At 48.6% G+C, this 62,661-nt stretch overlaps 2 protein-coding genes across 5 annotated transcripts in view; both read left to right on the forward strand.

The window, feature by feature from the left end:
* Positions 1–7,625, forward strand: part of LOC311371092 (integrator complex subunit 15-like) — a 9,019-nt gene extending 1,394 nt beyond the window's left edge. For 2 of the 3 annotated variants that reach the window (XM_084489315.1, XM_084489314.1), the window contains exons 3-8: positions 330–551; positions 1,459–1,624; positions 2,899–3,176; positions 3,713–3,950; positions 5,477–5,516; positions 7,269–7,625. In XM_084489315.1, the coding sequence (XP_084345441.1) occupies positions 330–551; positions 1,459–1,624; positions 2,899–3,176; positions 3,713–3,950; positions 5,477–5,516; positions 7,269–7,461 (1,137 nt within the window). In that variant the 3' untranslated portion in view covers positions 7,462–7,625. The remainder of the gene's footprint in view (positions 1–329; positions 552–1,458; positions 1,625–2,898; positions 3,177–3,712; positions 3,951–5,476; positions 5,517–7,268) is intronic. The other variant, XM_084489313.1, reaches the window with a different exon arrangement.
* Positions 7,626–13,106: 5,481 nt separating this feature from the next.
* Positions 13,107–52,265, forward strand: LOC311371095 (transferrin receptor protein 1-like). 2 transcript variants are annotated; one of them, XM_084489316.1, is made up of 19 exons: positions 13,107–13,236; positions 20,209–20,259; positions 20,627–20,864; positions 21,405–21,597; positions 22,634–22,856; positions 36,902–37,021; positions 37,383–37,457; positions 38,552–38,691; positions 38,797–38,948; positions 41,841–41,960; positions 42,139–42,224; positions 42,437–42,500; positions 42,597–42,664; positions 43,105–43,151; positions 44,642–44,732; positions 45,965–46,186; positions 46,543–46,701; positions 48,710–49,175; positions 49,271–52,265. In XM_084489316.1, exons 2-18 carry the CDS (start codon positions 20,227–20,229, stop codon positions 48,950–48,952), a joined length of 2,274 nt encoding a protein of 757 aa, XP_084345442.1. In that variant the 5' UTR covers positions 13,107–13,236; positions 20,209–20,226; the 3' UTR covers positions 48,953–49,175; positions 49,271–52,265. The 2 variants fall into 2 exon arrangements, with proteins under 2 accessions (XP_084345442.1, XP_084345443.1); XM_084489317.1 differs by having other exon boundaries at positions 49,305–52,265.
* Positions 52,266–62,661: the final 10,396 nt, after the last annotated feature.

Below are 62,661 nucleotides of genomic sequence, written 5' to 3' on the forward strand. Positions count from 1 at the left end.
CAGTAGGGCTAGAACTGAGCGAAAAGACTACAACCAGCCCCCTGTTCCGTTTCCGGTCAACGAGCAACAAGTCTTCCAACAGAAATCAATGGATTTACAAAATGACAAATAAAACACGACAGAAACTGAAACCCTATACCCTAATCTATTTGATCCTAGACAACCCAGAAAGGGCTCAATGTTCAAAATACCGGAATTGTCCTTTAATACATGGTTCATTAGTTTGTATACATTCCAACCTCTCATCATATGTATGTATGTATGTATGTATGTATGTATGTATGTATATGTATATATATGTATGAATGTCTGTGTGTCCGTCCCTCCAGAGGATGAGTGCGCTGCAGGAGCTGCAGCTGCTGGAGATCATGTGCAGCTGTTTCCAGGAGCAGAGCCGGGACAGCGTCCGGCAGCTCATGTTCTCGGCCCTCTTCAGTCTCCAGGGCAACCAGGCGGACGAGAGCCGCATGGCGCTGCTCAGCAAGCTGGTGTCCATGTCGGTGGCCGTGGGACGCGTGCCCATCCTGGAGTGCGCCGCTACCTGGCTACAGGTGAGTGTCCCTCAGAAGGCTGTACACACACACACACTGGTGTACGTACACACACACACTGGCACACACGTACACACACACACACATGTACGTACACACACACACACACACACACACACACACACACACACACACACACACACACACACACACACACACACACACACACACACACACACACACACACACACTGGTGTATGTACACACACACACTGGCACACACACACCACACATGTACACACACACACACACACACACACACACACACACACACACACACACACACACACACACACACACACACACACACACACACACACTGGTACAAACTGGTGTACGTACACACACACACTGGCACACACGTACACACACAGACATGTACACACACACACACACTGGTACATACTGGTGTACGTACACACACACACTGGTACACACACACACACACACAGACACACACACACACACACACACAGGTACATACTGGTGTACGCACGCACGCACGCACACACACACACACACACGTACATACTGGTCTACGTGTACACACACACACTGGTACACACACACACACACTGGCATACATACACACACACACACACACTGGCACACACTGGCGTACACACACACGTACACACTGGCACACACTGGCGTACACACACACGTACACACTGGCACACACACACGTACACACTGGCACACGTAGACACTGGCACACACTCACTCACACACACACACAGGTGCACACACGTACACACTGACGTGCAAAGATCAGATCTGTGTGTGTGTGTGTGTGTGTGTGTGTGTGTGTGTGTGTGTGTGTGTGTGTGTGTGTGTGTGTGTGTGTGTGTGTGTGTGTGTGTGTGTGTGTGTGTGTGTGTGTGTGTGTGTGTGTGTGTGTGTCCAGAGGAGTCATCGGGTGTTCTGCGTGCGTCTGGCCCGGGTCCTGGTGGACGACTACTGCAGCCTGGTGCCGGGGTCCATGTCCACACTGCACAACATCCACAGCTGCAGCCCGCGCTTCTGCTGCCAGCTGGTGACCGCCGTCACCACCCTGTACGACCTCACCACAGGTAACAGCTGTAACAGCTGGTCACCACCCTGTACGACCTCACCACAGGTAACAGCTGTAACAGCTGGTCACCACCCTGTACGACCTCACCACAGGTAACAGCTGTAACAGCTGGTCACCACCCTGTACGACCTCACCACAGGTAACAGCTGTAACAGCTGGTCACCACCCTGTACCCCCTCACCACAGGTAACAGCTGTAACAGCTGGTCACCACCCTGTACGACCTCACCACAGGTAACAGCTGTAACAGCTGGTCACCACCCTGTACCCCCTCACCACAGGTAACAGCTGTAACAGCTGGTCACCACCCTGTACCCCCTCACCACAGGTAACAGCTGTAACAGCTGGTCACCACCCTGTACCACCTCACCACAGGTAACAGCTGTAACAGCTGGTCACCACCCTGTACCCCCTCACCACAGGTAACAGCTGTAACAGCTGGTCACCACCCTGTACCACCTCACCACAGGTAACAGCTGTAACAGCTGTCACCTGTACCACCTCACCACAGGTAACAGCTGTAACAGCTGGTCACCACCCTGTACCCCCTCACCACAGGTAACAGCTGTCACCTGTACCACCTCACCACAGGTAACAGCTGTCACCTGTACCACCTCACCACAGGTAACAGCTGTCACCTGTACCACCTCACCACAGGTAACAGCTGTCACCTGTACCACCTCACCACAGGTAACAGCTGTCACCTGTACCACCTCACCACAGGTAACAGCTGTCACCTGTACCACCTCACCACAGGTAACAGCTGTCACCTGTACCACCTCACCACAGGTAACAGCTGTCACCACCCTCTACCACCTCAACGGACCTGTTGCAGGCCTAGGGGAAACTGGAAGTGCTGCATTCAATTTGATGTCAATTGTGTCACTCTGCTTTTCAAGCTTCTTTCAACATTCCTCTGGCTGCGATCATGATATTATTGGAAATGTTTCCGTTAGAGTAATCTTTATCGACCTAAGGTAATAAGATATCAGAGTTGATACTCTAGACATGAATTCCTGGTGTTGTTTTCATTTCCTTGTTGTCTTGTGATCCCTCTGGAGCTAAGCGGTCCTCCTCTTCACAGTGAGGTGACTAAGACCCTCTGGTCCTCCTCTTCACAGTGAGGTGACTAAGACCCTCTGGTCCTCCTCTTCACAGTGAGGTGACTAAGACCCTCTGGTCCTCCTCTTCACAGTGAGGTGACTAAGACCCTCTGGTCCTCCTCTTCACAGTGAGGTGACTAAGACCCTCTGGTGTCTCTGTGTCTCTGCAGAAGACCTCACTCCTCCACTGGAGCTCCTCCAGATGATCGTGTCATGGCTCCAGGACGACCCTCACCTGGTCCTCATCACTCTGCTGAACACGCCCCTCTCTGGCAGCCAGCCAATCAGCTCGCTGGACCTCACGCCGCTGGGCGGGCTCGTGCGCTGGTGTGTCAAAGCGCCGTTGGCCTACAGGAGAGACAAGAAGCAGGTGCTGACCAATGGGACGGCAGACAGTGAGACGGAGGCGGGGCGGCTGTTCTCCACGCTGCACCTCAGCGTGCTACAGGTGGGAGGAGCTCTGGACCATGTGATCATTAACCACACACCAGGCGGGCCCATGTGGGAATCAAAGCCCTGAAGGGTCCATGCCCGTGTTCTACCAGCGGAGCAACAAGGGCAACGTACCATCAGCAATGGTGGACGTCTGTAGTGAAAGGGTGAAGACACAAGCAGGTCACAGACAGTGGACCAGCGCTAGGGTCACCTGACTCCACAGACCAGCGCTAGGGTCACCTGACTCCACAGACCAACGCTAGGGTCACCTGACTCCTCAGACCAACGCTAAACGTCTCCTGACTCCTCAGACCAACGCTAGGGTCACCTGACTCCTCAGACCAACGCTAAACGTCTCCTGACTCCTCAGACCAACGCTAGGGTCACCTGACTCCTCACAGACCAACGCTAAACGTCTCCTGACTCCACAGACCAACGCTAGGGTCACCTGACTCCTCAGACCAACGCTAGGGTCACCTGACTCCTCAGACCAACGCTAAACGTCTCCTGACTCCTCAGACCAACGCTAAACGTCTCCTGACTCCTCAGGTGCTGATGCTGCTCCCCAACATCCTGAACGAGAAGGGGCTGTTTGGCCGCCTCGCTCTCCTCCAGCTGGAGACCCTGGCCACGCTGACCTCTGACCTCTCGCGGCTGCTGGACCAGGCCGACAAGCACGGCCACGGGCCGTCGGGCGACGCCCACGCCCTCTCCCAGCTGGCCCTGGACCGCCTGGCCCAGGCCCTGCAGGTGGCGCTGGCCAACGGGGCGCTGCTCTGCTCCAGAGGTGAGAGGAGAACCACACTGTAGGACCCTCTGGTCCTCCTCACACTGTAGGACCCTCTGGTCCTCCTCACACTGTAGGACCCTCTGGTCCTCACACTGTAGGACCCTCTGGTCCTCCTCACACTGTAGGACCCTCTGGTCCTCCTCACACTGTAGGACCCTCTGGTCCTCCTCACACTGTAGGACCCTCTGGTCCTCACACTGTAGGACCCTCTGGTCCTCCTCACACTGTAGGACCCTCTGGTCCTCCTCACACTGTAGGACCCTCTGGTCCTCCTCACACTGTAGGACCCTCTGGTCCTCCTCACACTGTAGGACCCTCTGGTGCTCACACTGTAGGACCCTCTGGTCCTCCTCACACTGTAGGACCCTCTGGTCCTCCTCACACTGTAGGACCCTCTGGTCCTCCTCACACTGTAGGACCCTCTGGTCCTCACACTGTAGGACCCTCTGGTCCTCCTCACACTGTAGGACCCTCTGGTCCTCCTCACACTGTAGGATATAGGGGCGTGTGTGTAGCCTGTTACCACAGTGCTGCTGACTATAACCAGTCACTGTGTAGCCTGTTACCACAGTGCTGCTGACTATAACCAGTCACTGTGTAGCCTGTTACCACAGTGCTGCTGACTATAACCAGTCACTGTGTAGCCTGTTACCACAGTGCTGCTGACTATAACCAGTCACTGTGTAGCCTGTTACCACAGTGCTGCTGACTATAACCAGTCACTGTGTAGCCTGTTACCACAGTGCTGCTGACTATAACCAGTCACTGTGTAGCCTGTTACCACAGTGCTGCTGACTATAACCAGTCACTGTGTAGCCTGTTACCCAGAGCGGCTGTCTGTTTCTGTGCCTGCCATGTGATACGTGCAGAGCTGAACAGCACAGGCCGTAGGACCCAAACACTTGGTCTGCTTATTGATGTACATACTGTCGATGTTTGATACATTTTGGATCATTAAAAAGGTTTGAAAGGTCTCCTAAGCGTCCTGTGTACCGACTGTATACGATTACACTGAACATAAGAACCCAATGATTGGTCACCATGAGAGGCTTATAGAGTACATCTTATTCCTATTGTCTCACATGTTAGGCTTATAGAGTACATCTTATTCCTATTGTCTCACATGTTAGGCTTATAGAGTACATCTTATTCCTATTGTCTCACATGTTAGGCTTATAGAGTACATCTTATTCCTATTGTCTCACATGTTAGGCTTATAGAGTACATCTTATTCCTATTGTCTCACATGTTAGGCTTATAGAGTACATCTTATTCCTATTGTCTCACATGTTAGGCTTATAGAGTACATCTTATTCCTATTGTCTCACATGTTAGGCTTATAGAGTACATCTTATTCCTATTGTCTGACTTGGTGGACACACACCCGGACATTTATACTACGGCCGATGTTGGCAAGCAACCGTGGGCAACAATGGAGGAGCATTGGAATGAGCTTTGTTGTTAACAATAAGAGCTGAGAGGGTTTGGGAAGCAGTCACTGATCTCTTGTTGTTTCTCCACAGAGGACCTCAGAGCGATCTGTTCCCGGCTTCCACATAACAAGTACGCAAACCTCCATCACCTTTTAGTTTAACCTTCATCACCTTTTAGTTTAACCTTCATCACCTTTTAGTTTAACCTCCTTCATCACCTTTTAGTTTAACCTCCTTCATCACCTTTTAGTTTAACCTCCTTCATCACCTTTTAGTTTAACCTCCTTCATCACCTTTTAGTTTAACCTTCATCACCTTTTAGTTTAACCTTCATCACCTTTTAGTTTAACCTCCTTCATCACCTTTTAGTTAAACCTCCTTCATCACCTTTTAGTTTAACCTTCATCACCTTTTAGTTTAACCTTCATCACCTTTTAGTTTAACCTCCTTCATCACCTTTTAGTTTAACCTCCTTCATCACCTTTTAGTTTAACCTCCTTCATCACCTTTTAGTTTAACCTTCATCACCTTTTAGTTTAACCTCCTTCATCACCTTTTAGTTTAACCTCCTTCATCACCTTTTAGTTTAACCTTCATCACCTTTTAGTTTAACCTCCTTCATCACCTTTTAGTTTAACCTCCTTCATCACCTTTTAGTTTAACCTTCATCACCTTTTAGTTTAACCTCCTTCATCACCTTTTAGTTTAACCTCCTTCATCACCTTTTAGTTTAACCTCCTTCATCACCTTTTAGTTTAACCTTCATCATCACCTTTTAGTTTAACCTTCATCATCACCTTTTAGTTTAACCTTCATCACCTTTTAGTTTAACCTCCTTCATCACCTTTTAGTTTAACCTCCATCACCTTTTAGTTTAACCTCCTTCATCACCTTTTAGTTTAACCTCCTTCATCACCTTTTAGTTTAACCTTCATCACCTTTTAGTTTAACCTCCTTCATCACCTTTTAGTTTAACCTCCTTCATCACCTTTTAGTTTTACCTCCTTCATCACCTTTTAGTTTAACCTTCATCACCTTTTAGTTTAACCTCCTTCAGGGGAAATTGGTTGTTCTAGATGATTACGATAACAATTATCTGATACAAATCCAAAACATCTGCTAAAATGTATAATGTTATATATATATATATATATATATATATTAGGGATGCACCGAAATGAAAATTCTTGGCCAAAACCGAAAATGAGGAAACCAAGGCCGAAAACTGAAACACCGAAATAAATTATTATGCCAATTATTAGTAGGCCTACCATTGCATTTATAGCTATGACTGAGTACTAACCTCACTAAAATCAAGGCATTGCAATTCAAAGAATAAATCAATTACAATTATTAAAAGTATAAAAATATTTATTTAGCACTGAAAAAACAACATTGTTTTCCGTTTTGCACTTTGCAGACGGTCCCTAAGCTCGCGGCTGATAGCCGACAGCTCATTGAAGCTGTCTCATAGCGAGCCGTCGCTAAAGACGGCTCGTTTGGATGAAACTCTTTGCAGATTTACCCCCTCTCGAAATTTCAGAATTACACGTTTTGCAAATCGGTATCCGTGGGTCTTTTTCAGATATATGGAAATATGCCCACACCGCAGACATGTTGGCGCAGAGGCGCTTATCCAGACAAGCGTGTGCTGGCTGCGTTTTTTTTTTGCATCGTCACAATTTCCTGTTTCGGCCGTGTTGTTTCGGTGATAAAAGTGTTTCGGCCAAAAGCCGAAAATGCGCTTTTGGGCCGAAAATTTTCGGTGGCCAAAATTTCGGTGCATCCCTAATAAATAAATAAACAAATAAATAAATAAATAAATAAATAGGAAATATTGTCTTGATAAGTTATCATTGTGTGTGTGTGTGTGTGTCAACAGTCTGCTGCAGCTGGTGATGTCGGGGCCGGTCCTGTACTACAACAACATCCACACGCCCCCCATGGCCTTCAGCCCCCACTCCCCCATCGCCTCCCACCCGCCCCCTCACCCCCCCCACCCGCCCCCTCACCCCCAGTACCCCGCCCAGCCCTTCATGGCGGCCATGCCCTTCCCTTATCGCCCCAACCATTGAAATAAACTGTGTGTGTGTGTGTGTGTGTGTGTGTGTGTGTGTGTGTGTGTGTGTGTGTGTGTGTGTGTGTGTGTGTGTGTGTGTGTGTGTGTGTGTGTGTGTGTGTGTGTGTGTGTGTGTGTGTGTGTGTGTGTGTGTGTGTGTGTGTGTGTGTGTGTGTGTGTGTGTGTGGCCTGTGACCTGTTTGATGTATCAATGTGATGATGTAACTGTGTTTGTTGGTAACACTTCAACATTCATTGAGTCACTTCAGGTCATGTCTGATATTTTGAGGCCGATACTTTTGTTGAATAAAAAATATTTTTTTACTGTATTTCTTTTTATTAGATGCTGTTCCTGGTTTCCTCCACTGGTGGTCACTGTCTGCTATCCATCATAACTGTTGGTGTGTAAATATTGGTCCTAGGACCTTTATAAATATTTGCATAAGGACCGATATTTGGTCCATATGATATTATGGACCTTCCGTGGCACGCGATCACATGAAAAACAAGACGCATTGCTTTAAACAGAATAGTGCTTTATTTATTCAGCCTACAACCAAAATATGTATTGCATATATAATACAATTCATAAACTGCTAATACTTTGGTAGGAATATCAAAGTATAAGCAGTTTATGAATACCAACTGACAATTATATTAGAATGGTGTGTTTGTAATAGGAGACCAAAGTACTAGAAAAGTGAGAAATGAAACAAGGCCACATGCGTACTTCTTTAAACTCTTCAAAATATCTTCAGTTGTTAAGCGCCAAACGAAGCGTGAGCTTCCGTAGGTTATTGGTGACCAAAGACGTGGAAAGGGCCTTCAAGGTGCACCGTTAGGCTCGGCCTGTGCTGATGGTGATAAGGTATCAGCCCTTCACAGCTGCGTGCTAAATCCGTCCAGCCCAGGCGCCCCTCATCTGCCTGGCATTGCATCATCCAGCCTCTCATGAGCCGTGTGCTATGGAGGGAAACTCTGTGTCACGGCAGGTGAAATGTCATTGTTATCGTCTCTTATGTTACTGGGGTTACGTCCCGTAACTCATTTAAATAGCTGCCACTCCTTCACCTTTATTCAACTATGGAGGCACAGAAAACACATTTTTAAAAAGGATGTGTAGTTGAACTCTGTTAATGTTTAAACGAACCCGCCCATGTGACGTCACGCCCCCAGCCTTAGAGAACTGGTTGTTTCTATTTGCTAGTAGGCCTATATTTGTATTATCTTCAGTAGGGGGGTAACAATACACAAAAGTCACGATTCGGTACGTACCTCGGTTTTTAAGTCACGGTTCGGTATGTTTTTCGGTACAGCAGTTTTTATTATTTTATTTGTATTAAACAATTGGATTTTGATTTGATTCATTAAATTGTATCAAACAAATGCCTTACACAAATGGAAAGACATCAAATTGAGACAATTGAGACCAGACAATTGAGACAAAACACAATAGTCCAGGACTTATTTCCATTGTGGTCCTCAACACAAAACATCAGGACAAGACGAGACACTCTCAGAGTGTAACACGCTAACGTACCGAAATGAAACGTGCATCGAACCGTTAGACCTGTACCGAGAAATGTCGGTACGAATGAGTATCGTTTCACCCCTAATCGTCAGTAGGCCAGACACACAATGCTTCTTCGTCTGTCGGTTATTAGTCATCTACAACGTGCCGTGTACCGGCCTCGTCTTTGTTTAGTCTGCAGCTTCAACAAGGAGATTGTTGTTCAGATTCTTTTTACTCACCCTGGCCGCCTGCGCACAAATGAAGGTTGCTAACCACAGTCAGAATCGGTTCCTGCTCAGCGCTGTGCAGGTGTGCTGCGGTCCACTTCTCCTTGTCAGCACTAGCTGTAGACATGGGTTTCCTGTGGAAGAAACGTCTGGAGCCAAAGAACACATCTGAATCCAAGCTGAAAGGAGGCAGACGTGCTGAAACACCAGCCGCAGTTCAATTTAAATCTTTAAGTTAATGTGGCAATTATGGAGAAAAGGTTTAAGTTTAAAAGAAGGAATTGTTGATATAATAAATAATAATAGGATCATTTATGGATGTATTGTTGTTTTTAATGTATACCAAGTGTTACTCTGGTATGTTTTTGACTTTAACTAGGCCTAACATTTAGGAATTAATTTGGCTATATTCAGCTTTTATGCTCTTTTTACTATTTCTAAGATACAGGTCATTAAAAGTAATAATCAAATAAACAATAATCTTTACATATTCTAAAACATACATGTCTGATGGTCTTTTATTGCCATTAACACACTGCATTGGCCCAGATACATGGCTACGTGTCCAAGGGGGTAAAACTTGGAAGAAACCGTGTTGTATAAACACATTTCCTCTGTCATTTGGATAAAGTGTATTAGGGATGTCAGTGGACGCTAGTGGGAAAAAAAAAGTGGGCTAAAATCAACATTTTCTTCTGTTGACATGGGGCAACAGCCTTAATCTGCCCCAAAGAGGAGCTTAAGAAACATTGAGATACAAATCGTATAATTGATTCCTCAGAAGCACCCACACAGGTTTGAAGAAGAGAGAATAAACTGTACTTAAGGGTTCTGTGTGGAGCCTTTTGATGGAGAGGAAACGGGATCCCAACCCCGCAGATGAGCTGGTGTGGATTTAAGATGGGATGAAGATATAATAATCTGCATCATCACAACCCTCCTCAACAAGCTTTACATCCTGTGTGTGTGTGTGTGTGTGTGTGTGTGTGCGTGTGCGTGTGCGTGAGTACTTGCGCATGACTTATTCCAAACTAGAGCTCTATTTTACCAAATCAAACTCTGAACCTTTGTTGCCCAACAGCCTGGTACAAACAGTGGAGCTTTGGCATACAACCAGCAGTGATTACACAAACAGAGGGCCACGGGAGAATGGATTCCTCTCTTCCAGGAGCTTTTGCATTCTTGGACTGAGAACACATGCAACTACAACAACGATCTGCTGAGGCCTGGATACGTTAACCTTTCACAAGCCCTAAATCCTCTATATGGGCCCACTGGTTCCATGGCAGGGTGGGGATAAACGACCAGAGGCGTCGTGGTTCTGTGAACGGGAGGAGACTAACCCTAACCCTAACCCTAACCCTGGACATTACACGTCTTAAACACAATCTCCTGTCTCTTCTTTCCAGTGCCTATGTTTATCGGTGTAGTCACGATAACTTGATTAAAAATAACTTCAGGTTTAGTCTTCAATAGGATGTCCCCAAGCTTGAGAGAAAGAGAATGAATGAATGTATGTGAGAAAGTGATTTAGAAAAGGCCCTGTTCACCCAAATCTGTGGGAATAAACATATAATTAGTGAAGTAATAACCATAACAGCATCCACTGTCCTGTTGAGGACATAGGGCCATTCGGTGAAACAGCTATTTACACTGTCCATGAAAACACCAGCAGAGTAGTCTGTCAACTTGTTTACTGTGATTAACAAATGATTTACCAACCCCGGCGCCTGTGTCTCTACGGCCTCCAGACAGGAATCACAGGACTGATGCTTTATCCACCGTCTGACGGACACGACGCACACAAACACACAAACACACAAACACAAAAACACAGACAAAACTATTCTCAACGTACAACAATTTATAATAATCCTCCTGCTCTGCCCATTTTGACTGCTCCCATCTTCTGTGGAGGTTTCTGACTTTCAGTAGAGAGGTGTGTATAATCACAGCTTGCACAGGTTAAAACTTAAAACAGTTAAGAAAATAACTATAAACTGACTATTTATAGCTATAACTATAGCTAATAATAATATAGGCCCATTTGAACACTGACCCAACTAGTTGTAACCTGAACTTAAGTGTATTGTTATATATTGTATATATATATATATATATACACACACACACACACAGTATCCCTCATTCTGAACCCTAAACTTCAATTGAGACTGAGACGTTAACACATTAGTATGGAGGATGAATTGTGCCATGGAAAGAAATAATGAATGTTTACTAATCTAGCCTTTTAAAGACTGTTTTAATGAAGAATGTGTAAAACAATTATTGAATACTCTCTTTTAATGAGGCATAACTAAAGCAGTCGACAAAATACATATCAATTTGACAATTAAGAGTTGGATTTACAAAAACGTTTACTATTATTAAACTTCTTAAACAATCCATTAAATTATGGTAAAATTGGTCACAAAATACTTTTGAACTCATTTAAATGATCCCTTTGGTTGTTTTCCGTATTAATTTCATTGTCGCTATTTATTTCGCACGCTTCTAGTCTTTCTAGGAGTGTAGAAGCTTCTGGAACGCAGTTGCCTTTTAAGGCCGTTTCATCACACATCCTAAAACAACATATCTCAACCGGCAGGACATTGGATATTGGCCCAGCAAAGCATTTTAAGTGTTGTAATACTGTAATACCAGTTTTAGTTAATGCTCCATTTAAAGGATATCTGATACATTTGTTACCTCTCTAAAAGGGTGCAATGTTAACCATTCATTATTTATTTACGTGGCACATTGCATTTATTATGTATTGTGTTACGGGGTAATGTATTTCATCATTAATTTCAAGAGGAACAATAGCCTACATTTTAAGTCCAGAATCCTAACAAATATAACATTATTCCTCATGTTGTATCTTATTTTATTGTAATTTCTCCTCTTCGACATTGCCATTGGTGCATCACCGGGTTGATGTGCTCCCATGGCCCCACCGAATATTGTAAATAATTGTTATTATTAATGAATCAATTATTTGTTTCTCATCTAATTCGCACATCGCCGAGTGGTGCAGGACGTGTCTTCGTTGTGAAACGCGGTTCATTTCCGCGGCGGTTTTGTCGCAGAATGAATGATGATCACCGGCAGTGGTGCCATGGTGCCCACTATGGTGATGTCTAGTGGTGCCCATCTTAAGATGTCTATGGTGATGTCTATGGTGCCCATCTTAAGATGTCTATGGTGATGTCTAGTGGTGCCCATCTTAAGATGTCTATGGTGATGTCTATGGTGCCCATCTTAAGATGTCTATGGTGATGTCTAGTGGTGCCCATCTTAAGATGTCTATGGGCACCACTAGACATCACCATAGACATCTTAAGATGTCTATGGTGATGTCTATGGGCACCATAGACGTGCCATCATCTGCCGCCCAATCTGGCAACCCTGATCACCGACCCTCCGAGGGAGGACCACGTGGGAGGAATGCGCGGATACTCCAATAATGTCTGGCTGCAGCCTGTAGGACATCAACATCCAACTGCTACCGTCAAAGTCGTTTTACACCAGCGATGATGTTTATAATTATGTCCCTTTCAGGGTTAGGGTAGCAGTGGTTAGGGTTAGGGATAGGGTAGTAGTGGTTAGGGTTAGGGATGGGTTAGCAGTGGTTAGGGTTAGGGATAGGGTAGTAGTGGTTAGGGTTAGGGATGGGTTAGCAGTGGTTAGGGTTAGGGATAGGGTAGTAGTGGTTAGGGTTAGGGATTGAAAGAAGAGATTGAAACTTTCCACGCCCGTGAACCACGCTTCGTGACTGGACGTGAGTGAGTGACGTAGCACTTGGACGTTGGATGTCCTACAGGCTGCAGCGAGACCTTACTCGGATTGCAACGTGAGATCTGCGTCAGGATGTGACGTATATGTGACGTAAAATGACGTTTTTTTTTCCTCAGCCAATCAGACAACGAGGTGCAGCAGCGTGGCTGTTGAAGGTCGAGGGCAGCAGCGCTGCGAGGAGCCGGTAGAGGAGAGCTGAGCGCAGAAGGAGCAGAAGGAGAAGAAGGAGACCCAGCACCTCGTGTCACACAAGGTGAGCACTCTGTCATCTACACGTGTAGTGGGAGCCCGTACGGACGGGTTCCGACGCCCTGAGAGGGACCCTCTGGTGGTCCTGCTGTGCGGTGGAACCTGTTCTAGTAGTCGGTTTCCTGAGCCGTTCGTTCCTCCAATGCTCGTTATCTTGTGCGGTGGTAGTTCCGTGCAGGGCCTGGTGATAGGCGGCCGGTCCTCGGGCTGAGCCCCGCACGTCGCCCAGGCCGGTACAGACAAAGGGGCCGCTACGCCCCCGCCGACCGCTACAATATGATATTTAGATCCACATTTATATACGTTTATAAATGTGAAGGCCTAATATTTGCAATACAGTATTTTCTCCATTATGGATTGCTGTTGAACGCACGGCGCATAGTGCTGAATAAGTAGGCTACATTGCGTTTTATTCTGTAATTGTAAAAGTGGAAAATGGTTGAAATAATACAACTGTGTATTACAGTGCAATATGCTATAGCTAGGTTCGGTGGGACTTCTCTATACATTTTCAGTGTGTGCTCTATCATTCTCGGTCATTACTAAAGCGCTCGGTCGAGGTGTAGCAGGTGAACTTGACATGTCGCCGGGTGGTGGTTGCCCTTGATGACTTGACCCCGTGTTCATGAGCCTCTTGTTCTGCGTGACAGCATCCCGACTGAGCTTTTCTTGTAAATGTTGCAGAATAATTAAAATGATTATTTGTGTACCATAAGACGCAGGGTAATGCATACAGTCGTAGTAAACAGGTGATGAATGACAGGTGCATGTGTTGTTTAGAATGACATTCAGAGTCAGACTTGATGATCACAATCAATAGGCTACACCGCATTCTATGGGCGGATGTGGTTGTTGGAGATGGTTAGGATGAGATAATTGCAAGGGTGATATTAAGATCGAAAGTATGTGTAGGCTTGTCCTGCTCACCCAAGGTAACCCATAAAAACTGTGTGTGTGTGTGTGTGTGTGTGTGTGTGTGTGTGTGTGTGTGTGTGTGTGTGTGTGTGTGTGTGTGTGTGTGTGTGTGTGTGTGTGTGTGTGTGTGTGTGTGTGTGCCCTCTGTGGTCACTTGAGAACTCTGCCCTCGCTCGCCGTCCTCGCTCGCCCGCATTCTCGCCAGTGAGCGAGCCCACTCCAAAGGCTCAATGTGACTCTCACATGATCCCTGAACAATGACTCCCTCCCCACCGCCTCCTCTGAGCCCTCTCTCAGTCCTCTGGTCCTCTGCTCTCTCCAACGCTCACAAGGTGGTCCAAGGATCACTAGAGTTGATTCATCTGCGTTTGTAGGTTGGGACAATGCTTTGCTTTAATTTAGGCTAATAGTTCTTGGAAAGGTAGAACTAGGTGCTCTGGGTGGACAAATCATTTATGATTTTATGGTTTATGGTAACATTATAAAGACTACTAGGAACAATGGCCAAGAGATATTGTCTGCTGTATTTGTGGGAATTATTTACTTACCTGTCATTGTTTGACGTTTCCAGGCATGGCCTACTTCCTGTTTGTGTACTGGATGGACAGGATCTTTCACTTCTGTGGAACATTGTTGGCTGTTGAACTATTCGATGAACTAATGTCATGTCTCAGACAAATGTCAGAGTATCACTTCAGCTGCTCTGTAAGGGAAGGTAGCTGAGAGATATTATATTGATATTTGATATATTGATATTGGGCAACGATTCCTCTTTTACACAAAAGCAAAGAATATGATGATTCGTCATTGCACTTTACAGCCAGATAATCAGTATGATTGTATGATTTTATGACAGTATGATTTTAAATCAATATGATTTATTTATATTTTTGCGGTGCATGGTTTAGTAATGTTTAATGGCCTGCATTGAGGCAGGTCCTAACCAGCTCAATCGTACTGCTTGTCGTTATTGCCACAGTTGGCCTGAGGCTTAATGGGTGCATGTGTGCACCTGTAAGGAGTATTGTAAAATGACAGGTTTTTGCCACATGCTTGTAATAATACACACTGTAATTGTAATATTGTAATAATAGCACATTGTAATATTGTAATAATAGCACATATCGGTCAGTGTTCATGAACCCGTCGCGCTGACACTTTATCAACAATGGTGAGGTAATCTTTTTCTGTTTTGCTACTAGTCTATTTCTGAAGCAACGGTAACTAGGACAGCTGGCGAAGAACGAGAGGGGCTGCTACCAATGGCTGGCCCGCCGCCCACTCCCCAGGGCCACTTGGACTCCTATAAACCTCCTAGTCTGGCAGAGGAACAACCTTTTATTCTCAATCCGTGACGCCATTTCTCAATCCGACTGCTGGAGTTTAGGCCTGAAGGTAGAGGAGGTACGTTCAGAACGCCTTCTGGGTCAATAAAAGATGGAGACGTTGAGTTTCTGAAGGGTCTGTTGAGTAGGCTTGGTTTCCCTCTTCAGTACTTTGGCTTGAACCTGTGTGGGAAGTTAACCATCCTGTTGAAGTGGGCTAGGTATCACCTAGTGGGCTAGGTATTACCTAGCTAGACAATAGCTAGTAGGTATTGTCCGGTTCATGGGTGACGTCTAGAGCTCTCCTCAGGGCTGTCTCTTCTTGGGGCAGATGTCGCCCACGACGCGGCCCTCACTTCATCTGATTGTCTTGTATGTCGTTGGCACGAGCAGGTTTCCTGGGTAGGGCGTGACCCCACTCACCCCTCTATCTCTAATGCACATGCACGTCTCCACAACATTTGGACTGGAGATATACACAACGCGCACTTTCAGAGCATTACTCCTCGGAGGTCTTTGGGTACTACCACACGTTTTGTTGAATCAATCCAAAGCATTGTTTAGGGATTTGGTGATCACCTAGTCCTTACTGGAGAATCTTGGCCATTGGTCTCACTTCATGGTTGAAGCGTCATTTGGACGTTGCATGTATGCGTTTTGTAACACCAACTTGGATTGTTACTAATCCATTGGTCCGCCCAACTGAGTGACTGGTTAAGCTGATTAAAGTTTGAGTTCTGCTATGCCTGGTATGCTCAATCCTTACCTTAAAGAAACAGGTGAGGAACAACAGTCACAGCAAACACATGGACCCCTTTTGGTTCAAGTTGTACTTGTACTTGAAACGTCATGTTTTGAATATTAATCCAAGAGTCGCACATATACAGCCTTTTATTCTACCTGCTCTTCTACTACTTGGATATGTAAGAATGTGATCATTAGGTGTTAACCATGCCTTGTATCTTGCATGAATCTTCCTTTAATATTTGTATTTTGTACAGTCCAATAGGGCATAAGAAGAACATAATAACACTTGTTGGTCCCAGCAAACTCTCCTGGCTGTTGGCTGCTACAAATGGCACCATTTTGTCATAACTAGTAGATGATTGGAAAACTTTGTGAATTAGTCACTTAAGCCTAGAGTGTCCCGAGCCTTTATTCCAAGTGGACATTGATGTTGTTTGCTCAGTGCTAAGCACTAGCCTGTGCTATCTACTAGAAGTATGCTTACAGCAAAGAGTTTGCTGAGGCCCCGATTAGAGTCATTACAAATTAAGCCAGTGCCTGCCTGAGAATGTGAGTTTTCATGGCGTTTTGCCCACACTCTCATTTCTCTCATGCGATGTCCATGCTGGTCCATTGGGCTCGAGCTGCACAATGTAGGGTTTGTAGTTCACTCTAAAAAAGTTCTGTTTTTCACAACCTAATTCAGCCTCTACATCTCTGTAGATGGTCTACTGCAGAAATGCCACAGAGACAACTTTAAGCAGTTTGTCGTTCCCTCCCGTCCAGAGAGACCTTGAGTCCCATATTATCTTTTGTCAGTAGCTGGTGGATTAGCCTACATATGTGTTAATGTCTACTCGACCCTGAGTGGCTATGTTGATCTGGATGTTTTGTTCCCCTCTGAAGGCCAGACAGGAGAAATACTTTGGACTAGCTCTATCTAGAACAGTGTTTCTCAACCTTACCTTACCCTGATCCTCTGGCGACCCCCATTATTGTTAATTTTGTTTAAAATAAATTGCGACACCCGTGGGGAGGCTATATCCATTACCAACTCCACTCCAACTCCTGCTACATTGCTTGAATAAAAAAATAAAAATAAAAGCCGTCTGTGCCGTTTTGGTTTCTTCTGGACAAGAAAATGTGTATTCAGAGTTTTATTAAAAGGTTTTATTATTGAGCTATTGAAGTTTAATACGTAACAGTGCTTGTGTACATTTGTATTGGTTATTGAACTGTTAACCCGCGAACTTGGGTTCAATATGTGTACGAAAGACTCCCTTTGTTTACGTGACGCCTAGCAACTTTATCCGCTTTGTTCGCGGCCAAATAGTAATTAAAGTAGTTTGTTACTATACAAGTTAAGCGCCTGTAACATGAGTGTTAAATGCGTATGCGCCGGTTGGTGTGCGTACCTTATGAAAAAAAGTGTTTATCGGTTCGCAGACGTAATGAGAGAGACGGTGCAGTGGTCCTCATGTAATGCGCACGTTCTATTGTTCTATTGTTTACAATACAATCCCCGAAGAGGATGGAGGGCTTTCATCGATGGCCTATGTTCCCTAGGGAACTTAAAGGCCTAACAAACTAACTAACTATTGTTTACAATTAGCATGCTAAGCGGAGTTAGCTTTATTCAGTCTTATGTTGCCTTACTATGTAATATGGATGAGATTCATGTTGCTTAGCGTAATGCCCCATCCACCGCTTGCTTTGCATGTCCCACAAACCAACCAGTGGAAGTCAGGGGAGGGGGGAACTAGTTTCTGAAGCACCACGCTGCTGCGATGGTGGATTTGTTTATCGGCGTTACTATGGCGATCATGACGGTACTGAGCATAAAGTAAAAAGTAGATGAGACGATAGAGGGGTTAGAAACCCATATGAAGATAGGCTTTTTATTTCAGTTATCCTATTTTTGCACCGAAAATATTTGAAAACCATGAAAGTTTAAAAAGTTCAAAATAATTACTACACAAGCAAAGTTGTGACGCCCCCGTGTTCGTTCCCAGCGCCCCCCTAGGTTCTACGAACGCCCCCCAGGGGGCGCTGCCGCCCCCGTTGAGAAACCCTGATCTAGAACATGGAACAACAGAGTCCTCAGTTGAGCAAAGTTTTGTTATGTTTGACCTAACGGCATTCATTCCCATTTCCTTGCTGGATACTACTGGAACCTGGGACTCAAACTCAGTTTGGTCTGTACTATTATCATTATCCAGCAGTTGAATTAACCAAGTACCCAGTCAGCAGAATCGGTTGCGGTTCTTGCCCACCCCTCTGTCTTGTGAGTTCTGGGAAGTCTTGGCTGCGTTGACCGCTGCAGGTTGGAGGGTAGAGAGCGGAGGTGTGGGGATACAATCAGCACTTTATGGGAAGGTCAACATCAGAGGGTCACTAGGCCAAGGCTGGAGGGTTTATGAGGAGGAGAAGGTAGGAGGTCAACATCAGAGGGTCACTAGGCCAAGGCTGGAGGGTTTATGAGGAGGAGAAGGTAGGAGGTCAACATCAGAGGGTCACTAGGCCAAGGCTGGAGGGTTTATGAGGAGGAGTGTAATGGAAGGATTTATTCTTTAAGATCATTTGGGTTGAAGCAATTTCGATGAATGCATTTATTGTTATATTGATCCACATAATGAATACACAATGAACAGTAAAATGGCTAGTTTTATATTGACTACTTGGATTATAAATTAACTATGAATTTAAGTCTGTGATGGTGATCTACTTGATGATGATATGATACCAAATGTCACAATTGGTTTCTATTATTATCTATTATATTTACATTTTAAATGTAAGAAATGGTAACTTTTACCATTTTATATATTCTTTTATCAATCATCTACCAAACAGGCCGGGGAGGTGATACAATTTTCATGGGTTTTTTGAGAAGTGAAAATGGAAACCAACTCTAACCTTTCTGTAAATGGAAGGAGAGATGGCTCCTCTTTCGGGTATGAACGGTTAGTTCGTTTGGTAGCTGGCTATCGTCCCCTGTAGTTCAAATGCTTCAGAAGCCCTACTTGGGAGATAACTTTTGAGTCTTTGCATGTCATATAGCCTAGGCACTATCTTCAGGTTTTGTCAATCAAATTCAGCTCTTAAATTCAATGCACTATTGTAGATCAGTATATTTTCAGATTTGTTAAACTAAGGAGGAAGGATAAATATTTTGGTGAAAGAGGCGAGCATTAGTGTAGGGCTGTACTTAAAAATTGGAATAGTGGAATCTCGACTTAAATTCTCGGTCAAACAATCGTGAGTTAAAAAAATAAAAAAATCATGTGCATTATAACAAAAAATACATGTCATTAATTGTAGATTCTGCATGAATGGACGCACACATTGTTCACTGCGGTGGGACCCTCCAAGCTATATTGTTTGCAGGACCAGAACTTTATTGTCTCTTTAGCATTGCAAAGTATTTCAGATAGAGCTCGATAAAGTCAGTAAACTATTTGTGCATTAGTTTGTAAGTGCAAGGAATGTTAAAGTGACCATGTAGCAAAAAGGATTGTTAGCCGAGGGATCTGTGTAGAATGACCGTAACGTACCGGTTCATTTGTTTAGGCTGGCTAACGTTGGATGGCAGTTGAACCCTCCCCGAGGGGAGTGAAGTTAGCTCAACAGGGACGGCTCCCATGAGGCTGTTATCAGAGACGATAATAATAATGATACAAACGGCTCATGTGTTACAGGTGTGGGTGGCAATTAAATCTGAGCCATTGTTTGGTTTGGTAGAAGCATAAGAGTTGTGTTTGCATTGTGTGCGCGGTGTGTTCCTCTGAGCCGCGGGGCTGTGGACCCCTGCTGCTACACACAGGTACTGTACCTGGGAACTCAGTCAGGACCGTAGGAAGGGGCTCTGATGTTTGGACAAGCGCTTCAACACCCTCCTCCTCCCCAGAAATAAAAGGGCCTATGTACACAGCACCTGAAGGCTCTCAGGGATATCACGGCACAGTTGAACTTTGTCTAAGACTTTTCTTTCTTTATTTCTTCCTCTTCAGGATCCTGAGAAGTGAAAAATGGAACAGGCCAGAACGACAATATCCAAAATTGTGAGTCTTCCCACAGAACCCTTTTTGTTTTTTTTGAATACGAAGCCTTGTTTTGAACGTGTACAACAATAGACAAAGCCTAACTGTTGGTCAGGTCTGTAAACAGCAGTTGCATAACGGGTCTAAGGCTTTAATGTCACCTATTGTCTTTTAAGGGAAGTAAGCAAAATCACTTCTATTACTTCCTTCAGATTTCAACCCATGAATTATATGGTCGTCATAAACAACTTATTATATATTTTTTTCAAGACCTATTGACACAGACATATTTTGTAGCTTGGATCACAAAAATAACTAATAAAATAATAAGTAAATAAATGTGCGTTAGCTGCATACGTGCTCAGAGGCTGTCCGCTGTGTCTCTCAGTTCAATGGGGAGCCGCGCTCCTACACACGCTTCAACCTCACCCAGAACATGGAGGGCGACAACAGCCACGTGGAGATGAAGCTGTCGGCCGACCTGGACGAGGAGGTGGGGGGCAACGGCGTGGGCGAGCACCGCCAGTCCAACGGCGTGCACGGGCCCTACGCCGCCCGCAAGAACGGACGCTCGCCCATCAACATCTGCTTCCTGGTGTCGGCCACCCTCCTCATCTTCATCATCGGTGAGACCAGGGAACACTGGGGAGAGGAAGACCTAGTGGTTAGACTAACCCTAACCCTAGTGGTTAGACTAACCCTAACCTCTAGACCAGGGAACACTGAGGAGAGGAATGCCTAGTGGTTAGACTAACCCTAACCCTAACCCTAGTGGTTAGACTAACCCTAACCTCTAGACCAGGAAACACTGGGGAGAGGAAGACCTAGTGGTTAGACTAACCCTAACCTCCAGAGGTTAGGGTTAGGCTAACCCTAACCTCTAGGCTAGAGTTAGCCTAACTGTAGTCTAGAGTTAGGGTTAGGCTAACTAGTCTAGAGTTAGGGTTACCCTAACTCTCAAAGTCATAATGTTCTGTTGACAAATCTTGTGTGTGTGTGTGTGTGTGTGTGTGTGTGTGTGTGTGTGTGTGTGTGTGTGTGTGTGTGTGTGTGTGTGTGTGTGTGTGTGTGTGTGTGTGTGTGTGTGTGTGTGTGTGTGTGTGTGTCCTACTGTCTCTTTCTCTGCGGCCTTCAAATACTAAACCCCTCCCCCCCCACCGCTGCAGGCTATCTGATTGGCTACCTGGTTCACCGCAAGAAGGACGTGGCCCTGAGCTGTGCGTCGTCAGACCTGCCCTTCAGCGGCCCGCCCGGCCAGGTGCAGACGGAGACGGGGGCCGCCCCCCTCATGGACTGGGAGGACGTCAAGGACCTCCTGGAGGAGCAGCTGAGCACCACCAAGCTGGAGCAGGCCTTCAGGTGAGACCCTAACCCTAACCTAACCCTAGCCCTAACCACCAAGCTGGAGCAGGCCTTCAGGTGAGACCCTAACCCTAACCCTAACCTAACCCTAGCCCTAACCACCAAGCTGGAGCAGGCCTTCAGGTGAGACCCACCATACCCTAACCTAACCCTAGCCTAACCCTAACCCTAACCACCAAGCTGGAGCAGGCCTTCAGGTGAGACCCACCTCACCGTACTCTAACCTAACCCTAACCCTAGTCTAACCCTAACCCTAGTCTAACCCTAACCCTAACCTCACCATACAGCATAGCCTAACCCTAACCTCTCCCCTTCCGCTAACCCTAACCCTGACCCAGACCCTGACCCTAACCCTGACCCTGACCCTAACCCTGACCCTGACCCTGACCCATACGGCCATAAGGCCTTCAGGTGAGACCCTGGTGAGGGCCTCACAGGCTAGCTCACCATACCACATACTGATAACACCGCCATACTGCCATAATCTGTATATTGTTGGACAATCCTATAATGATACATCACGATATACATGTAAGTGTAACAAACTTTTCAGTTACTCGTCTTTGGTTAATTAACTTTTGTTCATTCATATGTGTGTGTGTGTGTGTGTGTGTGTGTGTGTGTGTGTGTGTGTGTGTGTGTGTGTGTGTGTGTGTGTGTGTGTGTGTGTGTGTGTGTGTGTGTGTGTGTGTGTGTGTGTGTGTGTGTGTGTGTGTGTGTGTGTGTATATGTGTGTGTGTATGTATATGTATATATGTATGTATATATATATATATATATATGTATATGTGTTTTTTAAATAGAAATATATATCTATTTGGCGACAGTATCGATTCTCGTATCGCACAAAGAAGGGCGACGATATATGGATGTTCAGTCCCACCCCTGGTACTAGTGCTGGTGTCAGTCTGGTTAGGGGATGGAAATGGCTAAATGTTTTGGTCAATATGTTGATTGATAAGCTTTATAACGGGCCATGGTGTGCTCGGTGCAGTCTGACGTTGAGGGCTCTGTGCACCGCTCTTCTCCTCAGCGACCTGGGCAGCGCCAGCCACCGGGCCGGCACCCCCGGGGACGACGCACTGGCCAACAAGGTGCTGAGCAAGTTCAAGGCCTACTCCATGGACCCCTGGACGGACGAGCACTTTGTGAAGGTCCAGGAGCCCAACGCCCGCAAGCCCAACCGGGTCACCTTCAAAGGGGTGGTCGAGAGCCAGGCCAGCTTCCTGTCCTACAGCGCCACAGGGAACGTCACCGTGAGTGTGGTTCTCTGTTGTGAATATAGCCTCTATCTGAGGAGGGTGTCTTTGTTGATAAGCATACTTTATTTATAGAGTGCTTTTCTAGACTCACTACAAAGGCAATAAACACCTAACCCTAACACCGCTTGCACGTCCAGTATCAAGTTATTGTCTGGATTTTCTTGGCAGGATTTATTCATGAAATGTGACTTGATAGCCAGTAAATTGACTGACTGAAACCTGGATGGTGGATGAGTGGGCGCTCACTAGAGGACACTAGAGGACACTAGAGGACACTAGAGGACACGTGGGCGCTCACTAGAGGACACGTGGGCGCTCACTAGAGGACACGTGGGCGCTCACTAGAGGACACGTGGGCGCTCACTAGAGGACACTAGACGACACTAGAGGACACGTGGGCGCTCACTAGAGGACACTAGAGGACACGAGGGCGCTCACTAGAGGACACTAGAGGACACTAGAGGACACGTGGGCGCTCACTAGAGGACACTAGAGGACACTAGAGGACACGTGGGCGCTCACTAGAGGACACTAGAGGACACGAGGGCGCTCACTAGAGGACACTAGAGGACACTAGAGGACACTAGAGGACACTAGAGGACACGTGGGCGCTCACTAGAGGACACTAGAGGACACTAGAGGACACGAGGGCGCTCACTAGAGGACACTAGAGGACACGAGGGCGCTCACTAGAGGACACTAGAGGACACGTGGGCGCTCACTAGAGGACACTAGAGGACACGTGGGCGCTCACTAGAGGACACTAGAGGACACGAGGGCGCTCACTAGCGGACACTAGAGGACACTAGAGGACACGTGAGCGCTCACTAGAGGACACTAGAGGACACTAGAGGACACGTGAGCGCTCACTAGAGGACACTAGAGGACACTAGAGGACACGTGAGCGCTCACTAGAGGACACTAGAGGACACTAGAGGACACGTGGGCGCTCACTAGAGGACACTAGAGGACACGTGAGCGCTCACTAGAGGACACTAGAGGACACGTGGGCGCTCACTAGAGGACACTAGAGGACACGTGGGCGCTCACTAGAGGACACTAGAGGACACGTGGGCGCTCACTAGAGGACACTAGAGGACACTAGAGGACACGTGGGCGCTCACTAGAGGACACTAGAGGACACGTGGGCGCTCACTAGAGGACACTAGAGGACACGTGAGCGCTCACTAGAGGACACGTGGGCGCTCACTAGAGGACACTAGAGGACACGTGGGCGCTCACTAGAGGACACTAGAGGACACTAGAGGACACGTGGGCGCTCACTAGAGGACACTAGAGGACACTAGAGGACACGTGGGCGCTCACTAGAGGACACTAGAGGACACGTGGGCGCTCACTAGAGGACACGTGGGCGCTCACTAGAGGACACGTGGGCGCTCACTAGAGGACACTAGAGGACACTAGAGGACACGTGGGCGCTCACTAGAGGACACTAGAGGACACTAGAGGACACGTGGGCGCTCACTAGAGGACACTAGAGGACACTAGAGGACACGAGGGCGCTCACTAGAGGACACTAGAGGACACGTGGGCGCACACTAGAGGACACTAGAGGACACGAGGGCGCTCACTAGAGGACACTAGAGGACACTAGAGGACACGTGGGCGCTCACTAGAGGACACTAGAGGACACTAGAGGACACGAGGGCGCTCACTAGAGGACACTAGAGGACACTAGAGGACACTAGAGGACACGTGGGCGCTCACTAGAGGACACTAGAGGACACTAGAGGACACGTGGGCGCTCACTAGAGGACACTAGAGGACACGTGGGCGCTCACTAGAGGACACTAGAGGACACGTGGGCGCTCACTAGAGGACACGTGGGCGCTCACTAGAGGACACTAGAGGACACGTGGGCGCTCACTAGAGGACACTAGAGGACACTAGAGGACACGTGGGCGCTCACTAGAGGACACTAGAGGACACTAGAGGACACGTGGGCGCTCACTAGAGGACACTAGAGGACACGAGGGCGCTCACTAGAGGACACTAGAGGACACTAGAGGACACTAGAGGACACTAGAGGACACGTGGGCGCTCACTAGAGGACACTAGAGGACACTAGAGGACACGAGGGCGCTCACTAGAGGACACTAGAGGACACTAGAGGACACGAGGGCGCTCACTAGAGGACACTAGAGGACACTAGAGGACACGTGGGCGCTCACTAGAGGACACGTGGGCGCTCACTAGAGGACACTAGACGACACTAGAGGACACGTGGGCGCTCACTAGAGGACACTAGAGGACACGAGGGCGCTCACTAGAGGACACTAGAGGACACTAGAGGACACGTGGGCGCTCACTAGAGGACACTAGAGGACACTAGAGGACACGTGGGCGCTCACTAGAGGACACTAGAGGACACGAGGGCGCTCACTAGAGGACACTAGAGGACACTAGAGGACACGTGGGCGCTCACTAGAGGACACTAGAGGACACTAGAGGACACGAGGGCGCTCACTAGAGGACACTAGAGGACACTAGAGGACACGAGGGCGCTCACTAGAGGACACTAGAGGACACGTGGGCGCTCACTAGAGGACACTAGAGGACACGAGGGCGCTCACTAGAGGACACTAGAGGACACGTGGGCGCTCACTAGAGGACACTAGAGGACACGAGGGCGCTCACTAGAGGACACGTGAGCGCTCACTAGAGGACACTAGAGGACACTAGAGGACACGTGGGCGCTCACTAGAGGACACTAGAGGACACGTGGGCGCTCACTAGAGGACACTAGAGGACACGTGGGCGCTCACTAGAGGACACTAGAGGACACTAGAGGACACGTGGGCGCTCACTAGAGGACACTAGAGGACACGTGAGCGCTCACTAGAGGACACGTGGGCGCTCACTAGAGGACACTAGAGGACACGTGGGCGCTCACTAGAGGACACTAGAGGACACTAGAGGACACGTGGGCGCTCACTAGAGGACACTAGAGGACACTAGAGGACACGTGGGCGCTCACTAGAGGACACTAGAGGACACGTGGGCGCTCACTAGAGGACACTAGAGGACACGTGGGCGCTCACTAGAGGACACGTGGGCACTCACTAGAGGACACTAGAGGACACGTGGGCGCTCACTAGAGGACACTAGAGGACACTAGAGGACACGAGGGCGCTCACTAGAGGACACTAGAGGACACGTGGGCGCACACTAGAGGACACTAGAGGACACGAGGGCGCTCACTAGAGGACACTAGAGGACACGAGGGCGCTCACTAGAGGACACTAGAGGACACTAGAGGACACGTGGGCGCTCACTAGAGGACACGTGGGCGCTCACTAGAGGACACTAGAGGACACTAGAGGACACGAGGGCGCTCACTAGAGGACACTAGAGGACACGTGGGCGCTCACTAGAGGACACTAGAGGACACGTGGGCGCTCACTAGAGGACACTAGAGGACACTAGAGGACACGTGGGCGCTCACTAGAGGACACTAGAGGACACGTGGGCGCTCACTAGAGGACACTAGAGGACACGTGGGCGCTCACTAGAGGACACTAGAGGACACTAGAGGACACGTGGGCGCTCACTAGAGGACACTAGAGGACACGTGGGCGCTCACTAGAGGACACTAGAGGACACGTGAGCGCTCACTAGAGGACACGTGGGCGCTCACTAGAGGACACTAGAGGACACGTGGGCGCTCACTAGAGGACACTAGAGGACACGTGGGCGGTCACTAGAGGACACTAGAGGACACTAGAGGACACGTGGGCGCTCACTAGAGGACACGTGGGCGCTCACTAGAGGACACTAGAGGACACTAGAGGACACGTGAGCGCTCACTAGAGGACACGTGGGCGCTCACTAGAGGACACTAGAGGACACGTGGGCGCTCACTAGAGGACACTAGAGGACACTAGAGGACACGTGGGCGCTCACTAGAGGACACTAGAGGACACTAGAGGACACGTGGGCGCTCACTAGAGGACACTAGAGGACACTAGAGGACACGAGGGCGCTCACTAGAGGACACTAGAGGACACGTGGGCGCACACTAGAGGACACTAGAGGACACGAGGGCGCTCACTAGAGGACACGTGGGCGCTCACTAGAGGACACTAGAGGACACTAGAGGACACGAGGGCGCTCACTAGAGGACACTAGAGGACACGAGGGCGCTCACTAGAGGACACTAGAGGACACTAGAGGACACGTGGGCGCTCACTAGAGGACACGTGGGCGCTCACTAGAGGACACGTGGGCGCTCACTAGAGGACACTAGAGGACACTAGAGGACACTAGAGGACACTAGAGGACACGAGGGCGCTCACTAGAGGACACGAGGGCGCTCACTAGAGGACACGAGGGCGCTCACTAGAGGACACTAGAGGACACGAGGGCGCTCACTAGAGGACACTAGAGGACACTAGAGGACACTAGAGGACACGAGGGCGCTCACTAGAGGACACTAGAGGACACTAGAGGACACTAGAGGACACGAGGGCGCTCACTAGAGGACACTAGAGGACACGAGGGCGCTCACTAGAGGACACTAGAGGACACTAGAGGACACGTGGGCGCTCACTAGAGGACACTAGAGGACACGTGGGCGCTCACTAGAGGACACGTGGGCGCTCACTAGAGGACACGTGGGCGCTCACTAGAGGACACTAGAGGACACGTGGGCGCTCACTAGAGGACACGAGGGCGCTCACTAGAGGACACTAGAGGACACGAGGGCGCTCACTAGAGGACACTAGAGGACACTAGAGGACACGTGGGCGCTCACTAGAGGACACTAGAGGACACTAGAGGACACGAGGGCGCTCACTAGAGGACACGTGGGCGCTCACTAGAGGACACGTGGGCGCTCACTAGAGGACACTAGAGGACACTAGAGGACACGAGGGCGCTCACTAGAGGACACTAGAGGACACGTGGGCGCTCACTAGAGGACACTAGAGGACACTAGAGGACACGAGGGCGCTCACTAGAGGACACTAGAGGACACTAGAGGACACGTGGGCGCTCACTAGAGGACACTAGAGGACACTAGAGGACACGTGGGCGCTCACTAGAGGACACTAGAGGACACTAGAGGACACGAGGGCGCTCACTAGAGGACACGTGGGCGCTCACTAGAGGACACGAGGGCGCTCACTAGAGGACACTAGAGGACACTAGAGGACACGAGGGCGCTCACTAGAGGACACGTGGGCGCTCACTAGAGGACACGAGGGCGCTCACTAGAGGACACTAGAGGACACTAGAGGACACGTGGGCGCTCACTAGAGGACACTAGAGGACACTAGAGGACACGTGGGCGCTCACTAGAGGACACGTGGGCGCTCACTAGAGGACACTAGAGGACACTAGAGGACACGTGGGCGCTCACTAGAGGACACTAGAGGACACTAGAGGACACTAGAGGACACGTGGGCGCTCACTAGAGGACACTAGAGGACACGTGGGCGCTCACTAGAGGACACTAGAGGACACGTGGGCGCTCACTAGAGGACACGTGGGCGCTCACTAGAGGACACTAGAGGACACTAGAGGACACTAGAGGACACGTGGGCGCTCACTAGAGGACACTAGAGGACACGTGGGCGCTCACTAGAGGACACTAGAGGACACGTGGGCGCTCACTAGAGGACACGTGGGCGCTCACTAGAGGACACTAGAGGACACTAGAGGACACCAGAGGACACTAGAGGACACGAGGGCGCTCACTAGAGGACACTAGAGGACACTAGAGGACACGAGGGCGCTCACTAGAGGACACTAGAGGACACTAGAGGACACGTGGGCGCTCACTAGAGGACACTAGAGGACACGTGGGCGCTCACTAGAGGACACTAGAGGACACTAGAGGACACGTGGGCGCTCACTAGAGGACACTAGAGGACACGAGGGCGCTCACTAGAGGACACGTGGGCGCTCACTAGAGGACACTAGAGGACACTAGAGGACACGAGGGCGCTCACTAGAGGACACTAGAGGACACTAGAGGACACGAGGGCGCTCACTAGAGGACACTAGAGGACACGTGGGCGCTCACTAGAGGACACTAGAGGACACTAGAGGACACGAGGGCGCTCACTAGAGGACACTAGAGGACACTAGAGGACACTAGAGGACACGAGGGCGCTCACTAGAGGACACTAGAGGACACTAGAGGACACGTGGGCGCTCACTAGAGGACACTAGAGGACACTAGAGGACACTAGAGGACACTAGAGGACACGTGGGCGCTCACTAGAGGACACTAGAGGACACGTGGGCGCTCACTAGAGGACACTAGAGGACACTAGAGGACACTAGAGGACACGAGGGCGCTCACTAGAGGACACTAGAGGACACTAGAGGACACGTGGGCGCTCACTAGAGGACACTAGAGGACACTAGAGGACACTAGAGGACACGTGGGCGCTCACTAGAGGACACTAGAGGACACGTGGGCGCTCACTAGAGGACACTAGAGGACACGTGGGCGCTCACTAGAGGACACGTGGGCGCTCACTAGAGGACACTAGAGGACACTAGAGGACACTAGAGGACACGAGGGCGCTCACTAGAGGACACTAGAGGACACTAGAGGACACGAGGGCGCTCACTAGAGGACACTAGAGGACACTAGAGGACACGTGGGCGCTCACTAGAGGACACTAGAGGACACGTGGGCGCTCACTAGAGGACACTAGAGGACACTAGAGGACACGTGGGCGCTCACTAGAGGACACTAGAGGACACGAGGGCGCTCACTAGAGGACACGTGGGCGCTCACTAGAGGACACTAGAGGACACGAGGGCGCTCACTAGAGGACACTAGAGGACACTAGAGGACACGAGGGCGCTCACTAGAGGACACTAGAGGACACGTGGGCGCTCACTAGAGGACACTAGAGGACACTAGAGGACACGAGGGCGCTCACTAGAGGACACTAGAGGACACTAGAGGACACTAGAGGACACGAGGGCGCTCACTAGAGGACACTAGAGGACACTAGAGGACACGTGGGCGCTCACTAGAGGACACTAGAGGACACTAGAGGACACTAGAGGACACGTGGGCGCTCACTAGAGGACACGTGGGCGCTCACTAGAGGACACTAGAGGACACTAGAGGACACTAGAGGACACGAGGGCGCTCACTAGAGGACACTAGAGGACACTAGAGGACACGTGGGCGCTCACTAGAGGACACTAGAGGACACTAGAGGACACTAGAGGACACTAGAGGACACGTGGGCGCTCACTAGAGGACACTAGAGGACACGTGGGCGCTCACTAGAGGACACTAGAGGACACTAGAGGACACGAGGGCGCTCACTAGAGGACACTAGAGGACACGTGGGCGCTCACTAGAGGACACTAGAGGACACTAGAGGACACGTGGGCGCTCACTAGAGGACACTAGAGGACACGTGGGCGCTCACTAGAGGACACTAGAGGACACTAGAGGACACGTGGGCGCTCACTAGAGGACACTAGAGGACACTAGAGGACACGTGGGCGCTCACTAGAGGACACTAGAGGACACGTGGGCGCTCACTAGAGGACACGTGGGCGCTCACTAGAGGACACGTGGGCGCTCACTAGAGGACACTAGAGGACACTAGAGGACACGTGGGCGCTCACTAGAGGACACTAGAGGACACTAGAGGACACGTGGGCGCTCACTAGAGGACACTAGAGGACACTAGAGGACACGAGGGCGCTCACTAGAGGACACTAGAGGACACGTGGGCGCACACTAGAGGACACTAGAGGACACGAGGGCGCTCACTAGAGGACACTAGAGGACACTAGAGGACACGTGGGCGCTCACTAGAGGACACTAGAGGACACTAGAGGACACGAGGGCGCTCACTAGAGGACACTAGAGGACACTAGAGGACACTAGAGGACACGTGGGCGCTCACTAGAGGACACTAGAGGACACTAGAGGACACGTGGGCGCTCACTAGAGGACACTAGAGGACACGTGGGCGCTCACTAGAGGACACTAGAGGACACGTGGGCGCTCACTAGAGGACACGTGGGCGCTCACTAGAGGACACTAGAGGACACGTGGGCGCTCACTAGAGGACACTAGAGGACACTAGAGGACACGTGGGCGCTCACTAGAGGACACTAGAGGACACTAGAGGACACTAGAGGACACTAGAGGACACGTGGGCGCTCACTAGAGGACACTAGAGGACACTAGAGGACACGAGGGCGCTCACTAGAGGACACTAGAGGACACTAGAGGACACGAGGGCGCTCACTAGAGGACACTAGAGGACACTAGAGGACACGTGGGCGCTCACTAGAGGACACGTGGGCGCTCACTAGAGGACACTAGACGACACTAGAGGACACGTGGGCGCTCACTAGAGGACACTAGAGGACACGAGGGCGCTCACTAGAGGACACTAGAGGACACTAGAGGACACGTGGGCGCTCACTAGAGGACACTAGAGGACACTAGAGGACACGTGGGCGCTCACTAGAGGACACTAGAGGACACGAGGGCGCTCACTAGAGGACACTAGAGGACACTAGAGGACACGTGGGCGCTCACTAGAGGACACTAGAGGACACTAGAGGACACGAGGGCGCTCACTAGAGGACACTAGAGGACACTAGAGGACACGAGGGCGCTCACTAGAGGACACTAGAGGACACGTGGGCGCTCACTAGAGGACACTAGAGGACACGAGGGCGCTCACTAGAGGACACTAGAGGACACGTGGGCGCTCACTAGAGGACACTAGAGGACACGAGGGCGCTCACTAGAGGACACGTGAGCGCTCACTAGAGGACACTAGAGGACACTAGAGGACACGTGGGCGCTCACTAGAGGACACTAGAGGACACGTGGGCGCTCACTAGAGGACACTATAGGACACGTGGGCGCTCACTAGAGGACACTAGAGGACACTAGAGGACACGTGGGCGCTCACTAGAGGACACTAGAGGACACGTGAGCGCTCACTAGAGGACACGTGGGCGCTCACTAGAGGACACTAGAGGACACGTGGGCGCTCACTAGAGGACACTAGAGGACACTAGAGGACACGTGGGCGCTCACTAGAGGACACTAGAGGACACTAGAGGACACGTGGGCGCTCACTAGAGGACACTAGAGGACACGTGGGCGCTCACTAGAGGACACTAGAGGACACGTGGGCGCTCACTAGAGGACACGTGGGCACTCACTAGAGGACACTAGAGGACACGTGGGCGCTCACTAGAGGACACTAGAGGACACTAGAGGACACGAGGGCGCTCACTAGAGGACACTAGAGGACACGTGGGCGCACACTAGAGGACACTAGAGGACACGAGGGCGCTCACTAGAGGACACTAGAGGACACGAGGGCGCTCACTAGAGGACACTAGAGGACACTAGAGGACACGTGGGCGCTCACTAGAGGACACGTGGGCGCTCACTAGAGGACACTAGAGGACACTAGAGGACACGAGGGCGCTCACTAGAGGACACTAGAGGACACGTGGGCGCTCACTAGAGGACACTAGAGGACACGTGGGCGCTCACTAGAGGACACTAGAGGACACTAGAGGACACGTGGGCGCTCACTAGAGGACACTAGAGGACACGTGGGCGCTCACTAGAGGACACTAGAGGACACGTGGGCGCTCACTAGAGGACACTAGAGGACACTAGAGGACACGTGGGCGCTCACTAGAGGACACTAGAGGACACGTGGGCGCTCACTAGAGGACACTAGAGGACACTAGAGGACACGTGAGCGCTCACTAGAGGACACGTGGGCGCTCACTAGAGGACACTAGAGGACACGTGGGCGCTCACTAGAGGACACTAGAGGACACGTGGGCGGTCACTAGAGGACACTAGAGGACACTAGAGGACACGTGAGCGCTCACTAGAGGACACGTGGGCGCTCACTAGAGGACACTAGAGGACACGTGGGCGCTCACTAGAGGACACTAGAGGACACGTGGGCGCTCACTAGAGGACACTAGAGGACACTAGAGGACACGTGGGCGCTCACTAGAGGACACTAGAGGACACGTGGGCGCTCACTAGAGGACACTAGAGGACACTAGAGGACACGTGAGCGCTCACTAGAGGACACGTGGGCGCTCACTAGAGGACACTAGAGGACACGTGGGCGCTCACTAGAGGACACGTGGGCGCTCACTAGAGGACACTAGAGGACACTAGAGGACACGTGAGCGCTCACTAGAGGACACGTGGGCGCTCACTAGAGGACACTAGAGGACACGTGGGCGCTCACTAGAGGACACTAGAGGACACTAGAGGACACGTGGGCGCTCACTAGAGGACACTAGAGGACACTAGAGGACACGTGGGCGCTCACTAGAGGACACTAGAGGACACTAGAGGACACGAGGGCGCTCACTAGAGGACACTAGAGGACACGTGGGCGCACACTAGAGGACACTAGAGGACACGAGGGCGCTCACTAGAGGACACGTGGGCGCTCACTAGAGGACACTAGAGGACACTAGAGGACACGAGGGCGCTCACTAGAGGACACTAGAGGACACGAGGGCGCTCACTAGAGGACACTAGAGGACACTAGAGGACACGTGGGCGCTCACTAGAGGACACGTGGGCGCTCACTAGAGGACACGTGGGCGCTCACTAGAGGACACTAGAGGACACTAGAGGACACTAGAGGACACTAGAGGACACGAGGGCGCTCACTAGAGGACACGAGGGCGCTCACTAGAGGACACGAGGGCGCTCACTAGAGGACACTAGAGGACACGAGGGCGCTCACTAGAGGACACTAGAGGACACTAGAGGACACTAGAGGACACGAGGGCGCTCACTAGAGGACACTAGAGGACACTAGAGGACACTAGAGGACACGAGGGCGCTCACTAGAGGACACTAGAGGACACGAGGGCGCTCACTAGAGGACACTAGAGGACACTAGAGGACACGTGGGCGCTCACTAGAGGACACTAGAGGACACGTGGGCGCTCACTAGAGGACACGTGGGCGCTCACTAGAGGACACGTGGGCGCTCACTAGAGGACACTAGAGGACACGTGGGCGCTCACTAGAGGACACGAGGGCGCTCACTAGAGGACACTAGAGGACACGAGGGCGCTCACTAGAGGACACTAGAGGACACTAGAGGACACGTGGGCGCTCACTAGAGGACACTAGAGGACACTAGAGGACACGAGGGCGCTCACTAGAGGACACGTGGGCGCTCACTAGAGGACACGTGGGCGCTCACTAGAGGACACTAGAGGACACTAGAGGACACGAGGGCGCTCACTAGAGGACACTAGAGGACACGTGGGCGCTCACTAGAGGACACTAGAGGACACTAGAGGACACGAGGGCGCTCACTAGAGGACACTAGAGGACACTAGAGGACACGTGGGCGCTCACTAGAGGACACTAGAGGACACTAGAGGACACGTGGGCGCTCACTAGAGGACACTAGAGGACACTAGAGGACACGAGGGCGCTCACTAGAGGACACGTGGGCGCTCACTAGAGGACACGAGGGCGCTCACTAGAGGACACTAGAGGACACTAGAGGACACGAGGGCGCTCACTAGAGGACACGTGGGCGCTCACTAGAGGACACGAGGGCGCTCACTAGAGGACACTAGAGGACACTAGAGGACACGTGGGCGCTCACTAGAGGACACTAGAGGACACTAGAGGACACTAGAGGACACGTGGGCGCTCACTAGAGGACACGTGGGCGCTCACTAGAGGACACTAGAGGACACTAGAGGACACGTGGGCGCTCACTAGAGGACACTAGAGGACACTAGAGGACACTAGAGGACACGTGGGCGCTCACTAGAGGACACTAGAGGACACGTGGGCGCTCACTAGAGGACACTAGAGGACACGTGGGCGCTCACTAGAGGACACGTGGGCGCTCACTAGAGGACACTAGAGGACACTAGAGGACACTAGAGGACACGTGGGCGCTCACTAGAGGACACTAGAGGACACGTGGGCGCTCACTAGAGGACACTAGAGGACACGTGGGCGCTCACTAGAGGACACGTGGGCGCTCACTAGAGGACACTAGAGGACACTAGAGGACACCAGAGGACACTAGAGGACACGAGGGCGCTCACTAGAGGACACTAGAGGACACTAGAGGACACGAGGGCGCTCACTAGAGGACACTAGAGGACACTAGAGGACACGTGGGCGCTCACTAGAGGACACTAGAGGACACGTGGGCGCTCACTAGAGGACACTAGAGGACACTAGAGGACACGTGGGCGCTCACTAGAGGACACTAGAGGACACGAGGGCGCTCACTAGAGGACACGTGGGCGCTCACTAGAGGACACTAGAGGACACTAGAGGACACGAGGGCGCTCACTAGAGGACACTAGAGGACACTAGAGGACACGAGGGCGCTCACTAGAGGACACTAGAGGACACGTGGGCGCTCACTAGAGGACACTAGAGGACACTAGAGGACACGAGGGCGCTCACTAGAGGACACTAGAGGACACTAGAGGACACGAGGGCGCTCACTAGAGGACACTAGAGGACACTAGAGGACACGTGGGCGCTCACTAGAGGACACTAGAGGACACTAGAGGACACTAGAGGACACTAGAGGACACGTGGGCGCTCACTAGAGGACACTAGAGGACACGTGGGCGCTCACTAGAGGACACTAGAGGACACTAGAGGACACTAGAGGACACGAGGGCGCTCACTAGAGGACACTAGAGGACACTAGAGGACACGTGGGCGCTCACTAGAGGACACTAGAGGACACTAGAGGACACTAGAGGACACGTGGGCGCTCACTAGAGGACACTAGAGGACACGTGGGCGCTCACTAGAGGACACTAGAGGACACGTGGGCGCTCACTAGAGGACACGTGGGCGCTCACTAGAGGACACTAGAGGACACTAGAGGACACTAGAGGACACTAGAGGACACGAGGGCGCTCACTAGAGGACACTAGAGGACACTAGAGGACACGAGGGCGCTCACTAGAGGACACTAGAGGACACTAGAGGACACGTGGGCGCTCACTAGAGGACACTAGAGGACACGTGGGCGCTCACTAGAGGACACTAGAGGACACTAGAGGACACGTGGGCGCTCACTAGAGGACACTAGAGGACACGAGGGCGCTCACTAGAGGACACGTGGGCGCTCACTAGAGGACACTAGAGGACACGAGGGCGCTCACTAGAGGACACTAGAGGACACTAGAGGACACGAGGGCGCTCACTAGAGGACACTAGAGGACACGTGGGCGCTCACTAGAGGACACTAGAGGACACTAGAGGACACGAGGGCGCTCACTAGAGGACACTAGAGGACACTAGAGGACACTAGAGGACACGAGGGCGCTCACTAGAGGACACTAGAGGACACTAGAGGACACGTGGGCGCTCACTAGAGGACACTAGAGGACACTAGAGGACACTAGAGGACACGTGGGCGCTCACTAGAGGACACGTGGGCGCTCACTAGAGGACACTAGAGGACACTAGAGGACACTAGAGGACACGAGGGCGCTCACTAGAGGACACTAGAGGACACTAGAGGACACGTGGGCGCTCACTAGAGGACACTAGAGGACACTAGAGGACACTAGAGGACACTAGAGGACACGTGGGCGCTCACTAGAGGACACTAGAGGACACGTGGGCGCTCACTAGAGGACACTAGAGGACACTAGAGGACACGAGGGCGCTCACTAGAGGACACTAGAGGACACGTGGGCGCTCACTAGAGGACACTAGAGGACACTAGAGGACACGTGGGCGCTCACTAGAGGACACTAGAGGACACGTGGGCGCTCACTAGAGGACACTAGAGGACACTAGAGGACACGTGGGCGCTCACTAGAGGAGCCACACCCAATCTTTCATATTTCAACTTCTATGGATACAAACTGTGTGTGTGTGTGTGTGTGTGTGTGTGTGTGTGTGTGTGTGTGTGTGTGTGTGTGTGTGTGTGTGTGTGTGTGTGTGTGTGTGTGTGTGTGTGTGTGTGTGTGTGTGTGTGTGTGTGTGTGTGTGTGTGTGTGTGTAGGGCGCCATTCTCTACGCTAACTTCGGCCAGAAGGATGACTTGAAGAGGCTGGTGGACCGCGTGGACCTGAGTGGGAGGGTTCTGCTGGTGCAGGCCGGGAGGATCAGCTTTGCTGAGAAGGTGAGGCCTCTGGATTCAGATTGTGTTGCTAGTGTAGTTTTCTACACTATTAACACTATTAATAATGTAACTATTAAGGTATGATGTGTACTTTTAGGGTTACGAAGACCCTAAGACCTTTCATTTAGCGTTAGTGGGAGCGGGGCACTGAAATGATATATGCTATGTTATCTGGGCTATTCTTCATGATATCGGACTTATCAGAATGATGTAATAATTTCTGTTATCCGCCCGATAATTATCGTGCACCCCTACATTTTATATATATAACTTTTCAAGAAGTTCTGAAGTGTTTTCATGTAGTCTTTTAGTCTGTGTCTTTGTATTGGGTGATTCACGTTGACTCTCTCCCTGCCTACAGGTGGCCAATGCTGCCGAGCTGAACGCTTCTGCGGTGCTCATATACGCAGACAAGACCAACGAGCTCTATGGACACGTAAGCCCTTTGCTTTAAATGGAATCCTACTCATACTTTGCACGTGACGTCGTAACGACTGGCTGGCGGGCAAGAACTGCAGCAACGAAACCTAGTAACCTAATCAGGACGTCGCCAGTTTTACCACACGAACGGTCCTTAGGTTCCTCTCAGTCCAAATACCGCCGTGATAGAAAGATTAGTTCAACGGGAGCATTTGTGCCATGGCAATCTGACAAATTAGACATATATTTTTGTACGGAATCTCCCTGCTGAAATAACATCTCCGCCCAGCGCTCATTCCACTGCAGATTAAATCGCGCAGCCTTCTGTAACAGCGACTGTGTGATCATCCCTGCCCTCACACATTGTTGAAATCATATGCTGGATGCTTTAATCTTTCTATGTGTTTTTTAGTGAATGATCTGGCTATAATAAGACCACATTGGCTATGTAATCGCAGACAAAAGGGGACATTTCATAGTGGATGGTGGAATAGTAACATTCACCTTTGCTTTGATTGTGAAGATATTCCTGTTTTTCACCTCCCATACGACAGCGTTGTTAACCCATCCGTAGGCTTTCAATTTTTGTGCGGTATAAGGTGACGTATTCTCAATGAGATAAATGTAAATATCTCCAAACTCCAAAATCTTCTCTTCGTATCTAATTTTAACATTTTGTGACATTTGGTCTAAATAGTTGATTGATTGAAGGAAATCTGCAAGGCTGCAATTCCCCTGGTTGGCCGTTGTTGGTCGCCATTTTGCCAGCGTTTGTTGCCCTCCAGGCATCCATGGTAGTCACGTGACCGCAAAGTATGATTGGCATGACTGAAGGAAGGACATGTAACAGCATGACTCCAAAATGCAGGCTCCCATTCCATGGAAATGTGAACCAGAGGCGGAGAAAATAATCAATATTTTGATTGATTCACTTTGGTATGGAATTATGTATATAACTGAAATGTAAAGAACCGAAATGTAATTGGGTCTTTTTGGTGCAATAGAGCAGGTTAACCCATGGCCCAGGTCTGGTGCCCCTAGGGGTGGACCCTGTAACCCAGGGTTCAGGACCTCTGTCTGGGTCTAAGTGGGTGTACCCTGCCTCTCCAGGTCCACCTGGGCTCAGGAGACCCCTACAGCCCCGGCTTCCCTTCCTTCAACCACACACAGTTCGCCCCCGTCAAGTCCTCCGGCCTGCCCTCCATCCTCGCCCAGACCATCACCTCGGAGCTGGCCAGCCGCATCATGAGGTCTGTCTGTCTGTCTGTCTGTCTGTCTGTCTGTCTGTCTGTCTGTCTGTCTGTCTGTCTGTCTGTCTGTCTGTCTGTCTAAAGCATGGTCTGTCCCTACTACAGCCAGCTGGGGGGCCTTGTGCCGCCCAGTGAGTGGCGCGACGTGATCCGCCTGGGGGAGGATAAGGACGTGGTGACGGTGGAGGTGAACAACGTGCTGGTGGAGAAGAAGATCAACAACATCCTGGGCGTCATCAAGGGCTTCGTGGACCCAGGTCTGTCTCTGAAAACACTCCACTGGTCGCAGTGGCTAGTGTCTACTGGTCGCAGTGTCTACTGGTCACAGTGGCTAGTGTCTACTGGTCACAGTGGCTAGTGTCTACTGGTCACAGTGTCTAGTGTCTACTGGTCGCAGTGGCTAGTGTCTACTGGTCACAGTGTCTAGTGTCTACTGGTCACAGTGTCTAGTGTCTACTGGTCGCAGTGGCTAGTGTCTACTGGTCGCAGTGTCTACTGGTCACAGTGGCTAGTGTCTACTGGTCACAGTGGCTAGTGTCTACTGGTCGCAGTGTCTACTGGTCACAGTGGCTAGTGTCTACTGGTCACAGTGGCTAGTGTCTACTGGTCACAGTGTCTAGTGTCTACTGGTCACAGTGTCTACTGGTCAGTGTCTAGTGTCTACTGGTCAGTGTCTAGTGTCTACTGGTCGTAGTGTCTAGTGTCTACTGGTCGCAGTGTCTACTGGTCACAGTGGCTAGTGTCTACTGGTCACAGTGTCTAGTGTCTACTGGTCACAGTGTCTAGTGTCTACTGGTCGCAGTGGCTAGTGTCTACTGGTCATAGTGTCTAGTGTCTACTGGTCACAGTGTCTAGTGTCTACTGGTCGCAGTGTCTACTGGTCACAGTGGCTAGTGTCTACTGGTCACAGTGGCTAGTGTCTACTGGTCGTAGTGTCTACTGGTCACAGTGTCTACTGGTCACAGTGTCTACTGGTCACAGTGGCTAGTGTCTACTGGTCACAGTGTCTAGTGTCTACTGGTCACAGTGTCTACTGGTCAGTGTCTAGTGTCTACTGGTCAGTGTCTAGTGTCTACTGGTCGTAGTGTCTAGTGTCTACTGGTCGCAGTGTCTACTGGTCGCAGTGTCTAGTGTCTACTGGTCACAGTGGCTAGTGTCTACTGGTCACAGTGTCTAGTGTCTACTGGTCACAGTGTCTAGTGTCTACTGGTCAGTGTCTAGTGTCTACTGGTCGCAGTGTCTAGTGTCTACTGGTCGTAGTGTCTACTGGTCACAGTGTCTACTGGTCACAGTGTCTACTGGTCACAGTGTCTAGTGTCTACTGGTCAGTGTCTAGTGTCTACTGGTCACAGTGTCTAGTGTCTACTGGTCAGTGTCTAGTGTCTACTGGTCACAGTGTCTAGTGTCTACTGGTCAGTGTCTAGTGTCTACTGGTCACAGTGTCTAGTGTCTACTGGTCAGTGTCTAGTGTCTACTGGTCAGTGTCTACTGGTCGTAGTGTCTAGTGTCTACCGGTCACAGTGTCTACTGGTCGTAGTGTCTACTGGTCACAGTGTCTACTGGTCACAGTGTCTAGTGTCTACTGGTCGTAGTGTCTAGTGTCTACTGGTCACAGTGTCTACTGGTCACAGTGTCTAGTGTCTACTGGTCGTAGTGTCTAGTGTCTACTGGTCATAGTGTCTAGGGTGATGTACCTTGCAATGGACTGGGGCTTTAATCTCCAATGTCCAGTAGAAAGCCTTGACCAAGAGTCCTTACCCATGACCGCTCCTGAATGACAGTGTCTCTTTGGATGAAATGCTAAATGGCTTGATGAAAATACCAGATATATATGTTTGTACCTGTTTGTACTTAATAAACCAATAAAAACATTTGGCACGGGGTCACAGGGTTTATAGGGTTCGCCAGCTCACAGCGTCTGCGAAAAGTCAAACTTTTAGGCTACAGCCTAAAACACTCGAGGTTAGAGGGCAGACGACAGCAACAAAAGAGTTGTTCTGTCGGTTATTAGAAGACACACAGTGAGTTAGACCTGTCCATTATTAGAAGACACACAGTGAGTCAGACCTGTCCGTTATTAGAAGACACACAGTGAGTTAGACCTGTCCGTTATTAGAAGACACACAGTGAGTTAGACCTGTCCATTATTAGAAGACACACAGTGAGTCAGACCTGTCCATTATTAGAAGACACACAGTGAGTCAGACCTGCCTTGGTCGGTGCGTCTCTTACTCATTCTGAAGGTGCCTGTTATATCATGTTAGTCTATTAGGCAATATTCTGCACAAGATGGGCTTGGATTTGGAAATGACTACATTTCCGGATCTTCAATGGTAACAGATAAGGTAATGATGATCATCATCTTGCTTTATTATTATTATTACTACCGTCTCCTCCAAACTCAAGAGGCGTCTCTTCAGAGCGGTCATTTTCAAATGAGCTCCTAACTCTTCCGATTGGCCCCTGGTGAATCCCGCCCAGGGTCTCCACCAGGTCCGTCTCAGCCCATCGTGGGCGCTGGAGCCCCTCTACACACGGCCACCGTGCAGTAAGCACGCCTCGTGGTTCAACTGGTGGTGCCGCGGCCTCTGACTGGGACGGACCGGGTGCTGTCCCCGGGTCCGCTCTGATCAAACCTGTATTCTCAACGCCATCACCGTGTACCCAAACTATTTCCAAACTATGGAGCCATTTGGACTCCGTGTGTGTGTGTGTGTGTGTGTGTGTGTGTGTGTGTGTGTGTGTGTGTGTGTGTGTGTGTGTGTGTGTGTGTGTGTGTGTGTGTGTGTGTGTGTGTGTGTGTGTGTGTGTGTGGCAGAGCGATAAGCAGAGTTACGAAATAGCTGGCGCGGCTCGAAATGGCGGTTATTTCAAATAGCACATTTTAATCTGATGGGCCGACCGGTTTCAGCTGGTTAATGAGGCTCGTGGTCGCTCAAGAATATTTTTAATTTTCGCCGTCCCTATCAGAAAACGGCAAAACGAGGAACCAGGGTTACCAGGGTTACCAGGGTTACCAGGGTTACCAGGGTTACCAGGGTTACCAGGGTTACCAGGGTTACCAGGGTTACCAGGGTTACCAGAGAACTGTATTCCAGACGTCATGTGGACGGAGCAGCTCCCCTGAGCGTTCCTCCTTGTGTCCTCAGACCGGTACGTCATCCTGGGGGCCCAGAGGGACGCCTGGGGGCCCGGCTTCGCCAAGTCCACGGTGGGCACCAGCGTCCTGGTGGAGCTGGCCCGGTCCATCTCCACCATGGTGGAGCACCGTAAGTCAACCTGTGTGTGTGTGTGTGTGTGTGTGTGTGTGTGTGTGTGTGTGTGTGTGTGTGTGTGTGTGTGTGTGTGTGTGTGTGTGTGTGTGTGTGTGTGTGTGTGTGTGTGTGTGTGTGTGTGTGTGTGTGTGTGTGTGTGTGTGTGTGTTGACCTGGGCTCTGTTCCCTGCAGGGGGCTTCCTCCCCAGGCGCAGCATCGTGTTTGCCAGCTGGAGTGCTGGTGCCTACGGGAACGTTGGCTCCACCGAGTGGCTCGAGGTAGGAAACGCACCCAACCAGCCAACTACTAATGAGTAAAGTGTATATATATACAAAATATAATACGATCAGGAGGACTTTCTTGTGCCTTGTTAAAATCCAAAAGTGTTTTACAAAAAGACTAAACTAGACATTGGCTTTAGAGAGATGTGTGCAGCCGTGATGGTTATTGTCGTTGAGCCTACTCAGCCCTCTCACCGCTATGTGCACAGGGTTACCTGGCCTCACTGAGCATGAAGGCCTTCTCCTACATTAACCTGGACGGAGTCGTGACAGGTGTGTGTGTGTGTGTTGCTGGTGTAGTCGTGCTGTCAATAGAAGTGTCCCATTAGAAGTGTTGGTGTGGTTTGATACACGTTTCCTTATCTTCAGGTTCGGACGGGTTCAACGCCTCCGCCAGCCCCCTGCTGGAGGCTCTGGTGGAGAGCACCATGAAGGAGGTGAGCTTAAACCACACTATATTATATATATGTTATATATAGCCCAAAACACCAAACACCTTAAAGACAACAATATTAAATGAGTTTAAAATGATCAGAATCAGAGAAACATGTTGAAGGATAAATACTACTTTATCAGAAGTTAGCTTAACCAAAATCTATGTTTTACGATTTGCCACCTTGCCTGAATGTAGATTTGTAAATACCCCCAAAAAATGCTTTACTTTTAATTGTGACCATCTCTGACCTGATGTTTTGACCTGTCTGGCCTACCTCATACTGACCTGTCTGCCCTACCTCATACTGACTTGTCTGCCCTACCTCATACTGACCTGTCTGCCCTACCTCATACTGACCTGTCTGACCTACCTGCATACTGACCTGTCTTGCCTACCTCATACTGACCTGTCTTGCCTACCTTTCTACCTTGTGTCTTACAGTTGAGGAGTCCGATCAAGGAGGGGAAGAAAATGCGCTGGAGCACAAAGTAGTTATCCCTCCTACCAGAGCCGTCTACGGAGAGCCTTGGCACTCTCTATTGAGCCCCGTTGTATCTATCTTGGTTGCAGTTCCATTAGATTCCACTGGGGGTGATCACACGAGTGCAGATTGAACGGGGGTCTATGGGGCTAGACGGCTAAATGGATCTCTTTCACCTGCTTGTCGTTAAAATATCACAGATTTTATTGTAGATTCCGCAAGTTCAATATAGATTATAGTTCAAAAGTCGATTGAATGAGTACTTATGTCCTTTCGATCTCTTACAGTTTGGGCCGTTGTTGGCCGTACACGCTAGCATTCTGCTAATGAATGCTGATTGGTCAGGGACGGACTGATTACGACCAGAGACCCTCTTGATGGCATCTGAAGCTGAAGCACAATCAGAAACATTATCTTAGGAGGACTTTCCTTCACAGTTAATTGTTATATATTATATGTATATATTTATAAAACGGGGGGCCTAAATCAAGCGATCTGATTGGTTCCCAACCGTTGTATATTGAGCGTATACACACAGCTATGACGCCCGTTCAGTTTACAGAGTCCAGTATCACTCCGCGCCTAACTTGAACTGTTGTTTATTTATATATAAAAGCGATAGCATAGTTCACTGAAGCCTAAAAAAAAGCCTGTAAAGCAATAGGCACACGGTCGCCGGCAATTTAGCCTTCTAAATTGCTAAATTGCCGGCGAACCAAGCTACCGTCTCTAGCCTTCTCTCTGAAGGACGCTACAGTGTGTTGCATAGCAACCGCCGTACACTTTGCCGGCAGCCAGGAGGGACTACTTTTCTGTATTCGTTAAAAAAAATGCTTTTCCGACTTTCTCGCTTTTTCAAAATTGAGGGTGTCTATGACTTTAATTTCGCCATATTTACGTAACCGTTTTATAAAAGCAATAGATCACTTCAGTCAGTGATATACGGTCATTATACCACAGTGAAGGGGGTCGCCGCCCCTCCGCTGCGCGTCGGGACGGACAACGCCCCTTAACTGTGGTATAATGAGCGTATACCACGGCCTGTCGTGATCTATTGCTTAAATATATACTATATTTATATAGTATATTATATATGCAGAAGTGCCAAATTGACTCAGAACTTGCCGTAAAGCAGGACCTCTGGCAGTGATGTCATCATCTTTTTGAACAGATTTTTGACAGTTAAGTGAACTTAAAAAATGCAATATTCAGCTGAGTGTATTATCTCAGCCCCCCCTTTTGAATGTGACTTTGAAATTACTTGACAAAAAACGACACCCTGAGAAAAGTGTAATCTGAGGGTGAAACCCGTCGACTCCCGTTCATTCTGCCCTCGCCCGCCAGCGCCCTCTCATGGACAGAGAAGTGTTAGCAACCAGTTCAGAGACCGGGAGTCACCAGAGTGCCAGTTCTCTTCATATTAGACGTTCTCTGCTTGTACCATCCTGGCCCTGCGGTGGTACCACAGTACAACGTGTGCCTCCTGTCTCCTCTCAGCCTGCAGCCCATGCAGATGGAAGATGCGTCCTTTCCTTTCCTCGCCTTCTCCGGGATTCCCTCCATCTCGTTCAGATTTACCGGCACTTCTGTAAGTTCTGCAGTTCCCTGTGCAGCCGTCCTTTGAAACGAGTGAAGAGAACCGTTGCTTGTCTTTTTGCCTTGGACAGCACACCTTGACTGATAATTTAGTGTTTAGTCGAACAACCTAGTCATTTAACTATCCTGCCACTGCAATTTCCTGACTTCCCTTAAGTCATGTTTAATTATTAGTGTTGGTGCAGTCACTTCTCACTGCAGGGTTTGACCCTGATTCAGCTCCTCCTGTCTCTCTTCTCCATGCCTATACAAATGTTTTGAATGGAGATTCCAGATACATGTACAGAGTCTCTGAGAGGCGGTCTCCGTATGGGTTAGAGTGAACAGAGTCTCTGAGAGGCGCTCTCCGTTAGGGGTGTGAACGGTTACAAAAAATTGTAAACGGTAACACGACCCCTTTTTTTTCGTGTACACGGTTAACCGTTTGTTTTTTGTTTTTTTAATTTTAAGTGGACCGCAGTCGCGCTATTGAGAATGAGGAGTCACGTGATTTTTGGGAAGGGGAGGGGAGGGGTTTGAGCCCGTCCGCCATGATGGCATCCACGGCTATCGGTTTCCAGGGGCAACGTTGTCAGAGCGGCATAGAGACATGAGGAAATACGCAACATAGAGACGCAGGAGACATTACGAGATAGAAATAAATGGAGAAGAATAAGGCGAAGGAAAAGGGTCCTAGTGAAAATGCAGAGAACACAAGAAGACATTAGAAACCATTATAGTCAATGTAGGCTATTCCACTGGATACGGCACGGCACGGCACGGAACCAAACCGGCACTACTTTGTTTTAAGTTGCCGGTTCGCAGCCGTGTCTCACAACACTTGCACAGCCATTCAGTTTATGATCTTTATTCATTAATTGCGCCGCGGCCGAACTGACGCGGATATTCTCTGATATTATGTAAGCATAAGCACCGCGGAAACCACTGCTGTCAAAAGACGCTGATCCATCTTCACTGTTGACGCGAGTTGCTCTAGTTCTACCTCCACGGCCCTGCAGCGGGCAATTATCGGACAAGATTGTCCGTGTGTGGTGTTCCGTCTTGTGTTTGAATCTCATGTATTTGTATTTACGATCGGAGAGCAAGAAATGGGCTGAGATTCTCTTTATGTGTGTGGTGTACATCTAACCCTCTCAGACACCGAGTGTCTGAGAGGCACAGAGTGTCTGAGAGGTGGTCTCCGTATGGGTCAGAGTGGAGCTCTGAGTCTGCTGCTCTCCCCAGGACTACCCCTACTTTGACACCCCGCTGGACACGCAGGAGCGGCTGAAGATGGCCACGTCCAACCAGGTGTCGAGGATGGTGCTGACTGCCGCCCAGGTGGCCGGTCACATGACCCTGCGTCTGGTGCACGACCACCTGCTGAGCTTCAACCTGCGGCGCTACGACCTGCTCGTCCGCTCCTACACGGCCGACATCTCCCGCAAACTGCTCACCCTCCAGAGGGTGTGTGTGTGTGTGTGTGTGTGTGTCCTGTGTATAGCTCTCCATACAACCAGCAGAGGGTAGTGACCCACTTCCGTGTGTGTGTTGATCTCTATTGGTAACTTGGTACGTAGTAAATGAAGGCTAGTCGTTGGCATTAAAAAACCAAGAGTTAATCGATAAAGATGATGCTATATACAGACTATAATACATTTCCTATGTGTGCATGGGTTATACAGTCAGGATAGAGTAGAACAAATTATACTACAAATTATATTATTATAATTAATGGAAGTTTAATAGAAGAACAGCCTCAAGGAAATTCTCAACCCATGTACTCAAAGTGTGTGTGTGTGTGTGTGTGTGTGTGTGTGTAGAACCAGCCCACCCTGCTCCCCCGGACCGTGACCCCCCAGTGGGTCCAGGCCGCGTCGGGCTCCTTCAGCCGAGCCATGAGCGACCTGACGGACGCCATCGCCGCCAGCGAGCTCGACGACATGGAGACGTGCCGCGAGATCAACGACCGCTTCATGCAGGTGAGCCCCGCCCGCTAGCCCCGCCCGCCCCATTGGCTCACGGAGCAGGGGGCTGATATATATATTATAGACCAATGTACTGTACAATGAACAGATCTCAGTATTCCAAGATGAATATTATTCTTGTCGCTCAGACTGATTTGAAGATAAACTCCCAATACGATTACTATCGTTTCGTATTTTGGGTTATACATTTCTCTAAGGCATTTCCCACCTTTTTTTAATACTTAAAAGCCCATTTTCATGTTTTTCATTTTATTTTTGCAACTATTCCCATTTCAATTGTTTGTGGCTTTGGACGAAAGAGTCCGTGTAACAGAGTCTGTGTAACAGAGTCTGTGTAACAGAGTCCGTGTAACCGAGTCCGTGTAACCGAGTCCGTGTAACCGAGTCCGTGTAACCGAGTCCGTGTGACAGAGTCCGTGTGACAGAGTCCGTGTGACAGAGTCCGTGTGACAGATGTAACAGTGTAACCGGTGTAACAGATGTAACAGAGCCGGTGTAACAGAGCCGGTGTAACAGAGCCGGTGTAACAGATGTAACAGAGCCGGTGTAACAGAGCCGGTGTAACAGGTGTAACAGAGCCGGTGTAACAGAGCCGGTGTAACAGATGTAACAGAGCCGGTGTAACCGGTGTAACAGTGTAACAGATGCAACAGAGCCGGTGTAACAGATGCAACAGAGCCGGTGTAACAGATGCAACAGAGCCGGTGTAACAGAGCCGGTGTAACAGATGTAACAGAGCCGGTGTAACAGAGCCGGTGTAACAGATGTAACAGAGCCGGTGTAACAGATGTAACAGTGTAACCGGTGTAACAGAGCCGGTGTAACAGATGTAAAAGTGTAACAGATGTAACAGAGCCGGTGTAACAGATGTAACAGTGTAACCGGTGTAACAGATGTAACAGAGCCGGTGTAACAGATCTAACAGTGTAACCGGTGTAACAGAGCCGGTGTAACCGGTGTAACAGATGTAACAGAGCCGATGTAACAGTGTAACCGGTGTAACAGAGCCGGTGTAACCAGTGTAACAGATGTAACAGCCGGTGTAACAGATGTAACAGAACCGGTGTAACAGATGTAACAGAGCCGGTGTAACAGAGCCGGTGTAACAGATGTAACAGAGCCGGTGTAACAGAGCCGGTGTAACAGTGTAACAGATGTAACAGAGCCGGTGTAACAGATGTAACAGAACCGGTGTAACAGTGTAACAGATGTAACAGAGCCGGTGTAACAGATGTAACAGAGCCGGTGTAACAGAGCCGGTGTAACAGATGTAACAGAGCCGGTGTAACAGATGTAACAGAGCCGGTGTAACAGAGCCGGTGTAACAGTGTAACAGATGTTACAGAGCCGGTGTAACAGATGTAACAGAACCGGTGTAACAGATGTAACAGTGTAACAGATGTAACAGAGCCGGTGTAACAGATGTAACAGAGCCGATGTAACAGAGCCGGTGTAACCGGTGTAACAGATGTAACAGAGCCGGTGTAACAGATGTAACAGAGCCGGTGTAACAGATGTAACAGAGCCGGTGTAACAGAGCCGGTGTAACAGATGTAACAGAGCCGGTGTAACAGATGTAACAGAGCCGGTGTAACAGAGCCGGTGTAACAGATGTAACAGAGCCGGTGTAACAGATGTAACAGAGCCGGTGTAACAGATGTAACAGAGCCGGTGTAACAGATGTAACAGAGCCGGTGTAACAGAGCCGGTGTAACAGATGTAACAGAGCCGGTGTAACAGATGTAACAGAGCCGGTGTAACAGATGTAACAGAGCCGGTGTAACAGAGCCGGTGTAACAGATGTAACAGAGCCGGTGTAACAGAGCCGGTGTAACAGATGTAACAGAGCCGGTGTAACAGAGCCGGTGTAACAGATGTAACAGAGCCGGTGTAACAGATGTAACAGAGCCGGTGTAACAGATGTAACAGAGCCGGTGTAACCGGTGTAACAGTGTAACCGGTGTAACAGAGCCGGTGTAACGGAGCGCTGGCGTGTCCCCAGGTGGAGAGGAACCTGCTGTCCCCCTACGTGTCCCCGCGGGACAGCCCCTTCAGGCACGTCTTCATGGGCTCCGGCGGTCACACCTTCCGGGTCATCCTGGACCACCTGGAGGCCTTCCGGCTGCACAGCCCCGAGGCCAACGTGGACGTCTTCCAGACCCAGCTGGCCCTGGCCACCTGGACCCTCCAGGGCTGCGCCAACTCACTAGCGGGGGACATCTGGTCTCTGGATAACGAGATCTAGACCACCCCCATCCTGCACATGGTTGGGCCCTGACCACGTGTTGGTACCAACCAAAACCAGTGGTGGGTCCCTAGTAGGTCCCACCATGCAGTAGGTCCCACCATGCAGTAGGTCCTACCGCATGGTGGGACCTACTGCGTGGTAGGTCCCACCACGCAGTAGGTCCTACCGCGTGGTGGGACCTACTGCGTGGTAGGTCTGTGTGGGACCTACTGCGTGGTAGGTCTGTGTGGGACCTACTGCGTGGTAGGTCCTACCGCGTGGTGGGACCTACTGCGTGGTAGGTCCTACTGCGTGGTGGGACCTACCGCGTGGTAGGTCCTACTGCGTGGTGGGACCTACCGCGTGGTAGGTCCTACTGCGTGGTGGGACCTACCGCGTGGTAGGTCCTACTGTGTGGTAGGTCCCACCACACGGTAGGACCTACCATGCAGAACTGGCAGCTTTTAAACGTGCAGATGTCCCTATGAACGGACACCACAGTTGTAGGGCAGTCCAAAGCAATTGGTCATTTGATGTTCATCCTTTGATGTTCATCCTAATATTGAGTATATATTCTACACTCCCAACACCCTGATTAACTTAGAATGCATTGTTTCCCTTTTTGTTTTCACAAACTCCACAATGCCAAATTGAAATGATAAATTGGAATTGGCCTCCAAACGAGTTTCCTTAGGGTAAGGGTATCCCACGGTGAGGGCGTTAAACCTAATGATCTACAATACGTATCCTCAAAGGCTGTGATTTTGACTTGACTGAATTGGATGTAATTTATCTGATGTGTTTTCACAGTCGTGAGGAAACATAACTTTTAGCACAGCAGAACAAATCGCAAAATAAGCACTGGTACGACTTCTTTATTGTTTACAGAACGTAATCTCCTTGCGATCAACAACTGCTGTCAATTCTACTGATGTTGTATAGATCTTTTATCTTGTATCTGACCAGGTTTAGTGTACCATTGTGCTAAAATACACATCAGTTTTATGTTGGAGTCAAAAGTTACCAGACCGCTAGAATGGTCAACCGATCAAGACAATCGGATATAGCTGCCTGCAGTCAACAAACAAAAATAGGTAGCCATTTGTCAATCTCACATTAGTCTCCTTTGAAGATTGTCTTAAATGGCCACTTGCTGACCCAAGAGCAAAGTCCCATCGTCCTTTTTTGAAAAATCTAGCTGAAAGTCTGAATCAGAAAACCATACCTGTATTTATTTTTGTTATTTATTTATCAGTGGCAGGGTTCACTATAAATAGTGCTCTTTTGTATTGCTTATTTATCAGTGGCAGGGTTCACTATAAATAGTGCTATTTTTTTTATTGATCTTTTTATATGTAATATATAATTATCGGGAGCAGTGCCTTCCATAATTATGACAGTTATACTGTCGAAATGACAAAAGCAGCATCTGCTTCAAGAAGTATACCTGTCTTCCGATAGGCGGCCAGATACACCTGTCAAAGCCAACTGACCAATCACGGCAAACCGCCCAGCCCATCATGCCATCAAACCACCAACCTGTCAAATTCAACGGCTCTAACCGATTGTGGCCATTGCCGAGGTTGGCGTAAGATAAGCTTCAGTTTGGGTCTGGTTGAGCCTCCAGTAGTCTGGTGGTTCTGGGGTCAGGACGTCCTGCCCGGTGGAGGGTGGTTGGTGGTTCTGGGGTCAGGACGTCCTGCCCGGTGGAGGGTGGTTGGTGGTTCTGGGGTCAGGACGTCCTGCCCCGGTGCAGGTGGAGGCTCCCCAGGTGTCCTGCGAGTACCGCTCTCTCGGGGGCATGTATACTTCTAATCCTGAAGACGTTATCGGGAGCAGTGTCTTCCATAATGTGAAGGAAAAAAAGGTAGTTTTTGCCTACCAGTGTTAATCCATATCGGAGGCAGTGCCCGCCATATTTCACTGTAGGGGAGTGTATGTTTTGTATTATCGGGAACAGTGCTTCCCATAATTTATGTATATAACAGTAATGGCACCATAAAATACACAAATTGTCCACGTCTACATCAACATCAGCAGTTTGTTGTCGTTTTGTTGTGTTAAACTCGGAGGTCTGGGACGGCCGTTAGAAGACCTGTAAGACGCAGACAGTGGCCGGTTCCCAGAAGGCCACTAATTATTTTGTGGCTTAACAACGTTTTCGGGCTTCTTCCAACCGGCCGCGAGGATGGGTGTCTATTGTGAAGAATAGTCTTGGCAATGGGTCGTGCCGCATTCAGAAGTCTTGTTTCCAGTCCAAACCGCCCGTTCCTCCTCCCCACTCGTCCTTGTTCTCTGCGGCTGCAGGTGTTGAGGCGTCTGTTTCCATGGGATCGGGTATGTTTGTATTTTCAAATCCCCAAACAAATCCCAGGACGCCCACCATGGTTCCAACTGTAGGTTGTGGTTGGGAGCAGGCTTAACCAGAAGGCTGGGTCTCTCAAATGTGCGGGTGGTCTAAATGATGCAGTGCAGATATAAATGTGTTTCGTTTGGTTAAAACGTTTATGTTGCTTTTCTTATGCTAGTCTTATGTGTGCCTTTTTTTTAATTTGATTTCTTTATTTTCTTTTTTCGGTCAGGTCTGCATTATGTAGAGCTCTTAAATAGCTGACTTCTTTCATGATTATGATGACACTGTTTGAAAAATCACATTAGTGCTTTCACTCTATCCCCCTCCGCCCCCAGTTGCTTTTGATAGATTAATATATATATATATATATTTCTTTTCTTTTTTGCTTGAACCAAAATGTGTCTAAGGTTGTGTAACATTCTGTCTTTACCAGGGTTAAAACTCATTTCATATTAAGTCAATTGCAACAGTGATTATTAGAAGATCTCTTCTTTTATATTTTCCTCGCCTTGTGAAAAGTATGAAGGCAATGAAGCCAAATCTGGCGTCAGATAAATGCACGTGTCAGTCACTTTGTTCAAGTGTACAAAATACAACTTGAATAGTTTTAAAGACGGCCAACATAATTGCCTGCATGGTTCAGGATTTTCATCCTAATTTGTGACGTCAGAAAAATAAAAATAAACATTTAATAGAACTGCACAAAATCTGTACTAGTTTATTTGAATATATCTATGTAGTCACAATAAACAGGTGTATTAACCTTAATTGAATTGGAAATTGTTATGAAATATTGGAAAGTAATTGTAATTGCCCTTCATAACTTTGCTTATTTGTTTCTTTACAGTGTCTCATTATTACTATGTGAACATCTTGATTTGTTTTAAAACATTTCTCAAACAGTAATTTTTTCTGATACTATAGGCTGCTCATCACAGTTTGTTCTAATTTCTGTTCCAATAAATGGTCATAAGGTAACATGTGTTGACTCTTGTCATGTGTATTGATGTAGGCTATACACTCACCATTGTATTGCATTGCATTGTTGACCATTCATAGACCAATGCTAACGACAATGTTTATTTATACAGCACCCTTCATTCTCTAGAGCAGGGGTCGGCAATCATTGGCACACGGCAGCATAATCATTACTACCGATTTGTTTTGCCCTCTATTCTGTTTTGGGCATTTCCTCCCAGTGCGAATGTTTAAATGAGAAGGCTTATTGAAGCCTTGAAATGTGTTACACTGTAACACATTAGGTAAGAGGTAATATCCTCACATAGCTACAGGGAGCAGCACCGAGCACATATAATAGTTAAGAGGTAATATCCTCACATAGCCACAGGGAGCAGCACCGAGAACATACAATAGTTAAGAGGTAATATCCTCAAATAGCCACAGGGAGCAGACTGAGCACATGTAATAAAAGCTGCAACACTTGCACATAGTCACAAGGGGGCAGCAGCGGATCACACATAGATGAAGTGTGCAGGATTAAACATCAGAGAAGACGCCTACCCTGTCTATTTAAACTCAAACTTAGCTGTTTACCAGCAGATCTCCTGGGCAGCGTATCGTTTTAGATATTCAGCTTGGAGACACTCCGCGCGTGTTATATACAATTCCTCTTTGTTTCATAGACATTAGACCAAAACCTTTACGAAATAAAGTGAGTTAAAAGCGATATTTTCTGGATTTAAAGAACATAACAAGGAGATGTACTCTGGTCTATAACTTCCTGGAGTGGTCCACAAACAGAGCTAGCAGGCTGTGAGCATAGTCTACGTGGTTTTCGATGAGAGAAACACTCATGAAGTTCTACTAAAGCTCCACAGGGATCCGACCTTTGAAATACACTGGCCCTGTCTCTCTCCGACGATATCTCTCTCACAGCTGCTGGTCCTATTCTGGTTCTGAGAGGTCCCTTCACTCAGAACAACAATAGTTTTTTAGTGACATCCAAACACACTAGGTGCATGTAGTCATGGGGAAACCAGGCCTACTGAAAGCGAGGATAGTGGGGTTTCTCCACAGTAATGCTGGACTTCTTCTCTGTCAACTTCTTGGTCACACCGCAGAGCTGCATTACCTTTAGGAAATGTTATCTGCCCTAAATAACGCACCCCCTCTCCTGGAACTAAGGGCAGCAGTTGAAGCCACAATTTTCTAAACAGTTTCCAATGTAGGCCTAAAGAATTTATTTAGGCAATATTTAAATTTATTTTGCATATATTTTGGTCCATACAGTCAAGTTGTATTTATAATCAATAAAGATATTTATATTTAAAAGATCTCATATTTTAAGCGCATATTTTTTTGAAATCCCGCAACTCTCATAATGCGGGACAATCCCGCACAAAATTTCACTTTGTTGTCTGATAAATTTATAAGAACGGGACGGTTGACACTTGACGAACCATCTTCCGATTTCGGTGGTGCATCCGTCCTTCCTTGATCTGGCGACAAACACGGGCAAACACGCGGGCGCAGGCACACAGAACCCCTTCAAACACAGGCAAATACGCGGGCGCAGGCACACAGAACCCCTTCGCACTCGCTCCTTCTCGCTCTCGCTCTCAAAAGTTGTACACGACCCATGTGCTGTTTTTGGCAATTATTTCCATCACTATGAGCTTTCAGCAGGCTAATGCAAAATTGGACCGCTGGCTCAAACGTACCTCTACAATTTCAGCGCGGGATTGCGGGTATTGCGCAATCGGTACACATGGTACATCAGGATACTGATGTAGGCCTACCATGAAGATGTGACTAAGGGAGAAACTTGTAGGACTGTGTATCAGGGTTCGAATGATCTTTTCGTCTTTAAGGGGGTCTCTCGATCATAAAAAAAGTTGCTGCAAAGCGCACATAGCCTTACCGTTCGTATTCAAAACCTCTTCTTTAAGTTCTACCTTAACATTTTGTGTGCCGAAAAGTTCTTTGCTACGAATCTCTTTCATACGTCGTTCGATGGTAAGGTTGGTCGGAAGCGCTCGTAGAACCTTCTTAGCTCTACCGTAGTGATGTTTCAGCTCCTGACTGTTGTGTTCTTTTTCTGTGAAATCACCATGGGTGCTTAACTCAAAACCCGTGGTGGTGGCCTCACGGAATCACTTAAATATCCGTGACATGGCCACGGTTTTGCTCCAATGCAAATTAATGACACTCATATTCCGTGGCACACACACAGATCACCGTTTCAACGACCGAGTCAACCCGGTCTCACAGGGATCCGTGAAATGAGTCGGTCTACGTATAGTATAGTAGCCTATATTTTAAATTAATGTCTTTAATGGTAAGAGACCACACAGCCTCTTTTTTTCTTTATTTATTCTGGCCTCTTTCTTACACATGTGATCCCTAATAACTGCCATTACATTTCATTTTTCATTTTTTTTATTTAACCTTTATTTATACTCAAAAGATCAATTGAGGGGTGACCCTCATTTGCAATGATGTCGATTAAGAAACAAGTAAAGGTGAAAATTCATTACTTCATTACATTCATTACTACATACTGTCGAGTGTTCCAACCTATAATGGGTTTTTATAGTATGAGGGCTATATGAGAACCTTCAGTCACACTAGGTGGGAAGACCTCTCCTGAGCCGTCGCCTAGGAGGGGGGATACCCGATACTGGTTTCTCTTCGGCCCCGGGGCTTAACCTGTGCTGACCCTCTTGGTACGTGTTAGAGTTCCTCGGCTAGGCTCAGTGGAGGAAGACTCTGGTCTATGTGGCCAACACAGGTCACTCGTTTAAGCCCCTACGAGGTTAAGCTAAGTTTTAGGCTATACGCGTTTCGATCGAACTCTGTGGTGTCTCTTACCACCCCAGTCCCTAAAGGCCACGAAAGCGGGGAACAAGTCTGAACCTCTATAATATTGCCTCACTCTCCGGACCAGTCACAATCAACCTTGTTTGTGTCATGCACCACTCACCTATCGTGCGGAGGCTGAGAGAGCTGCGGGCTGTCTGTCGGGCCCCTACTGAGGAGCCGGATCAATCACTGAACCGATTCAATCGCCTACTACAAAGTGTAGTTTAGGTAGTTTTATTTAGATTCAATAAACTCGTTTTACACTATGACAGAGAAAAAGGGATTTTCAAGAGAAAGAGGTTAAATGTTAACGGAGTCCAATATATAATACCGTTTTACAAAAAGTTACAGAAAATTATGATTACATTAAAAAAGAGTCTAAAACATTAAATCAACATTAAGGTTTAAAGAAGTCTACACGCTCCTGTCTTTGCATATCTATTAGAGTCAACAATTGAGTCTAGTAGACTGCATGAGCAGTGTTACAATAAACCATACATTCAATTATCAATCAACAATACAAATTATCAATAAACAATATAAGTAAGATTAGATATAAGGTTAGTAATCCTAATAACCCTGAAAAAGAATCTAAGGTTAGTAATCCTAACAAACCTAAAAAATAATAAGCTAAAGAGAGGTAATCGCAATACGCAAAAAAGGCTTCCGTAGAGGCTGCCTTACTAAGTAAGTAGAGGGAGAAAGGGAAGGAGGGGAAAAAGCAGTGACCTAGGTGGATTCTGAACACTCATTATATACACAAACTGCCAGCCGGCGCATGCGTAGTTATAATACAGTTACATTCAGTCTTAATCAGAGGTAGAGAGGCATGGAGGTTCCTGTTTTTGTTCTGGGGCCCTTTGGTACAATTTTTGCTGACGCAGCAGCTCAGCAGTTTAACAATTCAATATCTCAGTGTATTCCACGTGATGCTCGCACTAAATTCGGAAGTCCTGTTCATATATGGTAGTGTCATTCGGAAGTCCTGTTCATATATGGTAGTGTCACTGAAAGTCCGGTTTTTTTCCAAGAGCAGATGTTCAGATTGTTCCCGTTTTCTTCGGAGGCCACCGATATCCTTAGCATCGAAACTGCATATCAGCAGTTCCAATATTTCAGCATTTCGGATGTTTCACATAACGCAGTCTTTTTTATGAACAGATGGTTATGATGGTTCCGCTTTTCTTTGAGGTAGACAGTACACTTATTGTTGAAACAGCAGATCAGTATTATAACTTTTCAGATACAGCAGATCATTAGTTACAACAGTTCAGCAATTCATCAGTGTTCATTTATATGTCCAGTTTAATAGCAGATGTCCTACCCAGTGATTGGGCAGTGGGAAGCTTAGGGCTAGGTGCGTCAACGTGTGGCCTCACGGGCACACAACAATACATACATACATACATACATACATGCATACATACATACATACATACATACATACATACATACATACATACATACATACATACATACATACATACATACATACATACAACAACAACAACAAAAACATAATAATATCAAAATACTAGGACGAATGGAAATACGTTAACCAAGAGATTGTTAAAAATGGAGTTTAAAATAAGTTTGGCCTTTCCTGTAATATTTCTGTTTCAATATCAGCTGACCACATCACATCAGTGCGAGAAAGTCTTGTCTTCACTTTCCATCATAAAAACAAAATACAGAAGCAGGATTGATGCTGAGCCACACCTGAGACTGAAGCTGACCTCAATGTATCCAGACATCGCAGGACTGTGTTTGCAGAGGCAGGCGCGCCCGTCTCATGAGGCTTATGGAAGTTCAGTTATCAGCCGGCTGGCCAACTTTCAATATTATTTCTATTTAGCCTTACATTTTCAAACAGGTTGTTGGTACACAGTTGTTATTCTTAATGTTCTCACTTGTTGTGTGCGTGTGTCTCTGTCTGTTCTAGTGCTACCACTTTGTACAGCTGACCACAGTTGACAATAAATAATATATATTTCAAGACTAAATGTGCCTCCGGTGTGAACTGTGTGTAGCAGAATAGGGCCGCAGGCCTACACTACTGTAGTTTGTTATGTTTTATAAGATTGTTCCTAATGATGGTACTTGGGGAGACAAATATTTTCTGAGGTGGTACACGGTATAAAAAGTTTGAGAACCACTGGGTTAGAGCAATGTTATGCAATAAGACATTATTGTAAAAAACAACAACTCTCCCACTCTCAAGTTTCATTCATTCAAGAACTTCTCCAGAGTTCCCTCCGCCCCGGTCCCCACCTCTCAGGCTGCGTAAGTCACTGGGCATGCCACCCTCCTCCGTACAGAACAGTCTGCTGTACGGGGCTGTCCAGACCGGGTGGAGGGCTGGAGCCAACTTCAACGGTGGACACAGACTCACTGCGCCGCGCCACCAGGACACGCACTCAGCAGTAAGTGACACGACGGGGGATTGGATCACAGAATGCATGGAATCAAACCAATGTTATTTTAAGTCATTATACAATGGAAATGCATGATGTGATTTTTATAAAGAATCTATTGACATCGTATCAGGGTTTACCTGCACTTTTTGATTTTAGAAGCTATAATGAGAGGTGATATTGGTTTCATTCATTCATTAAATGCCATCAATTTTATTGAGAATGTTATTACATTACATGTTTTCACCATCACGTGAAATTGAGCAGACAAGCACATTCCCGCAGAAAGGAAACAAATATTGAACATTAGGTTAAGATTGAACCGCCTATAGATGCGTCATGCGTGTGTATATTTGTCAAAGGTATTGCTTGAGTGCTGTAATTAGCAACATGGACTAGAAGTAAACATTATATATATGGTGTATATTGTTACAGTGTAACTTATTAAGCATAATTTTTAGCTATACATCAGTGTTATTTCAGCTTAAAGGAGCTGTATGTAACAAATTGACTACTTGTACAATCATGATAATTATGGGGAATTATACACTATTGATAACTATCACAATATGCTTATGAATTCAAAATACCAAACAAAGTCTAAACAGTCTGTCTCTGAATCCTTCCTTCCTCTTGATTGGCCTCCAGCTTTTTAGGGGATTCTCTTGTAAGCGAAGTTCTCCGGTGTAAATGACGGTCAGGAGACTTTAAACAAAGGGACCGTTGGAATATTAGACGATCTCAGACAGTCTGGGATTGTTAATTCCCCTGATGTATTATTCTTCCTTTTCTTGACCCTTTATGTAATTTCCTGATGAAGCTGATTTAGGTGGTGTTGGGTGGTGTTAAACTCCACAGGCCAAATCTGGGCCTGTGAGGTCTGGAAAAAAGCACTGTTTTCATTGGCCGGTATGAATAGACCATACAGGCCAACCAAGCTCCTTCTTCTCTCTCCATCTCCGAGGGTCCTTTGTGACTGAGTAAGCCTGACCCCTTCTTCCAGTCCAATTCTTGGGTTTCATTGTTGGAGTATGATGTTATTTGGTCTTCTATTTACACACAAATCCTTTTCTGCTTATGGTTGTTGAAGAAGTTTTCAGTTGTTCTGATGGATGAAGCAGAAAATAACATTCAGGCACGGCATGTAGACACAGTGACAGACAGGCAGAGAGATAGACAGACATAGACGGATATACATAACGGTACAGAGGCAGACAGACAGGTACAGAGGCAGACAGACAGGCAGAGCTGATGGAGGAAGTGGATTCTTAGCAATCCAGTGGAGGCAGTAAGTGAACTAGCCCCTCAACCTCTGCATGTGTTTCATCACCTTCCTTACTTCCCTGCTACGCAGCCTTCCATCGATTACACACGTTAGAGGAAAGAGACTTTTCCCTTGGGAGACCCTGGAGAAGGACAATTTGCAATCGATCACGAGATGTTTGAGGAAAGAGACTGTTGCTTCCTCAGGAGACCTGAGAGTAGGAGAAAGATGTTACATAAATCCCCATCAACTCTGGTCATTCCTTTAAGAGGGATTATAAGAAACACATCATTACCAAAGCCCTGTCCATACATTTTTTAAAAGACCTTTGGACAGCAAGTAGGGTTTTGGCATTGCATTAACTGAAGTATCAAGTACGCACTCCTGGTTTTGTTTAGACTTTCATTAGTGTTATTATTGGTAACACTTTACAATAATGGTATGGCAGTACCTATATAGAATACTAGTGTGTAAATGCATTGTAAAATACAAGGAGAAGTGGCCCAGTGATCAATTACATATATATACATATACACATGCACACATTCAGAAACACACACACACACACACACACACACACACACACATATATATATATATAGGTCAGTGAGTACAGACAGATGACCCAGGAGGCTCTCTGAGGTCAGTGAGGAGTACAGACAGATGACCAGGAGGCTCTCTGAGGTCAGTGAGTACAGACAGATGACCAGGAGGCTCTCTGAGGTCAGTGAGTACAGACAGATGACCAGGAGGCTCTCTGAGGTCAGTGAGTACAGACAGATGACCAGGAGGCTCTCTGAGGTCAGTGAGTACAGACAGATGACCAGGAGGCTCTCGGAGGCGTTCCAGCGGCCGGTCCAGACCCTCTTTATCTACGCTGGCCCTTGCTGTCTAGGATTCAGCTTCCTCACTGTTATAGCAGTGGGGGCTCCTCACTGTTATAGCAGTGGGGGTTCCTCACTGCTGTTATAGCAGTGGGGGTTCCTCACTGCTCGGCTCTGGGGGGCTGCTCACGTGCCCACCTGATGCATCTGTTTGCCTTTTCCCTCTTTGGTTGTCAGGCCAAGACTGGCCACGAGGACAAAGCTGACAGACACTTGTGTCCAATCACACAAGACTGTGGAAGCACACAGACACACACACACACACACACTCCCCCGAAACACATCCTCATGTCTTTGGGTGGTCGCTGACCTCCAGAGGTCACACCACGCAGCAGACCCAGGGCCGTGACTCAGTGGATCTGGCTCCTCGGGTCATTCAGAGAAGAGGATGCGTTATTCATTATGAACCCATTGTTTACTTCCATATTTAGTAGCATGACCTCAAGTAGAGGAAGGGGAGTTTCTTTTGTGCATGTTTGTGCCTTCAGAACTGTACTCTCCTTCCAGCCCCTAATATCCAGCTTACACTCCCTACCCCTCTCTCTGTTTCTCTCTGTCTCTGTTTCTCTCTCCCTCCCTCTCTCTCTCTCCCTCTCTCTCTCTCTCTCCCTCTCTCTCTCTCTGTCTCTGTCTGTTTCTCTCTCTCTCCCCCTCTCTCTCTCTCTGTCTCCCCCCCTCTCTCTCTCTCTGTTTCTCTCTCTCTCTCTCTCCCTCTCTCTGTCTCTGTTCCTCTCTCTCCCTCTCTCTGTCTCTGTCTCTGTTTCTCTCTCTCTCCCTCTCTCTGTCTCCCCCCCCCTCTCTCTCTCTCTCTCTCTCTCTGTTTCTCTCTCTCTCCCTCTCTCTGTCTCTGTTTCTCTCTCTCTCTCTCTCTGTCTCTGTTTCTCTCTCCCTCTCTCTCTCTCCCTCTCTCTCTCTCTCCCTCTCTCTCTGTCTCCCCCCCTCTCTCTCTCTCTCTGTCTCTGTCTGTTTCTCTCTCTCCCTCTCTCTCTCTCCCTCTCTCTCTCTCTCTCCCTCTCTCTCTCTCTCCCTCTCTCTCTGTCTCCCCCCCTCTCTCTCTCTCTCTCTCTGTCTCTGTCTCTGTTTCTCTCTCTCTGTCTCCCCCCCTCTCCCTCTCTCTCTCTCTGTCTCTGTCTCTGTTTTTCTCTCTCTCTCTCCCTCTCTCTCTCTCTCTCTCTCTCTCTCTCTCTCTCTCTCAGGAAGAGGAAGGTCTTGAGAGGAACGTGATAACATGGCAGGGATCACAAGCCTCTTCCTCGTTGTTATCATGGCCACTGTGTGTCTCCATGGCAACGCGGCTCAGTTAACAGGTGGGTGTTGCTAGCTTCAGGTACCGGCGTCAGCTTGTTCAGGGTCATCCCTATGTCCCCCTGGTCCTATGTTCCCCTGGTCCTATGTTCCCCTGGTCCTATGTTCCCCTGGTCCTACCTTCCCTGGTCCTATGTCCCCTGGTCCTATGTTCCCCTGGTCCTATGTCCCCCTGGTCCTACGTTCCCCTGGTCCTATGTTCCCCCTGGTCCTATGTTCCCCTGGTCCTATGTTCCCCCTGGTCCTATGTTCCCCTGGTCCTATGTTCCCCTGGTCCTACCTTCCCTGGTCCTACCTTCCCTGGTCCTATGTCCCCTGGTCCTATGTTCCCCTGGTCCTATGTCCCCCTGGTCCTACGTTCCCCTGGTCCTATGTTCCCCCTGGTCCTATGTTCCCCCTGGTCCTATGTTCCCCCTGGTCCTACGTTCCCCTGGTCCTATGTTCCCCTGGTCCTACGTTCCCCTGGTCCTATGTTCCCCCTGGTCCTACGTTCCCCTGGTCCTATGTTCCCCCTGGTCCTATGTTCCCCCTGGTCCTATGTTCCCCTGGTCCTATGTTCCCCTGGTCCTATGTTCCCTGGTCCTATGTCCCCTGGTCCTATGTTCCCCTGGTCCTACGTTCCCTGGTCCTACGTTCCCTGGTCCTATGTCCCCCTGGTCCTATGTCCCCCTGGTCCTACCTTCTCTGGTCCTATGTTCCCCTGGTCCTATGTTTCCCTGGTCCTACCTTCCCTGGTCCTACGTTCCCCTGGTCCTATGTTCCCTGGTCCTATGTTCCCTGGTCCTATGTTCCCTGGTCCTACGTTCCCCTGGTCCTATGTTCCCCTGGTCCTACCTTCCCTGGTCCTATGTTTCCCTGGTCCTATGTTCCCCCTGGTCCTATGTTCCCCTGGTCCTATGTTCCCCCTGGTCCTATGTTCCCCTGGTCCTATGTTTCCCTGGTCCTATGTTCCCCTGGTCCTATGTTCCCCTGGTCCTATGTTCCCCTGGTCCTATGTTCCCTGGTCCTATGTCCCCTGGTCCTATGTTCCCCTGGTCTTACGTTCCCCTACGGTCCACTAAATACTAATAATAAATAAATAATAATAAATACACTAAATACTACTAATAAATAATAATAAATAAACAATAAATAAATAAATACTACTAATAAACAAACTAAGGGCCCTATCTTGCACCCAGAGCAATTGACTTTCTACACCAACGTATCGTTGCTAGTTTCACACATGAAAGATTGTTCATATGTGTGAAACTTATAGAAATAGCATGTGGATTGTGGAATTTTTTTTTTCCATATGGGGTAAGATAAGATAGAAGATACAACAATTTACAGCCTAATCTCTCCTCATCATATGTGGATATGCCCGTCACGTGGCCTGTAATCTACCGTAACAAAATGCTGAATTAAATCAGCGAAGGCATAGTCTTATGTCATGCAATTCTGCAATTATGGAAATTATGGAGGAGAAAATAAGCCCTTTCTAAATATTATTAGGACCCGTTAAGGAATTGCGGGGAACATAGGACCCGGGGAACATAGGTACGCTCCCGCTTGTTCCTAGCTAGTCAGAAACATCAAATATTGACCTTGGTGCGAATTGAGTTAATTTCACTATTTGCAAAACCCAAATCATGTAATATGTGTACACAGTCCCATTCAGCTCCATGATTTCTAATTCTCCTATT

The sequence above is a fragment of the Micromesistius poutassou genome (assembly GCF_964030765.1).
Source record: "Micromesistius poutassou genome assembly, contig: SCAFFOLD_2672, whole genome shotgun sequence".
In the NCBI taxonomy this organism is placed as follows: domain Eukaryota; kingdom Metazoa; phylum Chordata; class Actinopteri; order Gadiformes; family Gadidae; genus Micromesistius; species Micromesistius poutassou.

Coding starts and splice junctions, on each gene's coding strand:
- LOC311371095 (XM_084489316.1), top strand. CDS start 20,227: ATGGAACAGGCCAGAACGACAATATCCAAAATT. Junction 20,260..20,626: donor GAACGACAATATCCAAAATT/GTGAGTCTTCCC, acceptor TGTGTCTCTCAG/TTCAATGGGGAGCCGCGCTC. Junction 38,692..38,796: donor CTGGCCAGCCGCATCATGAG/GTCTGTCTGTCT, acceptor TCCCTACTACAG/CCAGCTGGGGGGCCTTGTGC.